At 42.4% G+C, this 72,089-nt stretch overlaps 1 protein-coding gene across 1 annotated transcript; it reads right to left on the bottom strand.

The window, feature by feature from the left end:
- Positions 1 to 25,229: 25,229 nt before the first annotated feature.
- fbln7 (fibulin 7) lies at positions 25,230 to 55,082 on the bottom strand. Its single transcript, XM_003227003.4, has 8 exons — positions 54,221 to 55,082; positions 49,001 to 49,160; positions 46,546 to 46,716; positions 42,776 to 42,901; positions 39,123 to 39,260; positions 37,524 to 37,661; positions 33,648 to 33,786; positions 25,230 to 28,027 (listed from the first exon to the last, which is right to left on the bottom strand). Exons 1-8 carry the CDS (start codon positions 54,293 to 54,295, stop codon positions 27,655 to 27,657), a joined length of 1,320 nt encoding a protein of 439 aa, XP_003227051.3. The 5' UTR covers positions 54,296 to 55,082; the 3' UTR covers positions 25,230 to 27,654.
- Positions 55,083 to 72,089: the final 17,007 nt, after the last annotated feature.

The raw sequence follows: 72,089 nt of genomic DNA, 5'->3' as shown, positions 1-72,089 counted from the left end.
ACAGGGAAAGACACTTAACTTTTCTGTCTTCTGTGCCAAAATCACTTGGTTGGGTTTGAGTGTGCATCTTAACTTGTTTCTCCAGCTGGTCGAATATCTATTATTAGATCAACTATGGTAGATTGGATACAGTTGGGAGATGCTACTGTTTGATATCATTCTTCATTTTTTTTAAATGTAATTAAATGCCATCAAGTTAACCTCAATTTATGGTGATCCTATGACTGAGAGATGTTCAAGTCACTCTATCTTCAAGAGTTCTGCTTACGTCTTGTAGATTTACATCCAATGACTTGCTTGTTTAAGTCTATTTGTCTAAATGTGAACTCCTTCATTTGCTGCCTTCTATCTTAACAAGCATTATTTTTTGTTTTTTTCTAGTGAGTCATCTCTTTTCATGATATGTCCAAAGCACAAGAATGTCAGTTTAGTCATCTTGGCTTCCAGGGAGCGTTCATTTGCTGTAAGAGCCACTGTTATTATCTGAGCAGCTTTGAAAACTGTGTCTGGCATTCTTTGTTACAGTTGTGGATTCATAACCTAGAATTACAGATCTGTAACTGCTCCATAGTTAGTAAGGCTACGTAATTGTACCCCCAAATGCACTTCAGTAGTCAAGAGTTGCAGTGGGCAAAAGAGATATGTTTTAGCTGTCCATTTGGAGAAGGGTGTTTCCAGCCCCATCTCGCTACTGAGCAAGGCTACAACAAGGAGAAGCAGGGCCCCAGTCAAAATGCCTTGTAATTTAATGGGCGAAAATGTTATTCATTTAATCTGTCATTATTGGATGGGAAAGGGGAAAGGTCTGGATACACCTTTCTTGCACCCTGACCAGCAACTGGACAGACCTCCTTCTCCCAATGTGGCTGCTGGCTATTAAGTGAGCTGGGCTTATCAAGATGGGATCAGGCCATGCGACATGACTAAGTAACTGGGATACAAATCGGGATGCATTTTTGTGAGTTGGTGGAGGGAAAAACAGGATCCATTTATGAGAACAGCATCTCTACCTCTCTGGGAAAGATTATATATATGAAACCTGTGCTTCTAAGTCTTGCGCAGCTGAAGGGGAAAAGGAAGGGGCCTGAGGTTGTTAGGAATGCTGGGAGTTGAAGTCCAAAACACCTGGAGGGGCCAAGTTTGCCCAGGCCTGGCATAGACTGAACCAGAGAGCGTATGAGCCCAGAAAACAGAGACCACTTTCATTCCAAACATCTCGCTCCTCTTAGTGTTCTTTGAACATTACAAGCTATACAAAATAAACTAAAATGTCTTTTTGTTCTGCATATGAATCTGTGAAAAAGTCCAAGGTATTATTTAAGTCAGTATTTTTGTATGAAAACCAATAAATTATTCACTGCAAGGAAATTAATCTTAGGTAACAAGATATTCTTGCGTATTCTCACCAAATCAGTGCAATGAAGTTAGACACTTAATGTGAATTTGATACAAATCAATATGTTCTTTTATTTTTCTCTTTCCTGGCTCAACATCAGTACATGTGAAAAAGATCTTGGAGTTCTCGTGGACAACAAGTTAAACATGAGCCAACGATGTCATATGGCAGCAAAAAAGCCAATGGCATTTTGGCCTGCATCAATAGGAGTATAGTGTCTAGATCCAGGGAAGTCATGCTACCCCTCTATTCCGCCTTGGTCAGACCACACCTGGAATCACACTGTGCCCAATTCTGGGCACTGCAATTGAAGGGAGATGTTGACAAGCTGGAAAGCGTTCAGAGGAGGGTGACTAAAATGATCAAGGGTCTGGAGAACAAGCCCTATGAGGAGCAGCTGAAGGAGCTGGGCATGTTTAATAGGCAGAAAAGAAGGCTGAAAGGAGACATGATGAGGGTCATGTATAAATATGTGAGGGGAAGTCATAGGGAGGAGGGAGCAAGCTTGTTTCATGCTGCCTTGGAGACTAGGATGAGGAACAGTGGCTTCAAACTACAGGAAAGGAGATTCCATCTGAACATTAGGAAGAACTTCCTCAATGTGAGAGCTGTTCAGCAGTGGAAATCTCTGCCCCGGAGTGCGGTGGAGGCATCCAGCCTCTTTTAAGCAGAGGCTGGATGGACATCCGTCGGGGCTGCTTTGAATGTGATTTTCCTGCTTCTTGGCAGAGGATTGGACTGGATGGCCCATGAGGTCTCTTCCAACTCTATGATTCTGATTCATGGATGCCATGTTCTGTGGAAACTTGTTTAGACCAAGTTGGTGGCCTTTTAAGTTTCCTCCACATGAATAAATACTTCACTTTTTTAATATGAAGAGTATATGTCAAGACTGGGGGAGGAGGGCATCAGGATTTTAAAAATGTTTAGATGGGGCATGGGCAAATATAGGTTAGGAAGCACTGTTCTAGAAGCTTTGGATTTTAAATCCCAGAAGTCCCAGACAGCATAGTTAATGATCAGGAATTTATTTATTTATTTATTTATTTATTACAATATTTCTGGGGATCTAAAGTCCCAAAAACATCTGGACCACAAATGTTTGAGAGCCACTCCTATCCTTGGATTCTGCTGTCATACAGATGCACAAATGTCTTTCGGTTCCTTGCATATGAACAGGATAATAGTAATGAATGTTAAAGGAAAGAAATACTGTGAAGTTTTTAAAATAAGTTGTAAGCAAGATTGTCTGACAATGAATTCCATATGCTCAGATAAAAACTGAAGATGAGCATGGAGCATGTCTCTTACTACAAGAGCATATTCTTTTGGGGTCAGCAATATTACTTCAACAAGCTAATGGGATTTCAGGTTTTTTTTGAAAACATGCAGACTCATGTCATAACCCTTAATCCTTTTTTTAGTGCTTTAAAGTCCAATTTTCAAAATATTGAGGGACTTGGAGTTTCAACTGGCTTGGCAGAGGAGGTCCTTTGCTTATAGTTATGTAACTCTACGTGTGCTTTGCATTGGCTCCTAAGTTCCCACTTTTTTATGTAACTCATCACGGATCAGCTGTTTTAGTTCAGTTCTGTAGAGCCTGCCAATATAAACTGGCAGAACATGGTTGAAATTAATATTGCCATGGAAAATAACCCAGATGCATCTTCTGAGTAAAAATGCTAGAAATAATTTTGGATATAAAACTGCAGAATTGCAGGGTTGGAACTGGGTCACCTAGTCCCACCTCCCAGCAAATGAGGGCCCTTCCACACAGCCATATAACCCAGAATATGGCTGTAATCCACAATTTCTGCTGTGAACTGGATTATCGGAGTCCACACTACCATGAAATCCAGTTCAATGTGGATTTTATATAGCTGTATGGAAGGGACCTGAATCCCAGCTCCCTGTGTTTCTCATTATGCTAAATGCTTGATATGTAGGCAAGGAAAGTTGTGCGCTATCTCATACTCCCATATTTTTAGTTCTTTTAAATGTGCTAAACATACCTATATAATTTGAGAGAAATGATCATATTTTTAAATTATAAATGAAATGAAACACCCTGATTGCTGGGTTGCTGTGGGCTTTCCAAGCTGTATGGCGATGTTCCAGAAACATTCTCTCCTGATGTTTCGCCCACATCTATGGCAGGCATCCTCAGAAGTTGTGAGTTCTGAGGATACCTGCCATAGATGTAGGCTTAACCGCCGGGAGAGAATACTTTTGAAACATGGCCATACAGCCCGGAAAACTCACAGCAACCCAGTGAATCTGGGTTTCCTAAGGTGTTAGCTCTTTTGGGGAACAACATTAAAGCTAAAACTGTTAGAAACCAGCTTTTGCTTAGCAGAATAGCAAACGAGCATGTGTCGATTTTATCTTGCTTCATTGTATTGAAACTTATTTAAAAAAACCAAACAAAGCAGTTATAAAATTTGCAGACAAGAAAATATTTCCTTGTGGTTTTTACATTTACACATTTATAGAGCGCCAGCATCCTAACTAGCTAATAATAAAACTAGGCAAAAAGTAGTAATTTCATTCATAACTTACCATCTTGTTGATAGAGAAGCAAATTATGGCTGAAAGAAGATATCTAACATTGAAGAGAAAGAATAGCATCAGCCACAACGAGACTAAAGAAGAATAGGAGAAACTTTATATGACCAAAGACCCTAGTAGCTTCCCGGGGTCACATGGTCTAGTTACTTGGATACTCAAAAAGGTATTTATGACCATGCCTTTAAAAGAATAGGAAGAGCAAATGGGAGACTTTAGATGAGGAAAAACAGAGGATGTTCTCATGCAGGAAATCCTGTATTGTCTAAACCTCAACTGCTCTAAAGGGAAGGAGACAAAAAATACTGGAATTTTCCAAAGAAAGGTATTGTCATTCCCAACACTAAATATCATTTCCATATTGTCTTGTATTTCTACATAATGTCATCAGCTGTGATCCTGCATGAAGATTTCATAACATAAATATCCACTTGCATTGACTGTGCAACGTGATTCCCAGTGTTGAATGGCAATAATGCACAACTGGATGTACAATAAATGTCTAACTGCTTTGTAAACAATTGCACAAGTAAATGCAGAACTGGATGCACAAACAAATATGCAGCTAAAGGCATAACTCTACATGCATCCACACAGACACATCTGCTTTCGCAACTTTAGACTGAATGCACACAATGTCTGTCAAAAGGGGAAAAAACCACAACCATTTCCATAGGGGAATTTATATACGTATAAAAAACCAACAAAATTCTGACAACTATTTCTAAATCATAGAATTTTAGAGTTGGAAGAGACCTTGTGGGCCATCCAGTCCAACTCCCTGCCAAGAAGCAGGAAAATTACATTCAAAGCAGCCATGACAGATGGCCACCCAGCCTCTGTTTAAAAGCATCCAAAGAAGGAGCCCCTACTACACTCTGGGGCAAAGAGTTCCACTGCTGAACAGCTCCCACAGTGAGGAAGTTCTTCCTAATGTTCAGGTGAAATCTCCTTTCCTGTAGTTTGAAGCCCTTGTTCCGCATCCTAGTCTTCAGGGCAGCAGAAAACAAGCTTGCTCCCTCCTCCCTATGACTTCCCCTTACATATTTATACATGGCTATCATGTCTTCTCTCAGCCTTCTTTTGTGCAGGCTAAACATGCCCACCTCTTTAAGCCACTCCTCATAGGGCTTGTTCTCCAGGCCCTTGATCATTTTAGTCGCCCTTCTCAGGATGCATTCCAGCTTATCAACATCTCCCCTAAACTGTGGTGCCCAGAACTGGACACAGTATTCCAGGTGTGTTCTGACCAAGGCAGATTAGAGGGGTAGCACGACTTCCTTGGGTCTAGACCCTATACTCTTATTTATGTAGACCAAAATTCCATTGTTTTTTTTTTAGTTACCACATCACATTGTTGTCTCATTTTTAACTTGAAATTTATACCCGGGTGTAGTGAGAGCTGCCAACATGGATGACTTTAAAAACAGAATTGACAAATATATGGCGAAAAAAGTAAATATATGACCCAAGGGCCATCCAGTCCAACTCTATTCTGCCATGAAGGAACACACAATCAAAGCACTCCCGACAGATGGCCACCCGGTCTCTGCTTAAAAACCTCCAGAAGATTCCACCACAACCAGAGGCAGCATATTCTACTGCCAAACAGCTCTTCCTGTCAGAAGGTTCTTTCTATTATTTAAGTGGAATCTCTTTTCCTGCAATTTTAAATCAATTGCTCTGCATTTTCAATATTGCATGCTTTCAAATATTTAAACATGGCTATTGTGTCACCAGACTCTTTACCTTCTAATGTTGTGCAGGAGGATGAGAAGGTTAACTCAGGCCCCTTCTACCCTGCCATATAATCCAGAGTATCAAAGCAGATAACAATCCACATTATCTGCTTTGAACTGGATTATATGAGTCTACATTGCCATATAATCCAATTCAAAGCAGATAATCTGGATTTTATATGGCAGCGTAGAAGGGGCCTACGGCCTTTTGAGGTCCCAAGATATCATCTGCATTCATTCATTGCTTGAGTCTATGAAATAATATGCAGCAGTGCTTAATAGTTGTTAAAGATATTTTTGAGGAATACAAATAAAAGGATAATGCGCTAAAGCACTGGGACTTGTAACCAAGCTAGTGTTGTGTCTTTGTGATCTCCTCTCTCTCATGCTGCCAATTCAATATTTTTATTGGAAGAATCCAGATGTATGTTCAACATTTGCAGAGGAAACCCTTGGGGGGAAGTAAGATTGCTTCACAGTTGACACTGCAAAAACCAGTTCTTTATTCTAACACAATTAACTTTTTACTCTAATTTCCCAGTGCTAGTTTTACAGCTGATCTTAGGCTGCAATCAAGCTATTTTAAAGACTGTAGTTTACATATTTGCAAGTGTAGTGATTTCAGCTAGGACCATGGATAGAGAGGTCAGTGCCCGGTAAGCCTTCACTAAACCAGATCAGCCAGAACAGAGCACAGGCACTCCAGGTTGAAGGCAAAGCTAAAAAGTGTTGTTGAAGGCTTTCATGGCCGGGATCACAGGGTTGTTGTATGTCTTTCGGGCTGTGTGGCCATGTTCCAGAAGTATTCTCTCCTGACGTTTCATCCACATCTATGGCAGGCATCCTCAGAGGTTGTGAGGTATGCCTCACAACCTCTGAGGATGCCTGCCATAGATGTGGGCGAAACATCAGGAGAGAATACTTCTGGAACATGGCCACACAGCCAGAAAGACATACAACAACCCCAAAGCTAAAAAGGTTTATTAGAATTTGGCCAAATAGGATACAAGCACAACCAAGGTGCTTCAACAGGTACAAATATATATTCACAGAAAACTTCATGACATCATATGCAGTTCTAACAGATATCCAGACTTCCCGCTCCCTCCCCTGATTGCCTGAAAAGAGTGGCAGGCTGGAATCTGTGTCAGGATTGGCCGGGGGTTCCCTTGACGTCACAGCCTGCAGGAGGAGAGTCCCATGGTGGGAAGAAAGATAGTTGGTGGTTGGATAATTTAAAGAGCCAGTCCATTGTAGAGATGCCCCTTGGAAGGGCACAATTCAAGAGGAAATTATGACGTGAATATGCTGATGAGTCCCCTATTAACTCAAATGTCTAGTTCCATGTGAAACAGAGGGTGCAAGACCCAAAAGACAAAGGAGATGATTCCAGACAACCAAGGGCTTGGCTGCTCCTATAGAGAATTAATGAATCCATGTTTGCTGAGCCAACTCTTCTGCGGGAGTAGCAAACTCTCAGCATCAAATCAAATGAACAAATACCCTGAGCTCATCTCAGTGACAAAGAAGGTCATCTATATGTATGCATACACAATGCTTTTTATATTTATCTGTACAGTAGAGTCTCACTTATCCAAGCTAAACGGGCCAGCAGAAACTTGGATAAGCGAATATCTTGGATAATAAGAAGGGATTAAGGAAAAGCCTATTAAACATCAAAATAGGTTATGATTTTACAAATTAAGCACCAAAGCATCATGTTATACAACAAATTTGACAGAAAAAGTAGTTCAATACGCAGTAATATTATGTTGTAATTACTGTATTTAAGAAATTAGCACCAAAATATCACGATATATTGATATTGATATATTAACATTGACTACAAAAATGGCTTGGATAATCCAGAAGCTTGGATAAGCGAGGCTTGGATAAGTGAGACTCTACTGTATTGGGAAATTGCTGGAGGTACCCTGGCTGTGATCTTCTTTCCCAAGGGATTGTTCAAACTGAGGGCACAGAGAGGTAGCTGCCTTCTAGATACATTTTCAAACATTTTATCTGATACAGTTTATAATTTGAGGAATTGACACAGTACATAATAAAGATAAGTTACACAAAAATTATCAAGATGCTACAGTTTATTAAAGAGTGTTTAATACTCTTAATGACTGTTTTTAGGGTACAGCTGCTGTTTGGCCCATTCCAGGACCTCTAGTGATCTTGACACTTGACACCTTGGAGCCATGGAAAATATTTTTGAAAATGAAGAAATAAAATCATATATCTTGCTTAGAGTCTCTTGATAATCTATAAATCTTTGGGGGGGGGGGCTTGGCTTGACAACATGAGGGATGAGTACCCCCCCCCCCAAGATACCTGAAATCATGGAGTAATCTCTATGTTTTGACTATACTAAGGGCTCTTTAAACCTTTTCCACCTCAACCTCTTTCAGCCTCATAAATTTTTACATGTCCACATGTATATAGGTATATAAAATAGGCATAAAAACCAAATGTTTACTAATAATAAATCAGCACTTGCTAAGCTTGCTAAACAGACTGATTTTCCTTCTTATGAAGTACAGCTGATGCATCTGCAGACTCCACTGTAAATAATGCATGTTCTTGCTAGCAGATTCATGTAAATATCTAAAACAGCCACTAGGTTTATTGTTGCTAATTTTTTTTGCTACCCCAGCATTGAGCTAAAGGAACCCCATTTGAGGTTGTTGTCGACCGCACTTTAGGGGATCGGGCCCTTTAGGAGAGACCCGACCCGGTCCTGAGGGAACGGACCTTGGCGAAGCCAAAAGGAGAATATAAGCCGCAATACAACCTGAAGCCTGAAATGAAGAAGGTCCGCCAAAGATAAAGGAAAATCCGCCAAGGAGTTTTTATTGAGCAATTCAGCTGAAAAGGACGCTAATAGCGATCATTCAATCTACTAGCGTAACATATGTTTCAAATAAAGCCATATTTATACAATGTTTCGGTCTGACAGCCCTTTGAATTTCCCGCCCCGCTTCCCCGCCCATCTGATCGTGGATAGGCTGGGAGGTTGAACGAGGCGGGCTTTCGTTTCCCGCCTTGCTCTGCTGGCCCAATGGGGAGCCGCTTTTTGTCCCCCCTCGGGCCAATCAGAGAGGAGGAGGCGGGAGCTATTGAAACAATGAGGTGACAGGACAGGAAATATCAGATTAATTCTGGCCCAGCCGATTTCTAAAGGAATTAATGGCACCCATCAAGGATGTCCGGGGTCCTGTCACGTTCACAAGTCTTTAGATATGTCTTGGGGGTGTCAGACGGGAAGTAAAGAAGGGTGGTGATGAGCCGTCATTGACGGGCTCCACAGGAGGTGCCCTGGCCTGGGATATGACAATGTTTGCCTTGGGGCCGAGTCACCTTTAGGAATCTGGTGGCTCAAGCCCTATATTGTCCATGCGATCGGAATGAGATTGGATTAAACGGTGGCAGATTATCCTTTTGTTTTTGGGAAGGGAGGTCTGGGTCATAGGGCTAGAGTTCACGTTGGGGTCATAATATTTCCCATTTGATTTCATGATTTGACAATTATATGGGATAGAATGAAAATTAAAATAAAGTTGGAACATAAACCCTGCTGGGAAAATACATATTTTCCGGGGATCCCAAAGAGTACAAATACATATAGGCAGATAGATAGATTTCAAGGAAATAAAGGAGAATCCATAAAGATGGGTGACATTGCATAAAGGGGAATCATGAATGATATAAACAATAGAAAACATTTGATACAACATCTGGGGAGAAGTGGAGTTCTGGCAGCATGATTTCACAATTCATGAAGTTAGCCCAATGGTTAGAAGTTCATACAACAGCGAGTCATGAGAGTGTCCAAGTACATAGAATATGAAAATTCATGGATACATGAGGAAAAAGAGTTCATCTGTGATGGGAGGAATTCGTAGAGATGGCATGGGGAAGAGGCACATGTGGGTTGCAGTCTTTGGAAGTATAGGATTTCATAAGTCCAGGGGTAGGTCTGGGGAAGAGTGTTCTTCTCCTTCATAAAATCATGAAAGTATGAGTGACATGTGGAGGGCACCCGTCCGGGCACCCCCTGGCAGCTGTAGAGAGGGTAAGGGTTCTTGGAGAACTATGTTTCCCCAGCGAGAGAGCGATCCCCCCCCATCCCCAGTTCACAGAAAGGGGCTAGGGATCTCTTAAAACCATTCCGCGGGCCGCGGGGAGAGGAAATCCGGGATAAGGCAGCAGTTTGGCTTGAAAGGAGCCGTCGGTCCCGTTTGACAGTCAGCTGTTGAGGTGCCGAAAACTGGACCGATTCTGGTTCCGCTGGTTGTCTTCGAGTCAGGAGCCTTAGAAAGGGTTAGGTCTAAAAGAGGAGCGTTCTAGGGGTAATTTTGATAGAGATATGAGCCAATTTATATCGTCCGCCATGTTAATCTATGGCGGAGAACCTCAGCCGGAGTTAAAGGGACGCGAGAGAGAGAGAAATTGCAGGCAAAGGAAGGAGTCAGAAAAAGATACAAAATAACCAGATAGAGAGTGTTATTGTTAAAATAAATGCTACTTTTATTGGGGGATTTTGTTACATAGTTCAGGGAAGGGGAAAGTGAAATAAAAAAAGATCTCTTAATAATAGTCTGCTGCGGTCCCGTTCCGTTCCTTTGGTGAACAATCCACGGAACTCTCCGCTGCGTTTTCAAATCAATTTGAAAGCTGGGGTGACGGTCATCAAGGTCGGGAGCCACAATTTAAGAAGCAATGCCATAGATAGTACTGGAGCACATAGAGGCCCAATGTAGGAAAACCAGCAAGAGCACACGCAGCAGGTAGCTTCTAACCACTTTTTGGGAAGCTGTCCAGAGAGAGAAACTTCACTACCTCTCTAGATACAGTCCAGCTTCTATATTTCCTGGGGTTAATGAAGCAAGATGCCTGTGAAAGTGGAAATATCATAAATTAAAGGACCACTATATGGGTACATCAGCACTGTAGAATGAATGCAGTTTGACACCACCTTAATTGCCATGTCTCAAGGCTATGTAATTCTGGAATTTGCAGTTTGGTAAGGCACCAGCATTCTTTGGCAGAGAAGGCTAAAGATCTGGTAAAACTATAACTCCCATGATTCCATAGCATGAGTGTCAAACTCCATTAATTCTACATCATAGATGCTCACTATGTTTTCCTCATATGTTTTGTTTTCCATGCAGAGTACCATCCTTGTTAACTTTCTCTGAACTGACTCCAACATGTCCCCATCCTTCCTAAAAGAGGCATCAGAACTGAACTCAGTACTCCAGATGAGGCATGAATACAAAGGAACTATTATTTCCCTTGACTTGGAAACTATGCTTCACTTAATGCAGACTAAAATAACGTTCTTCTTTTTTTTACTGCAGTATCAGTAAATGATATTTGATTTATAGTCAACAATAATCCCGAAGTGATTTTCATATGTAATAAACGTTTTGGGACCCTCTTGTCTGTAATTATCTGGAAAGGCTATGTTATTTCTACAGAACTATGGTGTTTACTAAGTGTACATTATCACTTAAAGATGGTTCCTAAGAGAGGCTTTTGTATTACGGGATGAACACTTACACCTGTCAGATAGTATGCCAGTATATTATATTTAGCTCCATTCCACATTAAAATTTAAGAGTGCATGAGGCTGATCAGAGCTAGATCACTGACGGTGTAGCTTTTAAATCAAAGTAGAACAAAAAATTGCACGTATGCGCCCTTCTTATTTGATGTATCTCTTGGATGGAAAAGGTGAATCAAAGCATCTTAATCTTGAGAGAACTTTCCTACTGTCTTCCCCTTCCTTCGAATTCTGATTAATTTCATAAACATGTAAACAAATCAGCTTGGCATCCGTTTAGAGTTATTTTAGGATAATTGATTATGTTTATAGAGGTGCAGTTATTTTTAAGTTAGGTTTTCGTACTCATAGCATTTCATACTCATGCCACATATTGTTTAATAAGCTGCACTAGAAGGTCCTAAATACCCCCAAAGCACCAGATACTGTCGTAGAAGCAAAATAGGGTAGGTTCTGGTTAGTTATTAGATGGGAGATTATGAACAAATATCAGCTGCTGCAGACTATTTTTTTCACAGGCAGGATCTGGCAAAAGTGATATTGAGGAATCAGACCCCAAATTATGAATTATTATCCGTGGTTCCAACGGAAAAAATAACCACCTACATGGCCATTGTTAATCACCCTAAAAAGCAACCTTTTATGAAATTCCTTGTAAATTCCTTACAATGTAAACTCTCTACACCCATGTCTCACTTAAACCTTTGTTATGAATTGCCTTTGGAATGTTGTCTGGTCGCACCCAAAAAACCTTCCTTTAAGTTCCATAATCGCCTCACAATGAATTGAGAGACGTGCAGGAAAGAACTAAATGAATACATTAGCTATCCCCAGGTCCATTTCGTGCTACCATTGATAAGATTGGGGCTATCTGTGGGAAAGATCCGGCACCCATGCCTCAGGACAGTTTCACTTGTTAAGATGGTCATCCCCGAGTATCCATTGTCTACATTGGACTAATCTTATTGTTTTACCCAGAGCTCATTCTTTAAAGCCTTCAAGGACACATTAAATATTGACATACCGCATTTCTTTGAGACTGCACCCCTTTCAGAGGCATTAAACACACTGACATTTCATTTATTTAATTTCCTACCATGCAAAGATCCAATCAGTGAAGATGTCCAGTAGAGTCTTGAGCCATTCAGGACATGGATCCTAGATGAACAGTTTTTCAGCCAATCAGGAGCTTCTTGAATATCTGTCAAATGAAATAAAAATGCTCTGTATTTGCAATTGCTGTATGTCAGTACTTTGGAGTGCTTTTTCCATCTGACATCCTCTCTGGCCATTGAGAAAAAACACCTGCTCTTACCTTCTACCCATTGCATCTGATTTGGCCTTCTAGAAAGCAAGACATGCTAGGTCTCCGAACATGTGGTTTTAATGGAATTGAGATCATTCAACAAAACCACCTCTCAATATTCATTGTCTAAGAAAACCTGATAAAATGCATGGGGTCTCTTTATGTCAACAAGTGATTTGGAGACAGACAGACACACACACATGCACACACACACACACACACACACAAGAGCCTGCTTTAATACTGATGTCAAGCTGCTTGGGTATTCTCTCCCCATTTTAGCGAAACCTTGACTTACGAATGACCCAACTTGTGAGAGTTTATTTAGATATGAGCTGTCACTTGGTTCATTTTCCACTTCAAGATATGAGTGGAGATCCAAGTTGTGAGCTAGTGTGAGAGGTAGCGCTAGTGTGAGAGCACACCACCTACCATCTTAACCGGGGCTTTAAGGGAAAGCCCTTTGCTCTTGTCCACTTTGGGAGATTGCTCTTGTCTGCTTTAAGGAATTTAAAAGTAAGAGGTGAATATTTTAATCATTATTAAGTGGAACCTTTTTTTGGCAAATTTGCTCTCGTAAAAACTTGGTGGGAGCAATTGGCCATGCCCATCCAAGACCAATCATAGTCATGAGCGTTTTCTGTGGGGTGGCCGGCAGTGTCCTGCAGGGGTTGGTGTCTAAGGGGCCCAACTGGGGAGTTATCAACACAATGCTGGTGAGATGTGCTGCCTGCTGCTATCTCTTTGGTCTCATTGTAATCCTGGCCAGTGGAACCCACTCATGGGGTCACAGTTAAAAAGTGATATAAGAGCACTGGTCATAATTATGCCTTCTTTTAGTGTGCCTTTTTATTTAAAAACACATCATAAAAATTGGTATGGTTTTCGGGGGGAGGAATGAATCAAGAGCATTTCGATGCATTTCATTGGATAAATTTGCTTTGAGATAAGAGCTGTTTGAGTTAAGAGCTCAGTCACAGAATGACTTAAACTCTTAAGTCAAGATATCACTGTATTTCTTTTGAGATCCTTTCACATTACAGAATTCCTACAGTTCCATCCTGTGAAACCCTGGGATTTTTAGTTTGGTGAGTGCTCTGGTTAGGGTTTCTAAATACCCCCTTTCTAAACTGCCATTCCCAGTATTCCTTAGAATGGAACAATAGCAATTAAAGTGGAATATGAATTCTTTTCTCCAAGAAGTCTAAAAGATTATTGACAGCTGCCAAAATCCTATTAGCTCTTATATCTGTGGGAATTAGAATCACACAGTTGTAAAATATCTGTATCCAGTAGGTGTTTACTACTTAGCTGAGCTAATAAAGTACTGAATGTACAACAGTGTGCATTGCACCTGGTGTGCATGATGCACCAATACACATTGGTCACATTGCAAACTTGGTGCTCATGCTAGAGTCCCAATACATACTTTCACAATTCAGTAAAAAGAGTGATCTACATTGTAGGATTAATGCAGTTTGACACCACTTTAACTGCCATGGATCAATTTTATGGAATCATGGGAATTATAATTCTACAAGGTCATTAGATTTCCCTGCCAAAGAATCCTGGTGCTTCACCAAACTACAATTCTTATAATCCCATAGCATTGAGCCACAGCAATTAAAGTGGTGTCAAACTGCATTAATTCTACAGTGTAGATGTGCCCAGGTATCTCTATTATGAAGCTAGGTACAGCCGGCCTTCCTTGTTTCTTAGGGTTAGGATTTTGAATTACACCTGCAATTTCATGCCTTTGGATGCAGAGAAAGAAAACCCTTTTCCTGAGTATAAAATGCAGCACTCTGCTTTTCAAAGAGGCTACCTACAGGGAATTTTCATTAAAAACATATATGCATTGGTTTGATTGCGCAAAAAGCCTGCTTATGAAGAATTGCCCTGAGTCACAGATAAGATTACAGGCATTGGGTTGCCTAAACAGTAAATATCTTCTGCCAATTTTTGATGTTATTGAAATGTCTGAGCTTAGAAAAAAGGCAGCTATAAGCCTTTCGTCTATTTATGTATTTTTGATTTGCTTCAGGGCAGCATGTTCTCTGCCTTTTCTTGGAATAATTACTGTGCAGGGTACATCGATAAAAGGAGGAGCTCTTTCTAGCAGCAGTGACTGAAGGATAGGCCAATGCCAAGGACGTTGACTTTGTTGCTCTTGGACATTCGTACTATGTAGGGGCTTACAAGGTCTCTTTCACTCTTCACAGTTATGGCACTTGGATGCTGTCTATGAAACCTGGAGTTTTGTCATTTGATAAGGAAGTATGGCAAGGATCTCAGTCTTTGAGTCTCTGGTGATTTGGATACTAACTCCCAGAAGTCTGCCCCAGCATGCCTCATATTCTCCAACTGTTCTGATTCGGCAAAGACAGTCCTGATCAATCTTCTATAATCTTTCTTTTTCAACTACTTTTGAAATGTCCCAGGTTCTCTCGCCACCTCGCCATCAGCAGTTGCAAATTGAGTTCAAGGTACAAAATAGTTTTCACTAAATTAATTCATCAGCGAAGAAGGGAAGGGTGGAAACCTGCATAACAACGAAATAGAGCAATTTAAAGGGGTCGCACATAGTGAATTCACTGATAGTGAAACCCAATGCGTGGATACCGAGACCCGTTAAGCGGATAACAGGTCCCGGCACCCAACTGCCTGTGGATTCATGCCTGGCGAGACTAAGAAGCTACAACCCAATGTTCCCCAATCAAGAAATCTCACCAGTTGAAGAAGAAGCCATCGAGGTAATTTATTCAACCCAGCTAGAAAGTATAACAGCTCGCGATAAGCCGCAAAAGGCAGCTGACATGTTTGACAAAAATAAAACAGACATTTTTATACAGTAAGGTTTTTTGTTTTTCCCACTCATGCACAACTGGGGCTGGCTTAATGCTGATTGGCGGAGCCAGTCTCTGATGTCACAACAGCTGGGAGGATTCCCTTTCCGAGGCAGGACTGCGACGCCTGTCAGCCAATCAAAGAGCGTTCCCTGCTTCCGATACATCTTTCTGCTCTCCTATGGCTGACAGGGAGCATGATAACAAGTGGGACAAAAGAGCAGATAGTTTCCTGAGTGGATTACCATGTCTCAACTTTGGAATGAACAAAGAGGGGCCACTTGGTCTCATGGGTTTTATTGTCAGCATAATTGTGCCATGAGTCCTCAGCGAATGAGTCTAACGCCTCTGGCACTAGCATCCATTGTGATTCATATCAGTGTGTTGTCCAAGGTGAGTGGATTATGGAATCAATTCCATAATCCACTGCTAAGAGGGGAAAGAAAAGGGCTCCACTGTAGAACCATATTCCATGCTTGCTGTAAGTGTTATAAAAATTGTAGGTTTTCATAACTCTAGTAACAAAGAAAGCGGACTAAGTTCTTTTTCTTTCCAATAAGTTCTTTTTCTTTCCAATATTTGTTCTGGCAGCTGCTCAGTCGACCCTGCAAAGACATAGAAAAGTCTACATATTCAGTTATTTAAGCAAACACAAACTTTTTTCCCCAAAGAAATAAACATTTTATTGCTTTTTTATGAAAGCAAAGAAGGTAAAACGTGAGATCCATTTAAGTGTTTTATTACTTCTTTTCAAAACCCAGAAAATATAATGTTTTGGGTCATAGCACCTAAACCTTTTCAGCTAGCCAAGCTACCGTAGGTACTGGCCAGCCTGACTGGTGGATTCTGGGAACTGTCTTCCAATAAAGTAACTTGTCGAAGCTCAGGTTGTTACTCACTGGACCTTTAGCAACTAAGGATTTAAACAAAGCTCAACAAATACAATCCTCACTTTCTTGGGGTGCATCTGCACTGTAGAATTACAGTAATGCAATTTCCTACCATTTTAACTAATGTGGCTCAGTTTAGTAATTTAGTGAGGTATCAGCACTCTTTTGCAGAGAATGCTAAAGACCTTGTAAAACTACAACTCCCATATTTCATAACATTGAACCATGGCAGTGAAAGTGGTGCCAAATTGCTTGTATTCTTCAGTGTAGATGCATTCATAGATATTCTTCAGTGTAGATGCATTCATTTAGTTGTCACTTTCTAGACCTTCTAGACCTCAATAAGATTTGGGAATATTTAGCAAAGAAAAAATACTTCCCAAGTATGTTAAAATTCTGTAAATGATAAAAAGAATCCTCTTAAGAATTTCACGGGAATGAATACTATCGCATTCTTCACTCTTTGCCCAGAGTTTTGCATTGATATGTATGCTGCTGAACCAGATGCTCAGATATTCAGCCCCTTCTGCCAGAAACACTGGTTATTTATTATAAAACTGGGCATAAATAAATCTTTCAGCAGAACATGAACACAAATCTGCTTCTGTCACTACCTTTAGATTGGCTGCTTTCAACCTCAAGTGTACTGCTTGGGGAATTCAAGCCCATGCAAAATTCCTTATGCAGATGATCTCAGCAAGACTGACTCAGTAAACAGTAGTGCCCCTTATTTAAGTCACATGCACCAAAAAGTGATATTTGCCATATATTACAAATAAAGTGTAGTATGTGTGAGTTCTCTACTGACCTTGGGTCCATCTGGACATCTCTCTGTGTCTTGGATCTTTAGATATAATAAATAAAGATTTGAACCATATTGGTAAGTCCCAGTTAAAGCAGACATATTGAATAAATGGTAAATGAACAATAGGTTAAGTCATTGGCAGTGTAGACTCATAATCCAGTCCAAAGCAGATAATCTGGATTCAAGAACTGTATTGTATGGCAGTGTAGATCTGTTTTAAGATGATAAGAGTTATTAATGGGATAGAACACACACGGCAGAAGAAGCTGCAGCAGTTTTCAATTGTCTGAGTATACTGGGAAGGGGATGGTTCTGCACTCTTCCCATACCGAGTTACCGTAATTGAATGCAAATTACTTTTGCACTTGAACTCAAGTTACAGTAACCGAAGTAAGCAGAAGACAAAGGGGGAAAGTGAGAGGGAGGGAGAGAAACGGGAACATTTCAAAAGCAGCTGGAAAAGTAGGACAACAGTGGAGCACATAGTACTGTCTCTTCCAAAACAGGATTATAGAAGGGTACTATGATGCTACTGGAAAAAAATACAAGTCAATACTGGTGGAAGGAATGAGTACATAAAGAAGTTTCTTGCACTACTATTGCATGGTGTATAAGGGGAAAAATGTGAATTGGGTTTTGCCCCTGCCCAAAGCTAGTTTATAGGCCTGTACCACACTACAGGTGAACCCTGTTCTCCAGGTCATTTCATGTTCATCTGGCCTTCCATCATTTCTTGTTGGTCCCCATTGAGCTGCCTGACCCTGATCAAAACCTTGCACCTCCACTGCTCTTATAGGAGTTGATGAGGATGAAGAATATGAGTAGAAAACCTAAAGAATCGGTCACTGCAGCATTGTATTCCTATAGATACCAAAGCCATCTCAAGTGCCTCATGGATTGGGTGGGGTATGGACCCGAGATAAGGTCATGTGAGGACACCAGAGACAAACATGTCCCCCAGTTAGTCCATCAGTTCCATCAGCATTACCCAGAGAAGTTGTGGTCTGTCAACCAAGGAGGAACACTTGTGAGAAGGAAAGTGATTCCTCATCCATACTTGGATGAGGAATGCTTCCATGGAGGAGGGAGGGAGCAGGGAAGTCCAAGCAGGTTTGCCTTGGCAGAGAAGACAGGCTGAGATAATAAATAACTGTGTTTATAGTCAAGAACAGGTTAATGGGGGTGGCTGTGTTGATTTGTAGATGGTTATACATCAAGAGTCTTTGTTTAACACTTCTGGGCTTCTTGATCACAGGTTCTTAACCTTGGTTTGATCTCTCCCTCTACTCCCGTTTGACCCTCGTGCTCAGTTGGCCAGCCTTCTTGATCTCAGACTACAGACTGGGTTGGAATTTTCCCCAGCTGCACAGAACCTGATGATGTTCACCTGACCAAAGACCTCAAGCTGGTCTTGGCAGACATTCTTGGCAGGCGCATGCATGGACACTTCTGCTAGCCCATGGATACAGGCATTTGAGAACTCAGGGTCTTAATTAGGGGGTTGTCTGGTATGGTATTTTTATTAAGTTTTTAAAATTTTAAATTAAACTGTTATAAATTGTGGTTGTTTTTACACCTTTTGTGTTTTTTATTACTTGTGTATTTTCAGAATTTCAGCCATGCTTTGTTTTGATGTAGGTGAAAGCTATCTTGGGTGATGTTAATGTAATTATCACACATAAATAAATATGGTGAAATTAATGTATTGGTTTCCTTCCTAGAACACCAAATGACATTTGGTCATACTAGACGAAAAGAGGAATAATAATAATAATAATAATAATAATAATAATAATAATAATGGCAATCTTGCCATCTCAAATCCCAAAGCTCCATCCAAATAAATCCTTTTGGCTTCTAAAATTCTTAAATGTCCTGGCAGTAGTAGAAAACCTCCTTTATGAATGTTCTTAAACACTCTCCACCTCAAAGAAGCTGCATCAAGTCACTCCTACCATTTGGTGGAGATTAGATATGAAATGTTCATTTGACTGCTCAGCCTGTACCTGTGGATTTCACAGGAACTAGAACATCCATGGTGGACAGAATGGTCCAATTTCCGTTATGGTGAAATTTAGCTCTAAGTTGCTTGAAGCTTTGCTGAAGTAGTCTTTGGCATCTCAGTTGGCAGTGAAGACTTGATCATTCACTTCAGTGGATGTCTAGTTAACAGGCAAACAGGTACCACAAGAGGTTCATGGGGAAGACAGGACTGGAATATATCGAAAGGGCCTAGGCAAAAATTTGCCAGAGTCCCAGTTGCATTGCCCAGTGTAGAAGGTTGTTGGACTGGGTGGCCCATGTGGTCTCTTCCAACTCTATGATGGGCTCCTATGATTTATGTTTCTGCTTGAATATGTATAGGTAAAAGTAACACACAAAGGAATTCCCAGGTCCCATGCTGGTCACTATACAACATTGCTTTGATTTACATGTGATAGAGGCTCTTGATATTACCACCAGTGCTATTACTACATTTCCTCAACCACATTCTCTCCACCGATGGCACTCTCAGGCTGGAGACCTCCTCATGCAATCTGCTCCTACTGGTATGTAGAAAAGTCCTTAGGACATGTCTCCTAAAGTTGAACTAAAATGTCCTTTTGTGCAGTTTCTACCCATCCTGGTTGTTTTCCATGATCAGTGGAGAACAAGTCTACTTCATCTTCTTGCCTAATTTTTCCCTTTATCTTCTCTTCCTCAGGCTGAACAGATCTAGTTATTTCCATGTTTCTCATAGGATTTTTAATTTGGTGTTCAAGTTTCATCAAAGGGTACTTTTGGCAAGGAATGGGAGGACATAAGAAAAAGAGGAAACAAGAACAGCAGGTATTGAGTACTGTGGACCACGCCTGTAGCCAAGGGGCTGGTTTAGGGGTTCAAACCACCCCCAAAGGTTTTCAAGTAAAAAAAAATACCTGGTTTACTCATGGATTCCAACTGGTTAACCAAATCCCCATGCCAAGTTGATGAGAAGCAAAAATCAGAATTTTTCCAGAACTGCAAGCACTATGTCAACTAAATTTTGATTATTCACACTATCATTACCTACCTTTCCACCAATTTACATTGCAATAGCAGCAATAGCTAACATAGTGGAAGTGACCACAGTGAAAGCTGCCAAAATGTGGTAACTGGCAGGCAAAGCTTAAGGGTCAGGACGGGAAGGGAAGGGACGGGGAATTTGACCTGGATGGAAACTGTGGAAAGTTTGGGAACGGGAGGGTCTACCGCTGGTTAATCTAATCCAAACCCAGCCACAGAAACAATAGAACAGGAGCAAAGAAAAGAAGCCATGTCATTGGACTGTATATGAGCAAGACTGCTTTTGATAAGCAAGTGAAAACTCAATTACTACAAAATCCACAGACTCCATTGTTAGGATATTTATTTCTTGTAGATAAGAAGATGCAACTAAGATTTCATGGTTCAGAGGATTCCCCTGGCTAGCCTACTCATTGCATGTACAAGGTGCGCTCTGCAAGGATTGTGTGGTGTTTGGAGGAGAAAGTGGGGGTAAAAGTGCTCATCAGAAGCTTGGTGCATTGGTTGAGAAACCATTTCTGCGGTGGGAAAATGCAATAGAAGTCTTCAATAGACACCAAAAAACAGAGCACCATCGGAACAACATGCTTGGCTGAAAACTTCTTGCTAATGCATGGTGGAATAATAAAGAAAAGAAGAAAGAAGAAGAAAACAGAAAGAAACTTCAGCCAATTGTGGAAACTATTATTCTTTGTGGCCGACAAGAACTAGCTTCAAGAGGGAGCAAAGATTCAGGATCATTTACCTGTGAAGAACCTTTGTACAGTGATGGTAATTTCAGGGCCTTGTTGAGATCTCGTGGCAGATCGGGAGACACTGGCCTGAAAAGTCATCTTGGGTGCGGGAGGGAGTTTCAGCCCCTGCCGGGGGTTTTTCTGACTACGGGCATGCTGTGGACACAGTGGAGTACTCAAAAGACAGGAAATTGTGGTACACTCTTTGTAGTTCCTATGGGTTACATAGGCTCACAGAATTCTATATTGGTTTCATACCCATAATTCATGGGATACGATTTCTGAGCCATGTTGGCTAGAAAGCTAGTTCCTTCCCTGTAACAACAAAATAATTACCAAGGTGTCAAAACACATGCCCTGAATGTATATGCACTTGGTTTTACCACCAAAAACAAGATGCAATTTCAAAGACATAAATGTTTATGCTTCTATATCTGGTGAACAAATGATATTTGCCTCCATATTGGCTGCATTCCATGTAACTTGATGGCACATGTAGAGAGAGGTATCTTTTGACAGATACCTGGTTTGAGCTACATATTTCCATGCGTACCTTCTTAAAGTATTTTTGAAAACCACATCAAAATGAATAATTACTTTCAAGGTGCAAACTGGCACAAGCTCATTGATAAAAACAACAACAAACCAACTTCATAAGCCTTGATATTTCAAGGACAGCCTGTTCTTTCACATCTTATTCCAAGGAACGCATGCATAGTGTGCACAGCTTTCCTTATATATCAGAATTTCTTGCCAGAAAGATGTTACATAATTCAGACTTTCTACTTTCAGGATGTACTTTTTGTTTCATTAGAATCCCGAGGTCCACCAGCTGGTATGGACACAAAGGCACACATTTAGCATGAACTGTATTCCATACTAAAGACCCCTTCTGATAATCCCATTTTTTTCTGACGTAGCATAATGTAGGGACAAGGAGCTAAACAGCCAGAAGTCAGAACATCTCTATGATCCACTCCAAAAAGCACAGAATTTGAGGAAAGAGGTGGGAGAAGGAAGTGAACATAGAAGGCACGCTCACTTCAAACTTGGCAACCTGCTTCCAGTCCTGGGACCCATTCACACTAGAGAATTATACTGCTATTATTCCACTTAAACTACCATAGTTCTTTCCTATGGAATTCTGGGATTTTTTCTTTAGTGAGCACGCTGGTTAAGAATCTGTGGAGAAAGGAAGACTGAGAGAGGACATGATAGCCATGTTGAAATACTCAAAAGGATGTCACATTGAGGAGAGGGCATTTTTGTTTTCTGCTGCTCTGAAGACTGGGACATGGAGCAATGGATTCAAATTGCGGGAAAAAGGATTCCACCTAAACATTAGAAAGAACTGCCTGATGGTTAGAGCTGTTCAGTAGTGGAATACGCTGCCTGGGAGTCTGGTGGAGTCTTCTTCTCTAGAGGTCTTCAAGCAGATGCAGGGTGGCCATCTTTCAGGGGTGCTTTGATTATGTGTTGCATAGCAGAATGGGGTTGGACTGGATGGTGCTTGTGGTCTCTTCCAGCTCTATGAATCTCTGAATAAACAATCTCAGAATGTATTTATTTATTATGTATTTATTTAGTATTTATATTCTGCCCTTCTCACCCTGAAGGGGACTCAAGGCGTATCACAATGTACATATACATAGGAAACATTCAATGCCATTAGATATACGACATACAGAGACACAGAGGCAATTTAACATTTTCAAGCTTCCGGCTTCATGAGGGTATGCTCGATTCTGGCCACAGGGAGAGCTGCTGCTTTATCATCCACTGTGACATTGAGTCCTTGATGGAGGACTGCTTCATTCTTCCATTTGCTGCTGGATGTTTTTATGGTGTTATAAATTAGTTAAATTAGCCTCCCCGCATAAAGCAATACCTAAATTTCCTACTCAACAGATACAACTATCTTTCGGGTTGCTTAGGTCAACAACGAGCTAGGCTATTTAATGGTCGGGTGCTCAATCCAACCCATAGGAAGAAATTGCAATAATAAATGTGAATTATGAGCACTATAATTTTGTAGTGTGAATGTTGGAAAATTTTGTGCACATGCTCAAATGTATCATAAGTGAATCATAAATTGGATTTCCTGAATCAGTCCATCAGTACGTATCACCTGTGTAATTCTTGGATTTAGTACATAAGCAATCCCCAAGTTACAACCAAGGTAACTTGCCCCCGGTGGCACAGTGTGTCAAACCTTTGTGCCGGCAGGACCGCTGACTTGAAGGTTGGGTTGCTGACCTGAATCCAGCCCAGGGAGAGTGTGGATGAGCTCCCTCTATCAGCTCCAGCTCCATGCAGGGACATGAGAGAAGCCTCCCACATGGATAGTAAAAACATCAAAACATCTGGGCGTCCACTGGGCAACATCCTTGCAGACGGCCAATTCTCTCACAGCAGAAGCGACTTGCAGTTTCTCAAGTCACTCCTAAGCACCCCTGTGGTGCTTATTTTGCTGTCTGTGTCCCTGTTAAGAAGACTTCACAGCACTTTCTGTCTCTGAGATAACTGGATTTAGAAAAAGTTAGCTTGGTGTGGAAACAAGGATCAGTGATAAAGCTTCAGAGGAGACACCTTTTCCACATAACTCTTTCAGGAATGAATTTCCTTTCCAAGGGGTAGATTTCTCTCACTTCCTGCGGTCTCACTCCATTCTTAACTGTGAATCATTTGTAAGTCAGATGTTTGTAACTTGAGGACTGCCTGTAATTGCTAGAGTTTATGCAAACACACAGGAAAAGGGGGCAGGGAATGATATTAAGGCGAATTCTTACTAAGCAGGATCCTCTAAACACCAGTTCCCATGGACTGGAATCCATAATTCCATACATCTTTCATCATTTATTGCAGGAAACATACACAGATGAATAAATCACACTTAACCCCCTCAAAGGAACACCAGAGTTTGGAAGTCTGTGGTGTGAAAATGAATTCCAACATTCATTTGATTAATTGACATGACTTTTTAGATAAATCAAGAAGTATTTAGCTATGAAATGATCTCTTGGAGACAAATGGTGGCTTGCCTTCCAGAGTGATGAGAATCTGGTAGGAGCCACTGATGTCTTGGAAAAGAACATCTCCAGCTCACAGCCATACAACCAGAGGGAACCTTTAACTTTGTATTTAGTAAGTTCAAGCTTCTTAGCCAATGGCTTAGTCATTACATTGAAACTTCTTAAAGATAGTTTGATGTAAAAAGGAATTGGGCAGAGATTAAAGTATTGGCATTGATATCTACTTCTTAAGAGATTTCCCATTTGTATTGTTAACCCAGATTTACTTTCCTTCCCAGCTTTCCCTAGTAGTAATATTATGAGTGTTGTTTTTTTTAAAGAGTCTATCAAATCAACTGTGATTTGAAACTAGATTACATATTCTCAAAGCATGCAAGAAAGGAAGCTTTTTTGGTGCTGTTTACAGCTACAGTTATTACTTTAATGGAAACTGACAACAAGGTTTGTTTAAATGACTTTGACTGACTTTTGAGGGCTGGTGGCTTCTAGCAGGAGAGAAGGGCCCTTGAAAGAGAGATGGGGAAAACAGTTTCAGCAGCTGAAGTATAAGCAACGAAAATAGATGGGAAATACAATCCAGTTGTGTCAGAAGCAAATTGAGAATACAGTTATAATGTATAGAAAAACCACAAACAAGGTTAAAAACTTGGCATGATACTAAATTTCCTTTGACCAGAACCTGGCCACTTGGAGTGCCTCTGGTGTCGCTGTGAGAAGGTTCTCTATTGTGCATGTGGCAGGGCTCAGGCTGCATTGTATTAAGTGGTCTATGGTATGCTCTTCTCTACATTCGCATGTCGTGGACTCCACTTTGTGGCCCCATTTCTTAAGGTTGGCTCTGCACCTTGTGGTGCCAGAGCACAGTATGTTCAAAGCCTTCCAATTCATTCAGTCTTCTATGTGCTCAGGGGGGAGTTTCTCATCCAATATCAGCCACTGATTGAGATTCTGGGTTTTAGCCTGTCACTTTTGGACTCTTGCTTGCTGGGTGTTCCTGCGAGTATCTCTGTAGATCTTAGGATGCTATTTTTTGATTTAAGGTGTTGGCTTGCTGGATGATATCCAAACAGAGCATGCAACTTGAGAGATGAGTGGTTGCCATAGTTTTTTTCTCCTTTTGTTTTCTATCCTGGAAGAAGATTGTACTAAAATGCCGCATGAATTTACGTGTGGCAAAGGAGGAATAGCATTTCTATGGAAAGATGGCAGCTGTTTCTGCTTTTCACGGCAATCAATTTTTTTGTTTACATATCCAGGTGTAATACCAACCAAAAAAATGAACAAACACGACAAAGCTGGAGGAATGGATGTTTGCCACTGTTCGGCTTTATATACGTTTTAATCCACATTGCTCTAAGTTTGTCTCAGTTTCTATCATTCTTGTTCCCACACACATATATACTGTGTAAGAAGATAAGTACAATCCAAAATACTCAATTAAAAATTACAAACAAAGCTATCTTTGATAGAAGCCCGCTCACCATGTTCTCTGATATTTCAGTGGGAAACAGCTTCTCATAAAAGTAAAACTCAAACAAATCACTTGAGGAAATGTTTCAAAAAAATCTTTACACTGCCATTGCTTGGAAAAATAATGTAAAAATATTATATTATGAAAAATATTATATTATTTAAAAATATATTAGGTAAAACATGATGTAATAGGGTATAAGCATAGGCCACTTTACATTAGTCAAAGCCAACTTGTTAGAAAATAACAACCACAGTAGAGTCTCGCTTATCCAACCTTCGCTTATCCAATGTCCAGTATTATCCAATGCAGCCTGCCTCCCACCCGGATCCACAGCTGTTTCTCTAGACAATAATGCACAGCAGGACAACACGGCCAACAACAACACAAGTGCAGCCACACTCCCAAACAAGCGGCAGACTTGTTGTAAAACATGATGTTTTGGTGCTTAATTTGTAAAATCATAATGTAATTTGATGTTTAATAGGCTTTTCCTTAATCCCTCATTATCCAACATTTTTGCTTATCCAATGTTCTGCCGGCCCGTTTATGTTGGATAAGTGAGACTCTACTGTACTTTTTAATTGTAGGTAGCTCCCAGAGGTCTGGTTGGCTGTAATAAAAATCTCACTCAGAAATCATCACGCTCACCATCTGTATCTCATGGCACCCCAAACATTTTTTCTTAAAAGTTCCCATCATGTTTTCTAGGTGACGGGAGCATTTTTGCCACATTTTTGTCTCCATGAGTTCCATTGCAAAAATGGAAATAGACACCCTTCACATTCACTGGGGTTGGGGGCACAGGGGGAGCCCCCGGTGGCACAGCGTATTAAAGTGCCAAGCTGCTGAACTTGGGGACCAAAAGGTCGCAGGTTCGAATCCGGGGAGCGGTGCAGGAGCCCACTGTTAGCCCCAGCTTCTGCCAACCTAGCAGTTTGAAAACATGCAAAGGTGAGTAGATAAATAGGTACCGCTTCAGTGGGAAGGTAACGGCACTCCATGTGATTATGCCAGCCACGACCTTGGAGGTTTTTACGGACAACGCCGGCTCTTCGGCTTAGAAATGGAGATGAGCACCAACCCCCAGAGTCGGACACGACTGGATTTAATTTCAGGGGAAAACCTTTACCTAGGGGCACAGGACCCCTGTGGAAGTGAAAAACTGTAAATAAAAAAACTGCTATCTTTGTAACCTGATAGAACACCTTTCTAGAAAAGTCTAGGTCTTCCAGCATGGCTCTCTCTGTTGACTTCCACTGGAAGCTGACCACAGCTAACTATTTCTACATATGTCAAACCAGCAGCAAAATAAGATCTCTTGCAGTAGCATGAATATATTCTTATTTATATGCATCATCTTAGAGATAATGATATATATATATATATATATACACACACACACACACACACACACACACACACACACACACACACCTATGTCTGACTTTTTCTGTGGGCAAAAAACAGACTTTAAGAGCAGATGTCATATTGAGAAAGGTGTAAATTTGTTTTCTGACTACTCTAGAGACTAGGATATAGACAAATAGATTCAAACTATGGAAGAGATTCCACCTAAACATTAGGAAGAACTTCATGATAATAGGGGCTGTTCGATAGTGGAATACGATCCCTTGGAGTGAGATGAAGTCTCCTTCTCTAGAAATTTTTAATCAGAGATTGGATGACCATCTGATGGGAGAGTTTTGCATGCCAGGGTGCATGAAGAATCCAACTCTTTGATTCTAAGAGCAGTCTGTCTTCATGTATGCTGGCATATGGGGTTGACCATTTTGGAGACAGGTATGTGGAATTGCAATGGTGTATGTGGAACTACAAGAGTGATTAGTACTAAATTATATTATGCTTTCCCTTTCTTCCTTTCTAAAGCTCAATGGGACATCTAATGCCCTTAGAGAAGTTACATTTTTGAAATAGAATCCCATAAACAAAAAAATAATTTCTCCATTGGCCATGTTGCCTGGGGATTCTGCCAAAAAGGTCACTTCTCCAAGATGTGAAGATCAGCCAGAGCAGATATACAAAGGCTATCAGGCCATGGTCCTAGCAGTGCCAGGAAGAAGTGATTTCTATTAATGCAGGCATACAGTGCCCAGGGAGCCATGCCTGATGCCAGTCCCAGAGATTGTGGCACAGCTCACTGGATCCCATGCTTAAACAAAACAAATAATTCCTGATGAACAGGAGCAGTCTCTGAGTCATGTGTTTCCTTGTATAAACCAGCTGCTTTTAAAACTCGTAAGCTGAGACAAAGAGGGTGATCTTTGAAACGTGCTTCGCTTGGAAGGAGCGGCCCAGGTATTCGGACATGTCCACTTCCACTTGCGTGGCCTGAGGTCCCTGCAGGCTTTGCGTCAGGATGAGTTCTCCCGTCTGTCTGTCCGAGCGCTGCATCACAAAATGCCCGCGGCTGTTTCCGCCCACAATCCCAAACCGCAGGCTGTCAGGGCCGGGCCGCCCGGGGGCTGAAGCAGTGGCCATGCGGAAGAGCGGGGTGGGAGTGACGAGGTTGGAGGGCAGAGGAAGGTAATGGAAGGAGATGGTCTTCGGCGCATAATGGCACGACCTGCTGTCCATCGGGCATGGGTTCCGCTCACATTGACTAGGAAGGAAAGGGGGAAACAAAAGATTTCAGAGAATTTACTGTATCTTTTCTATTCTTTTTTTTTAAAACAGCTGTTTGGTTATTTTGTCTGTTTGAGTGTGCAAGGATGGGCAATGTCTAGGCCTCCATATAGAACTGGACTATACTTTAGATAGTAAAAGCAATAATAGGTACAATTGCAGCTATACTTTTAACAACCTCTGGAGGGCACCTATTCTTTTCTATCAGTTCATTAATGCTTTGAGACTGGTTTGCTGAAGTGATAGTACCATAGTTATTACTGCAGTGGCTCTCAATCTTTGGACCTCTAGGTGTTTCGGACTTCAGCTCCCACAGTTCCTAACAGCTGGTAAGCTGGCTGGGATTTCTGGGGTTGAAGTCTAAAACACCTGGAGGCCCAAAGGTTGGGAACCACTGTACAGTGTTCCCTCACTACTTCGCGGTTCACTTTTCGTGGATTCGCTGTTTTGCGGTTTTTCAATAAACTCTAAAAGACTATTATAAATCATAAAAATTACAATTTACAGCCTAAGGAAGGGTGGAAGGAAAAGCCAAAGGGAGAGAAAAGGAGCCCAAGCAGCAACGGGGGGAGGCGGCGATTTATCAACACACAATTGGTTGATAAAGACTTAAAATAGTATATAACTACTAAAATAATGTATAAATATTAAAATAAATATAGTGCCCCTACTTCGAGGATTTTCACTTATTGCGGGTGGTCCTGGAACCTAACCCCAGCGATAAGTGAGGGAACACTATATTAGTGGTTTGAACATTGGACTACTCCGATGTAGACCAATATTCAAATCCATACTTGGAAAATGAACTCAGTATAAAGATAATTAAAATAATTAATAAATGTTCTTAATAACAAATAAGTCAGTTTCCTTTTCCAAGTGAAGATTTGAACTCCGGTCTACAGAGTCAAACCACCCTTAGGAAATCAACTGTTGTTGATTGTTGTTGTTGAAGGCTTTCATGGCCGGAATCACTGGGTTGCTGTGAGTTTTCCGGGCTGCATGGTCATATTCCAGAAGAATTCTCTCTTAGGAGAGAATATCTTTGGAACATGGCCATACAGCCCGAAAAACTCACAGCAACCCAATTGAATGAACTTGGGCTCGGGCTGTGGCGCAGGCTGGAGAGCAAGCCAGCTGTAACCAGCTGCAATGAATCACTCTGACCAGGAGGTCATGAGTTCGAGGCCTGCTCGGAGCCTATGTTTGTCTTGTCTTTGTTCTATGTTAAAAGGCATTGAATGTTTGCCTATATGTGTAATGTGATCCACCCTGAGTCCCCTTTGGGGTGAGAAGGGCGGAATATAAATGCTGTAAATAAATAAATAAATAATACCCTCAGAGGATGGCAATGACAGACTCCCAAATCTGAACAAAGTTTCCCAATAATAAGTTTCCCAATGATAGGTTCACCTTAGAGCTTCAGTAAGTCAAAAATGACACACATAGACATCTTTGTTTGTTGCTTAACTCCCATCAATGAAAAGAGACAATCCAATCATGATTCAAGCACTGTGCAGTAAGTCCATCAACAGGCACGTTTATCCTGCTGAAATTATATTTTAGCTGCATCATGTGATAAAGTCCTATGTATCTAGCAAAGCATCAGAATTAAAAAATGGCGAGGCAACCAAAAGAGTAAAGCATATTTCAGGCTGAACATACGAAGGAACCCAGCAATAAGAACAAGGTCATTGTATGGGTAACTACCTGCTCCCCTGCTCTCCTTTCACATTTTTTTTCATGTCAGGAGCAACCGGAGTTGCTTCTGGAGTCACATCACTTGTAATAACTTACTTCAACTTCCTGCCCCTTAGCTGTAGTTCAGTGGTTCTCAACCTATGGGTCCCCAGATGTTTTGGCCTTCAACTCCCAGAAACCCTAACAGCTGGTAAACTGGCTGGGATTTCTGGGAGTTGTAGGCCAAAGCATCTGGGGACTCATAGGTTGAGAACCACTGCTGTAGCCTAACACATCTGGAAGACACCAGGTTGCAGAAAGCTACTTTATGGTCTATGCCTTATAGCAAATTCTATTCTATCTTAGATCATTTTACGCACCTGGTTGGCACCTCCAATGAAATCAATTGGAAGTATTGAATTCAAAGCTGCTTAATTTTCTAGCTGGATTGTGTCCAGAATCTTAAATTCTCACAGTGATATTTCCAGCACTGTTATCCTGGGCAATTAAGAAACACCAACCTTGGCCTCACATCAAGGAAAGTACAGCAAGTCATCTTACTGATTAAAAAGAAAATATTCATATTGAATGCTTTTGATCTGTTCACGAGTTATTGAAATGTTTTTTAATATTCATTTAAACAATTTCCCATAGTGGGATTGTTACGCCATCAATGGACGCTGTCAATGGACTTCTGCTCAGTCATCATTTCTTCTTTCATTGACCCAAACATTCTTGTAAGCATTAGAGCAGACATAGGCAAACTTGGGCCCTCCAGGTGTTTTGGACTCCAACTCGCACAATTCCTAACAGCCGGTAGGCCTACCGGCTGTTAGGAATTGTGCGAGGTGGAGTCCAAAACACCTGGAGGGCCCAAGTTTGCCCGTGCCTGCATTAGTTTAGAAAAGTTACTTTTTTGGACTACAATTCCTAGAAACCCCCAAGAGAGCAGCAAGAAGTTTGTGAAATAAATTGTCATATATCAAACTTTGTGAAAAAATGCAGAGGATTTAGAGTTCTTAAAAGTGACAACAGAGAGATTGGAATGCATAACTAAATTTCAGCATAGTACATGTTAATGCCATAATTTCAAGAGGGAAAGTTGTGTTACTCTGTTATAGTAGAGCTAACAGAATCTTGTGGCCTCTTAAAACCTAAAATGTTTCATTTGGCATAAGCTTTCATGGACTGCGGCCCATGATGCATGTAATGAAGTGGGCAGGAATCCCAAAAGTGTATGCCAAATAAAACTCATCCATCTTCAAGGTGCCACGAGACATACCTAGTTATAGACTCAACTATGAAAGTGAAAAAAGGCAAGCACAGATTGGCAGCTCTCCATTGGAAAACCTCTAGCTGAGATTTGGGCACTTCTTTATGAGGCTTGTGACCAGGCTGCATTTCCCCATCTGCTCAACCAGCAACTTTACCCAGAAAATAAAAATCAGACCGGAAAGCTCTTGTGTGTTTTGCAGTAGATTCATGTATGTAGAAATCAATTGGGTTTTCATAGTATAGATAAAAAATCTGTGGTCAACTTCTGGCAGAAACCGACCACAGTGTTGCACTGAATGACATAAAGATTCCCGGCGAAAACATATAAATCAAATTTGCAAAAGCCAAATCTGAAAATGGGGAGGGCTGACTGTAGTTCAATCTTTGCTTTTAAAATCTAGCTGTTACTAAGTCTGAGAGGGGCTTTGTATGCTGGGGAATTCAAAGAAGCGGATGAGCTGAATTATACGTTGAACTGGTTCCAGTTATTAATACTTCCTCCTTTGTTTAAAGCTGCTAATGAATTGTTGAAGGCTTTCATGGCCGGAATCACTGGGTTACTGTAAGTTTTCCAGGATGTCTGCCCATGTTCCAGAAGCATTCTCTCCTGACGTTTTGCCCACGTCTATGGCAGGCATCCTCAGGGGTTGTGAGGTCTGTTGGAAACTAGGCAAGTGAGGTTTTTATATCTGTGGAAAGTCCAGGGTGGGAGAAAGAATTCTTGCCTGTTAGAAGCAAGATATGTATGTTAGGGTATACAAGCAGATGAGCTGAATTATATGTTGAACTGGTTCCACGTATGAATGGTGCAATTGGCCAGCTTGATTAGTATTTAATGGCCTTGCAGATTCAAAGCCTGGCTGCTTCTTGCCCGAGGGAATCCTTTGTTGGGAAGTGTTAGCTGACCCTGATTGTTTCTTGCCTGGAATTCCCCTGTCTTCTGAGTGTTGTTCTTTATTTGTCCTGATTTTAGAGTTTTTTAATATTGGTAGCCAGATTTTGTTCATTTTCATGGTTTCTGTTGAAATGGTCCACATGCTTGTGGATTTCAGTGCCTTCTCTGTGTAGTCTGACATGGTGGTTGGTAGAATGGTCCAGCATTTCAAATAATATGCTATGTCCAGGTTGATTCATCAGGTGCTCTGCTATGGCTGACTTCTCTGGTTGACTTAGTCTGCAGTGCCTTTCATGTTCCCTGATTTGTGTTTGGGCAATGCTGCATTTGGTGATCCCTATGTAGACTTGTCCACAGCTACATGGTATATAGCAGAGGTGAGATGATTCCTCTTGTCCTTTGCTGAACATAACATTTACTGGATTTTCTTAGTGGGTCTGTAAATAGTTTGTAGGTTGTATTTCTTCATTAGTTTTCCTATGTGGTCAGTGGTTCTCTTGATGTATGGCAAGAACACTTTTCCTCTGGGTAGCTCTTGCCTAGTTTCCAACAAACCCCACAACCTCTGAGGATGCCTGCCATAGATGCAGGCAAAATGCCAGAAGGGAATGCTTCTGGAACATGGCCATACAGCTCGGAAAATGCACAACAACCCAGTGACTCCGGTTATGGAAGCTTTCGACAACAAATTGCATGCTATTTGCCTGTTGTTGCTTCCATATTATTGAATTGCCCCTAAGTAGTCAGTCCCTATTCCCTACGATGAGCAATATTTGCATACACACAATATTAATATTAATATTCTATTTGTAGAATAAGTAATTGTTATTTTGTTTTATCCCAAGTGCAATTTTCAACTGAACGTATCGTAATTTCAAGTCACAACTCCCAACTAGTGATTAACACTCTCTTCCTAGGAACAGCCAATTATGGAGCACTTGAGAGATTGTCCTTAATTAGCAAGTTCCTTTTCTCTGTGGGGTAGGCATGTTTTAATTACTGGTTTCCAGTCTGCAACTAGAATATATATATATATATATATATATATATATATATATATTCATTTGTCTTCTTTTTCCTCTGTTTCTAACAAGTGTAAATTCACAGTTGCTAACAGAATAAGCAAAATTCTGCTTCTGCATGGGCCAAGGGCTGATAATTTAAGTGGTAGTTTAAATCTCTAGCTTTTGGTCAATGGCGGGAAATGAAGCTGATAGTATAGATCTATTCATTTTCGGAATGGTCATGCATTTTGTTAAATAAGGGTACTGAGTTTACCGAAAGGCTATGTTTTTGCAATCATAATGTTTATGTACAGGCTGTAATTTGAAAAAGAAGAGTTATTTTTAGATAATGAGTATTTGCACTGTAGAGCAAATGCAGTTTGAAACTACTTTAACTACCATGACTCCATGCTATGAAATTTTGGGATGTATAGCTTGGTGAGGAACCAATACTCTCTGGCAGAGAAGTCTAAAAACCTTATAAAACTACAAATCCTCCCATGATTTTATAGCATGGAGTCATGACAGTTAAAGTGGTGTCAAACTGCATTCATTCCACAGTGTAAACACTCTATATCTCTCAGAGTCCTCAAACCACCACAGCCATTGGACATACCAGTTGGAAGATTTTAGAAGTTGTGGTCTCAAAAAGCAACTTGTTCAAGCACTGGGTTGTCAGACTTTAAAGAAAATTGGACATTTGTGTGTTTGGAGCATTAAAATATCTGCTTTTTCCTTGTACTTACAATGGTGATGTTTTCACATAGCTGACATTTCCATTAGGCTTCGGACACTCTGGATTAACACACTGAAAACCTCCTCCTGTATTAATACACATTGTTCCTGTAGTGCAGTTGTGTAGTAAAAGCACACATTCGTCAATATCTGCAAAACAAATGGAGGTGTGAAAGATATAGGATCATATACAGTAATTTAGGTGGAATTAGGATTAGGGGTAATAATAATAATAATAATAATAATAATAATAATAATAATAATAATAATAATTTATTTGTATTCCACCCTATCTCCCCAAGGGGACTCACGGTGGATTCCAGAGAACACAGGCACAAGGCAAACATTCAATGCCTAGAAACAACAGGGTAGGGTTTGGATTACCAAATATCTTCCTCCAAAAGATACAAAACTTGAAGCTGCCAGATTGTATTAAAATATCTTAGTGAGTGTGCGTATGGGGAGTCCTACAACCCACTATTCCTGGGGGCTTTTTGGGAAAATGATTGCGTGTGGCTCCAGGGCTACACTTTAATCGCATTGGGTTTATGTTTCACAATTTAGGATTGCCAGGCTTTTGGAATAAGGGACAATCATAACTGAGCAGAGTGCATGAAGCAAACTTATGCAAAGCTCTGGATAGGTTTCACAATAGGAGGACCAAGCACTGGTGAGGTCTCAAATTCTGGAGGATATCCCCAAATCCTGGCAAATCTCACTTTGGTGGCCCAGCAACTATATTGAGGGGAGAGATTTTAACAGTTCCCAGAATGAGGACTTAATCCCAAGAGTCGAGGGGAAGCAGAGGGAACCGTCTTACTTTGTTCCCTGCCGTCGAGATCCATCTTCTGGGCTGGCCAGCCATCCCATGTCCTTTCTCCGTATTTCCTCCGCTTTCACCATTTGGGGTCAGGTAGCACCCGACTCTTGAAAACACATTCAGGGCTCCTCAAATTGCACACCAAATGTAGCCCTCAAATTACACACCAAATGGAAGAAAGGGTCTTTTGCAAATATGTATGTTATCCTCTTTTCTGCTCTCAGCTGACTAGTTATCTCAGAAACTAATCACACAGAATCAGGGCTTCGTTTTCATTTGCTTCAGAAACGGAGTCCCACTGGAAAGTGCTCTTATGTCACGTGATGGCCTCTGTGGGACTACATTTCCGAAGTGCATGGAAACAGAGTTCAGACTATGTGTGATGAAGTCCTGAAAGAACTATTCACACTTGCAAAAGACCCTTTCCTCCATTTGTAATTTGTGGGCTGCATTTTCAATCAATAGCCCTGATACATGTGTTGAGAGTCTACACCACAGTCTATATTTTGTAACTTTTCAAATACATAGCTACATAACAGCAATACAATGAAAGCGTGTTAGTGAATTGCAAAAATGTGTATTCAGGCATTGCAGAGTACAGTCATTCCCCCACATTTGCTAGGGTTAGGGGCACAGGATCCCCATAAAAGTGTCTATGTCTTCCAGCATGACTTTGTGGTCAACCTCCAAGGGACCCCTGTGTGTATCAAAATCTGTGGATGACCAAAATCCTTTGTGCTCAACAGTATAATAAAATTGTGACCTATATACAAAATGACATAAACAACATTTGCCTTTGGGATTTTTTTTAAAAAACCTTTCCAAGCCATGAATGATTGCATCCATGGATGTAGAATCCATGAATATGAAGGGTCAGCTATGCTGTTAGTTGCCATTTTTTCCCAGAAAGACAAAATATAACAAACAAGAATCAATGCACCTTTCCTAGGACATTTGATGGAAACCAACATACCAAACACTAGTGACTAATTCAGCTTTATCGTAATTTGAGGGCATTTTCTGCTGCAGCCCTAATGGAGAGACTTCATGCTTCATTAAGACAATATCACTATTCAATTCCTAACAGCTCTTGGCACGTCACCTTCATACCTTCCAACATACCTTAAGCTACACTACAATGTAGACCTTGTTTTAGGGTCCAGCTCTCTTGGTATTCACAGTCAGTATTTTAAGTCATGCTGGTGCCTGACAAACTATCACAAAAATCTGGCTTGCTGCATGACTGCTGGTAAGCCCAGTTTACACTCTTGTTAGTATTTCATATTCATCACAGGATCTACTGTGAAGCTATGGAGAGACAGTGGTATGTAGCTCCAGAGATGGTAGTGGGCTTTGAAGGGCAATCTCAGGGTCACCTCAAGGCATTTTACTGCTGAAGCCAATGGGCAAAACAGTACCCACTTCTCCCATCCCTCAACCAGGCAGTGCATATGAAAACAAACAGCAGGGATGTAGTTATGGGGCGGACAACATGAGAGCATTAGCCCCAAAATTTGGAAAGAGACCATTAATTTTGGAGGTTTCAGAATTCTTATTGGGGGGGCAGTGCCCTCATTTTGCCTCCCCATCCCATTGCAGCTGCATATCTGACAGCTAGACTAGTTTAGGGATATACATTGTCTTGAAGTATAAATCCTAGGAAATATGTAAATCCAGGTTACCTAAAGAACTGCCTTCTCCCGTATAATCTGTCCTCTGAGGGATGCTTACTCCAACCAGTCATAACCTGACTGACAACTATCACCCAGAGGATCTTTTAAGCAGCTTACAAAAAACTGTGAAACAACCTGCCGAAAGAGCTCCAACAGCTAAATCAGATCTTTTTTCGTGTCAGGAGCAACTTGAGAAACTGCAAGTCGCTTCTGGTGTGAGTGAACTGGCCATCTGCAAGGACGTTGCCCAGGGGATACCCAGATGTTTTGCAATCCTGTGGGAGACTCCTCTCATGTCCCCGCATGGGAAACTGGAGCTGACAAGACAGGAGCTCACCCCACTCCCCGGATTTGAACCTCCGACCTTTTGGTCAGCAATCCTGCTGGCACAAGGATTTAACTCACTGAGCCATCGGGGGCGCCAGCCAAATCAGATGTCAGAATTGAAGGTACAACTGAAGAACCATCTCTTCTGGCAGGTCTGCTCACTCAATTTGAATTATGAGTTTTGGATTTGCATTCTATTGCCACTGTATTTTAATCTTTGTACCATATTTTTAATACAGTATATATATTGGTGTGTTTTGACTGTGTTGTACCCCACCTAGAGCCATTAGAAGAGGCAGATAACAAATAAATTTTTAATATTATTATTATCATTATTATCATCATCATTATCATTATCATCTAATATGATGTATGCAAAACTTAATGAATGAGAACATCGATTTCACATGGTCTGGATTAAGACTTAACGTATGAGGATTTTGGATGAATGGATTTTAACTTGGATATGTTTTAAATTTTGTGTAATGTGTTTTTATTCTGCCAGTTATTTGTTTTATATGAACTGCTGTTTTAGTGGATTGTTTTCAGGCATTGAATTTTTGCCTATTTATTGTAAGCTGCCTTGAGTCCCCTCAAGTGAGAAAGGCGGAGTAGAAATACTATAAATAAATAAATGCCTTCTCATAGAATCATAGAATAATAGAGTTGGAAAAGACCACAAGGGCCATCTAGTCCAACCCCCTGCCATGCAGGAAGAGCACAAAGTACGTCTCATACCATCTACCTTTTCTGATTTAGCAGAGGGAAGGAGAGAGGAGGAGACTAAATATTTCCTTTCCCAATGGGTTTAGGCAAAAGCAAACTGCTGTGATCAATCCTGACTTATGTGTTCTTCCTCAAATTCCTTTTGTCATCTTGACTGCACTCCATTGCTACTTGCCCACATCCACCCTAGCTTGCTTCTATAAAATGCAGGAGGGTGTAAAATCCTACCTTCAGGCAGATATAAATATTTGTACACTGCCTAAAAAATACTAGAAAGGGTTCTGCAGCTTCTATGAAATGTCACTTGCTACACACTTAGCAATGGTAAAGTTATATGTCACCTTCACAGCTCTTCCCATCGCTGAAGAGCCGGTACCCAGTGGGGCAGGAGCAGTGGTAGGAGCCAGGAATGTTGATGCAGGTGTGCATACAGAGGCCGGGGGCTCCCTCCAGCTTGTAGACTTTGCATTCATTCACATCTGCAGCCAGAAGAAGAAGAAAAACTCTTGAGGCACAAATGGTTCATTTCATGGTACATTCAGCATGTGAGGAAAATGATCTTTATTCTGGGATACTGTTATTGATACTGTACTGAGTAATTGCATATGTATTGTTACAAATGCATTCATTGTATGGATTTATATTAAAACAGATTTATATTAAAAAGCAGATCTTATTTTACCATCTACACTTTGTAAATACAGTACATAAATTCATAGCTACATTGCAGAAATTCAAAGAAATCCTACTAGTGATTTGCAAAGATGCAAATGCTAGCAACAGCTGAAGTGCTCCAATTGGGCACTTCTGTTGCACAGCTGGGCACTCCTATTACTAATTTTGGAAGCTAAATAGCATCAGCCCTGGTTACTACTTGATGGGAAACTGCCAATGAATACCAAATGATATTCCAGAGGAAGGAATGAACAATACCATCTCCGCCTAAAAAAACATAAGGTTGCTATAAACCAACAGTCAATTTGAAGACACTTCTACATTGCCAAATAATCCAGATTATCAAAGCAGATAATCCACATAAGCTGCTTTGAACTGCCATATAATTCAGTTCAAAACAGATAACCTTGGCTTTTATATGGCAGTGCAGAAAGAGCCATAGACATGTACACATACCATCGATTTCTGGGCCTGAATATATTGCACAAGATTTCTCTAACTTAAAATGATACATTTTAATATATTGGGTTTATGGTTCCCGTCCCCTTGATCAGGTCATGTAAGTGTTATTTATTTCTATAATTGTATTTTTACTTTGCTTAATAATGTGTTATTATGTTTGTTATGTAATGTTTGTGTTGTTTTTATGATTGGAAACCGCCCTGAGTCCCATCTAGGAGATAGGGCGGTATATAAATAAAGTTTTATTTTATTTTATTTTTTATTACACATTGTGATCTGGTATTTCTTAGCTGGTATCTAGATTTGCATTGGAAGCATTTTGCAGTGTCTACAGCACATTGATTCACAATACGTAAATCATTCTACTATTGCGCAAGGGGAATCAATACATTGAAATGTCATAGCAGCCATAAGATGAATAAGAGACCCAAAGCGGCTAACAACCTTTCCCTAAAACAGTATTTTCTAGGAAGATAATAGCACCTTAAAGTAACTATGGGCTAACTGCATTCAGTTGTACTGTATTTAACCACACGTGGAAAATTTCAGTTTTTGTACTGCAGCACCATGGAGTTGTACAGTTGTCCCTCCACATTTGTGGTTTTGACTTTTGCAGATTTGGATATCCATGGGTTTGATTTAAAATGTTATTTCTAGAAATCTGTATCTCCTTTAGTGTGACTTCACAGTCAGCTTCCTCTAGTCATGATGCAGGACATAGAGATTTCTAGAGATAATGCCTTTAACATTAACAAGGAGAAGACATTGTTCCAAATGGTAGCACTCCAGAAAAGATCTCTTACCTTGACAGATGCTGTTTTCTGAGGTGCCACTCATATGGAAGCCGGCTTCACAGCTGCATTGCTGCATATGGTCAAATTTGGCACAGCGTGGTTTTCGACTGAATCCTGGGTCATTGGTCACGCTCCATGTGGGAGGAACTAAAAGAGAGCAGTGGGGTGGAGAGACATCCATTGATCAGGAAGATCCTCCTCCTCCTCCTCCTCCTCCTCCTCCTCCTCCTCCTCTAGCTTGTATTTATACATTTCTTTGACTCTGTTTGTCTTTCTTATAATTATTTCACTGTTTACACCATGAGGTTTGCAAATCCATGCTCAATCTCACTGACACTTTTCCTGAAGTTTCCTGAAGTGTGTGCTTCTGCTTTACAGCAAACCATAGTTTACCACTGGAAACTCATACAAGACAAACTATGATTTGCACAAACCACGGTTTTTGCAACATCTGGGCACAACGGCAAACAGTGGTTTCCTGCAAAAGAGAGCTTGTTGTTGTTTCAGCCCTAGTTACTATTGTTGGAGACTACCAAAAATATGAGATGCTCTAGGCTATCTATCAGAAAAAGGAATTGGCAAAACTACTCAGTAGTCTAAGAAAACCCCATGAAATTCATGGAGTCACCATAAATCATCAGGCAACTTGAAGAAACAGGCTGTGTGGCGCAGGCTGTTGAGCAGCCAGCTGCAACAAATCACTCTGACCAAGAGGTCATGAGTTCGAGGCCAGCTCAGAGCCCCGTGTTTGTCTTGTCTTTGTTCTATGTTAAGGCATTGAATGTTTGCCTTATATGTGTAACTAGCTGTGCCCGGCCACGCGTTGCTGTGGCTTAGTCTGGTGGTGTTGGTCAGTCTACATGAGGCTGTATTTATGCTGTGACCTCCACCTTCTTTATACTCACATTAGTAGTAGTACAGTAGAGTCTCACTTATCCAAGCTAAACGGGCCGGCAGAAGCTTGGATAAGCGAATATCTTGGATAATAAGGAGGGATTAAGGAAAAGCCTATTAAACATCAAATTACGTTGTGATTTTACAAATTAAGCACCAAAACTTCATGTTATACAATAAATTTGACAGAAAAAGTAGTTCAATACACAGTAATGTTATATTGTAATTACTGTATTTACGAATTTAGCACCAAAATATCACAATATATTGAAAATATTGACTACAAAAATGGCTTGGATTATCCAGAGGCTTGGATAAGCGAGGCTTGGATAAGTGAGACTCTACTGTATTTGAAGTCTGTTACCTTCTTCAATTTTTGTGTTGATTGATAATTGCTTGAGATCCCTGTTGTCTTTGGTTTGTTGTTAGTTGTAATGTCTGATTCTGCTGAGTGCGGTTTATATTTTTATTGTGGTACAATAGTCGTTTTTTTGTTTTGCCTGTGTAGGTGTTTATTATTATTGTTGTTGTTGTGGTCATGAAGGTTGGATAAGTTAGATGCTACTGTATTGTTTTTTGGAGGCCCAGTGTAGCACTGACTGGCCTCTCAGCCTCAGTGCCTGGCTGTTTCTTGCCTGTGATGGTGTTGATTCTTATTGTTGTTGTTATTGTCATTGTTATTATTGTAATTGTTTTTTTGGAGGCCAAGTGTGAATGTAGGGATTGGGGAGGTAGATGAGTTGTGTTGTCAAATTTTGTATTTGTTATAGTCACAATGCATTGTTGTGAGTTTTGTGGGTCCAGATTGTGGTTTTGTGGTGTGGTTGTGTTGTTACAACTGAGAGGCAAGGCTTTTGTGTTGTGTTGCCAAGTTTTGTATTTCTGGGGCGTTTAGTTGTGTGCCAAGTTTTGTATTTCTGGGCCATTTAGTTGTGTTGTTATAGTCATGATGCGCTGTTGTGAGTTTTGTGGGTCCAGTGTGGTTTTGTGGTGTGGTTGTGTTGTTACAACTGGGAGGCAAGGCTTTTGCATTGTTTTGCCAAGTTTTGTATTTCTGGGGGGGTTAGTTGTGTTGTTATAGTCATGATGCGTTGTTGTGAGTTTTGTGGGTCCGGATTGTGGTTTTGTGTTGTGGTTGTGTTCTTAAAACTGGGAGGCAAGGCTTTTGCGTTGTGTGGTCAAATTTTGTATTTCTGGGGCGTTTAGTTGTGTTGTTATCGCATGATGCGTTGTTGTGAGTTTTGTGGGTCCGGATTGTGGTTTTGTGGTGTAGTTGTGTTGTTATAACCGGGAGAAAAGGCTTTTGTGTTGTGTTGTCAAGTTTTGTATTTCTGGGGCATTTAGTTGTGTGCCAAGTTTCGTATTTCTGGGGCATGTAGTTGTGTTGTTATAGTCACAATGCATTGTTGTGAGTTTTGTGGGTCCGGATTGTGGTTTTGTGGTGTGGTTGTGTTGTTACAACCGGGAGGCAAGGCTTTTGCATTGTGTTGTCAAGTTTTGTATTTCTGGGGCGTTTAGTTGTGTGCCAAGTTTCGTATTTCTGGGGCATGTAGTTGTGTTGTTATAGTCACGATGCGTTGTTGTGAGTTTTATGGGTCCGGATTGTGGTTTTGTGGTGTGGTTGTGTTGTAACAACCTGGAGGGAAGGCTTTTGTGTTGTGTTGCCAAGTTTCGTATTTCTGGGGCGTTTAGTTGTGTTGTTATAGTCACGATGCGTTGTTGTGAGTTTTGTGGGTCATGTGTGGTTTTGTGGTGTGGTTGTGTTGTTACAGCTGGGAGGCAAGGCTTTTGCATTGTGTTGCCAAGTTTTGTATTTCTGGGGCGTTTAGTTGTGTTGTTATCGCATGATGCGTTGTTGTGAGTTTTGTGGGTCCGGATTGTGGTTTTGTGGTGTAGTTGTGTTGTTATAACTGGGAGAAAAGGCTTTTGTGTTGTGTTGTCAAGTTTTGTATTTCTGGGGCATTTAGTTGTGTGCCAAGTTTCGTATTTCTGGGGCATGTAGTTGTGTTGTTATAGTCACGATGCGTTGTTGTGAGTTTTATGGGTCCGGATTGTGGTTTTGTGGTGTGGTTGTGTTGTAACAATCTGGAGGGAAGGCTTTTGTGTTGTGTTGCCAAGTTTCGTATTTCTGGGGCGTTTAGTTGTGTTGTTATAGTCACGATGCGTTGTTGTGAGTTTTGTGGGTCATGTGTGGTTTTGTGGTGTGGTTGTGTTGTTACAGCTGGGAGGCAAGGCTTTTGCATTGTGTTGCCAAGTTTTGTATTTCTGGGGCGTTTAGTTGTGTTGTTATCGCATGATGCGTTGTTGTGAGTTTTGTGGGTCTGGATTGTGGTTTCGTGGTGTGGTTGTGTTGTTGTAACCTGGAGGCAAGCCTTTTGCATTGTGTTGCCAAATTTCATATTTCTGGGATGTTTAGTTTTGTTGTTATAGTCACTGCGCAAACAACTTCATCATTTTATATATATAGATGTGATCCGCCCTGAGTCCCCTTTGGGGTGAGAAGGGCGGAATATAAATACTGTAAATAAATAAACAAACAAACATATATATTCAGCACCTTGGATAGCTTTTTTAAAAAGTTCAGATTTCATATTAGAATGAATACCCTTCTCTACTGATAGGAAAGGAAGCTACCCCCACTATTCTGGGCTACAGGCATTACAAACCTCTAGTGACCTACAGATTCTGTGAGCTATAGTTTAATAAAGGTAATTTCTCCAAATGTATATATTCCCATCTCCGCTTTCCCTCGTCAGCAAAATACATACCTGTCTGTGTTTGGTATTGGCAGTTGGAGCCAGTCCAGTCCTTTGAGCAAATGCATTTGTACTGTTCACCTTCATTGACACATGTTCCCCCATTCTGGCAGAAATGAGGGGTGCATTCACTGACACCTTTTTAAAAAAACAAACAAATAAAAACTATAATATGAAAGCTGATGGTCAACACAAGATGCAATACCCCTGACAATACAGGAACCATGAACTTGGAATCATGATCAGGAATTATGAGGAGGAATTATGAACAGGAGACCGATCTCCTAATAGGAACGTTGTCTCCTCTGAAAGGTCTGAAACCTAAATCACTTAATTTAAACTTGCCAAGGTACCCATGACATCATGCCTAACACATCTGGATTTCAAGGTCTTATCATGAATCTTCTGGGAATATCTAGTTTGCCTGCTTTTCATGCCCTGTGTTCTCAGGTCTAATCTGCACTCCCTTGAAAACTTCTCAGCTTCCCAAGGCCTTTTCTCAAGGGAACCGGTACTTTCATTTTCTCCTGTTGTCTGGGAACGATCTGAAAAATTCAAAACATCAGCCCAGTCTTTCTGCAATTCCCCCGAACACTCACAGACCTTCATTTTGGAACCCAACATCCCCTTTATCCTCCAAACATTCAGAAAAATCCTCTGATGCATGCCAGACTACAACAGCAACTTTTAAAAATGTTCGATGAGGTTACATTAAACAGACTTTTACTGCATGGCTGTGAATGGACTCTGTGTGTCACGATAATGCTAAAGAGTCTATTTGCCCCGGGACAACTCATTTTGCCCATGTAGATCTACCCATAAATACCTCCTAAACTCACACCACCACCTGTGCCACCTTTTATGTGTTTAAATAATTAGTTTGGTAGAATTCCTTGAAGCAACAGGACTGTGAATACCTCTTGGGCTGGAATTGCTTTACATCTGTCAAATGCCAAGCTGTCTTGTGCATCAATAAAATACTCTAAATAATCAGGGGTCATCAGACCATGAAGTTATTGAATAAGCAATCAAGGAGTTGCAAAAACTTCATCCTTGTTCCCTTGGCCTCTCATGTCCTTGAACTTTCTATTAGGTTGAGACTCTCATCTGCTTTGGATATGGATCACTGGGTAGTGATACCTGAACCAGGCTACCAGCCACTGCCCAGATATTTCAAAGGCGGAAGATGCAGTTGTATTATTTTTTATGTATATAGACACTGTGGGGAGAAAGATTTATGCTGATAATATGAATCACGGTCCTTCTTCCTGCCTCAGCCAGCCACCTGATCGTAGATTATCTGGCTACTACAAGGCATCTTCTAATCCCTTCAGAAGCCTCTCAGCCACAATGGAGAAGGGACTGCCCTTTAGCCACATCAATGTTCAGGCACTATGGTTCAATGGCTCATATGCATTTCACACAATGTGGTGGGGATTTGTTTAAACAAACCATACTTTCAATGCCTCCATGCTCTAAACGCCCAAAGGAAGAGCAAGCTTGTGAAAGTGTAAATCATAGACAACAGGGCAAGAAAGGGGTGGCGGAGGGAGAGTTTGCATTGATTTAATGTTTACTAGAAAATAAAAATAAGTCAGCAGGGTAGGGAGATACCATTAATTACACATATAGGTTTTCTCCCCCATCAAGTGCCTGTGATAAGTGAGGAAGAACTGATATAAAAAAAACAGGTGACATCTGGTACAAAATTATACAGTGTAAGGGTATCAGAGTTCAGAGGGTGCATCTACACTGTAGGATTAATGCAGTTTGATGCCACTTTAACTGCCATGGCCCATTGCTATCGAATCCTGTGATTTGTAATTTGATGAGTCCCCAGCACTCTTTGGTAGAGAAGGCAAATTACATTGTAAAACTACGACTCCCATGATTCCATGTCACTGAGACATGACAATTAAAGTGGTGTCAAACTGCATTTAATTCTATAGTTGTTTCCCTCTTTACTAAACAAATAGCGAGAAATAAATAGCTACAGAAAAATGCAGAGGAAATTAATGAGAAATTACTCCTTGGCAAATTACTTTTAATGCATGTGGCTCCAAAATTAACAAACTGTTTTCCGGGTTGCTGTGAGTTTTCCGGGCTGTATGGCCATGTTCCAGAAGCATTCTCACCTGACATTTCACCCACATCTATGGCAGGCATCTTCAGACAATTATTGATTGGTTTGCAGATGACTTTGAGAACACAGAAATGCTGGACCACTCTAACAACCACCATGTCAGGCTACACAGAGAAGCCATTGAAATCCACAAGCATGTTGACAATTTCAACAGAAAGGAGGAAACCATGAAAATGAACAAAATCTGGCTAACAGTATTTAAAAAATTCTAAAATCAGGACAGAAAATGGGAATTCCAGACAGGAAACATCAGGGCCATCTAACACCTCCCAACAAAGGATTCCCCAGGTAGGAAGCAGCCAGGCTTTGAAGCTGAAAGACTATTCAATGCTAATCAAAGTGGCCAATTGCACTTGCCTCAAACAGACAAGAGTTCTTTCTCCCACCCTGGACCTTCCACAGACATATAAACCCCACTTGCCTAGTTTACAGCAGATCTCACAGCATCTCAGAATGCCTGCCATAGATGTGGGTGAAACATTAGGAGAGAATGCTTCTGGAGCATGACCATATAGCTCAGAAAACCCACAGCTACCCAGTGACAACAAACAGTTTTCTGCTACACACAACAGGCAAACATAATCCACTACCTCTTCCAGAATGTAAAATGTGTATGTTAATTTCCTGTTTATCATCACTGAACAGAGTTCTTCCAAATAAATATTTTTATAGGGGCAATTATATATAATTTTCTTGTCTGGCAGCCGACATAAATCATGTATTGGCAGAATGACATGTTTGCAAATCAGAACATTAAAATAATGACTATGTTTATGTGCCTTGCCAATAAATTTTTCAGATGTTGGCATTTTCTATTAGAAATAAAGGATCTGTTGAAGGATTGGATTGATGCTGGGATCTTCAGCATCCACCGCAGTGAACAACAGGGACAATGTTTCAGAATGGCTCATGATATTCTAAGGACAGTGAACTTTTACATACACAAGATAGCATTGAAAGTCAATTTGTTTATTTGCTGCTCTTTCTTTTAAATTATCCATCTGGATTGATATCATCACTATAAGCTATACCTTAAGGCTGGAGACAGGAGTTAAATCTGTGGGCATTGCATTTCTGTCTGGAAATGTTCAAAACCAGCAAAGGAACAGAATATATCTTTCCAGAGTTTTTATATAATTTTGGGAAGTGAAATGTCCAATGAAAATAGAGTGTGTCTACACCAGGCATAGGCAAACTTGGACCCTCCAGGTTTTTTGGACTTCAACTCCCAGAATTCCTAAAAGCCTCAGGCTCTTTCCTGGCAATGGCAAGCCCTCTCAGAAAACATTAGGGTAGTGGGTTGCTGTGAGTTTTCCGGGCTGTATGACCATGTTCCAGAAGCATTTTCTCCTGATGCTTCATCCACATCTATGGCAGGCATCCTCAGAGGTTGTGAGGTCTGTTGGAAACTAGGCAAGTTGGGGTTTATATATCTGTGGAATATCCAGGGTGAGAGAAAGAACTCTTGTCTGCTTGAGGCAAGTGTGAATGTGGCAGTTGGTCACCTTGACCAGTTAACACCTTCTAACAAAGGATTCCCCCAGGCAGGAAGCAGTCGGGTTTGTTTAGCAAGGCATCTATGTGGCTTGTTTAGCAAGGCATCTGTGCCAAGAGCAAGGAAATCAAAACACAGGTATACCTTTGCACTGAGTGGCTTCTCCAGTCCAAGTACCATTAGGCTGGCACATCCGAGAACTGGAACCAGTGAGCTGGAACCCAGGATTACAGATGAAATGGACTTCGTGGTCCACCATGTTCTTGGTGCCAAATTTCTTTCCATGCAGAGGAACTTCCAGAACCGGGCAGAACACTACAAAGATGATTGGACAGTGAGGGCTTGAAAGATATTTAATAATCACCAGACCACCCTAAACCAAAACAATCTTTTCTGAGTTTCCCATCCAGATGTTCCTATTTAGTAAACTTCTTGTGGAAGAAACAGGGCAAAATACAGTCGCCTCTCCACATTTGGGAGTTTAAGAATTCACACATTTAATTATTTGCAGATTACTGTATTTGCCATCACCTCTGTTGCTGCCCCATATAAGACCAAAAATAAACAATATATTATCTCTGGGCATTTTATGGTCATCCAGAACTTTTAGCTTTTGCTGGAAGTCAGCCACAGAATGACACTGGAGGGCTTAGAGATGCCTAGAGTATTTCAAAGTGCAGGTGATTACCTATAAAGCCCTATATGCTTTGGGTCCAACCTATGTTCGAGACCGAATCTCCTTCTATGAACCAAAACGGGCATTGAGATTTGCTGGAGAGGCCCTTCTCTCAGTCCCACTACCATCTCAAGTACTTCTCGGTGGTGGCTCCTCGGCTCTGGACTACCCTCCCTAAAGAAATTAGATTAACCCCCACTCTTTAAATCTTTTGGGTGAGTTTAAAAACAATGCTCTTCAGACAGGCCTTTGACCCTGTGTAATCTATGGCCAGCTAGATGGTCCACTGATTGTGCCACTCCGCACTTTGATCTGTTATGACAAATAGCCAGCTTATTTGCAGATTCTACTGCATTTTAGGAAATTTTATAATTGTATACTCTTAGAATTTTATTAGTGGGATTTGGAGCCCTTGGTGGCCTAGGGGATAAAAGCCTTGTGACTTGAAGGTTGGATTGCTGACCTGAAGGCTGCCAGGTTCAAATCCCATCCGGGGAGAGCGCGGATGAGCTCCCTCTATCAGCTCCAGCTCCATGCAGGGACATGAGAGAAGCCTCCCACAAGGATGGTAAAACATCAAAACATCTGGGCGTCCCCTGGGCAACGTCCTTGCAGACGGCCAATTCTCTCACTCCAGAAGCAACTCAGGTTGCTCCTGACACGAAGAAAAAAAAAAGTGGGATTTTATGTATTGTTGTTTTATACTTATGTCACTGTATTTATACTTACGTATTATTGTTTATATGCAGCACTTGGGAGTACTTCTGTGAGCTGCCCTGAGTCCCTTCGGGGAGATTGTGGCGGGGTGTAAATAAAGATTTATTTATTTATTTAATATTTTCTCAGCTAAAAATAATAGCGTTCACAACTCTTATTTATATTCAGTTTTTCCATTTTCACAGGGATGCTGTGCCCAACCTCCATGAAAGTTGGGGCCCAAACTGTATATGGAACTATTCCATATTATTCGGACTTACCTGACTTCATGCATGCTGACTTGTTCACGAGTGACAGACAGGATATGAAAGTAACAAATTACAAACAATAGATTACAAGCCATTATTTCCCTTCCCAGATATGAACTAAATGGTATAGGTGATATATTTAATGTACCGGCTTGTGTAGGATCTCAAGTTGCTGCCTTGAACTTTGTTGTGGATGTTAGATTACAGTGAGGTGGATGGAAGCACAGTGTGTGATTTGCACCACATTTAGTTGTTATTTTCTTTAATTATAGTAATTAGAAGTGCTCATTTTGAGTACTTTTGCGAAATGGAAAAGAAACTTACTTTTGAAAACTGCAACTATTTGTTTGGTAACTATCTACTTGTAAGTGTGCTTTAGTTGCTACTGGAACTACTTTCAGCTAGGATTTTGGAAATGGAACTGCAGCTAATTACTTTTTAGTGTAACTGTATGAGATCTGATAGAATCATAGAGTCATAGAGTTCTGTTTTGGATTTTATGAATTAGTCTCCTGTTTTAATATTGTATGTTTTTGTATGCTTCTTGCTGATTTTAACGATTGTTTTATTGCTATTGATGTTGTACTGGTATAATTGTTTTATAGTCGTGTTATTGATATTGATTGTTTTATCGGGCTAGGCCCCATGTAAGCCGCCCCGAGTCCCTTCGGGGAGATGGGGCGGGGTATAAAAATAAAGTTATTATTATTATTATTATTATTATTATTATTATTATTATTATTATTATTATTATTGAGTTGGAAGAGATCACAGGGGCCATCTAGACTGTCTGATCATCCTTTGCTTTATCATGAAGCGATTTAGAGTTGCCCAAGGTCACCCAATGCTATTGCAGTTATTGGGTCCATTGGCATCTATGGAAACAAGAAACCAATAGAGTTCTATCTGGTCCCCCTTCCCCACATCATGTTGAAATCCTATTCCCCCCCTTCTTTACCCGCTTGCGGTTCTGGCGCAGCTTTAGTCAATGTGTTTTGCAGGGTTGTTAGTCGGTGTTTCATGTGTCGTATTCCCTCTACAAATCGTGTTTCATGGCCTTTCAGGAATTGCTGCATTTGACGGACGGTGGCCAGAAGCTGCTGCTTGTTCAAGCAGCTCTGCAGGAAAGAGAATGAGAAAAAAAGGGGGGGGGGGTACAATTATTATTGTAGAGTGTTAAACAATTGCAGGTACTGGCACTGTATCTGTATGTTTGATAAACAAAATAATGTAGTGTACATTGAAAGCAATTTTCCCAGTCGATTCTCTTAAGTCCTTCAGTGTGACTTTTTGGTCATTCTCCAGAGGAAGTTGACCACAGAGACATGCTGGAGGGCCTACAGGTTCCTAGAGGAACACAATGCACAAATCCATGAATTATCCAATCCATAGATGTGGAGAGCCAACTGCTGTATTAGTCCTTTCCTTCCAGTTTTGTATAAGAATTTTGCTCCAATCAACCATCAGTACATTAGTTTGTATTGCTGAGAGGAGACATGATAGCCATGTACAAATACGTGAAGGGAAGTCATAGGGAGGAGGGAGCAAGCTTGTTTTCTGCTGCCCTGTAGACTAGGACACGGAACAATGGCTTCAAACTACAGGAAAGGAGATTCCACCTGAACATCAGGAAGAACTTCCTCACTGTGAGGGCTGTTCGACAGTGGAACTCTCTCCCCCGGACTGTGGTGGAGGCTCCTTCTTTGGAGGCTTTTAAGCAGAGGCTGGATGACCATCTGTCGGGGGTGCTTTGAATGCGATTTCCTGCTTCTTGGCAGGGGGTTGGACTGGATGGCCCATGAGGTCTCTTCCAACTCTACTATTCTATGATTCTATGATTCTATGATTCTATGCTGGAAGTGCCTAGAGCAGGGATGGGCAAACTTTTTTGCCTTGGGGCCACATTGAAGGCCTGACTGAGAGAGGTGGGCAGGGAGGGAGGGCGATGTCGCACCTCAGGTTAGCTTCACCTTGCTATATACACCAGACTGTACACAGGTTGAAGTCTTTTGTAGTTCATTAGAAAATAGAAGATAAAAAGTTCTTTAAAAGCAAAAGTAATGTTCCAAAAGCCTTAGCGAATAATCCAAGAAATTATAAGGAATAAACAAAGTCCCATTCGAGCATGACAAAGTCCCAATAACATGAACACAAAGACTGCAAGATAATCCAGGAAAACAAGAGCTTGCTTCTTGGTTGAACGAAAGTTGCTTTGACAAAGGTTTGTCTCCAAACACACTGTTTTAATACCCTTTGCAAAGCATGAAAGCATTTCTTTGGCCTCTGACCTTCTTCTTGTTTGGTATTCTCACACTCCTTCGAACCCTGAATTCCAAACGGTCAGCTCGATCTAAAGATTCAGTTTCATCAAGGTCAGCCTGCTTGCTATCAGACTGAGAACTGTCCTCCTTTTCTGAGTCAATTTGCACCTGGCTAGTTTCAGTATCATCAGCCTCATTCCCTGCTGTGGGAAAAACTCTCTGTTCCTCATCTTCTACAACAGGGACACTCTGAACCTGATTTTGAACCTGAATCTCATAATCCCCATCAGAGTCACTCTGAGGTTCCAGCTGAGTCACAACAGGCAGCTGGGCACATGGTGGGTGGGACAAGCCTGGGATGGAGAAGGCCTGAGAGAGAGTGGGACCAAGAGGGGGCGGGACAGGGCCCAGGTCATCCTCAGGTTGTCCTCCTGGCATAAGAAGGTTGCTCGCCTCATCCTTATGACGGGAGGAAAAAGAGACATGCAGTGACTGCCCTGATCCTCGGGCTGTCTTCTCAACATTATGCCAGGAGGAGGGTGAAACAGGCAATTGCCGAGAGCAATCTGGAGGGCTCTCAGCTGCTCCATGCCTTCCTCGGACTATCCTCTCGGCATAAGGATGGGGCCACTCGAACTATCCTTATGCTGTGAGGAGGGTGAGACATGAGGTGGCTGAGAGTGCTCCATAGGGCTCTCCACTGCTGCGTGCCTTCCCTGTCCCCACCATTGCCCCCGTCCTTTCTGCATAAGGATGCTGCAAGCCACTGTCTCTTTATGCTGAGAGGACAAGGAAAATAAGGACGGCCTGAGGTAAATACTCAGGGGACCCCGGGCCTTAGTTTGCCCATAGAGCCTTAGAGCCTGTAGTGTAGACATGTCATAAATGTAAGTTATATGCATACACATATGGCCAAGAAGCATGGCATTTTATGTGGCTTATTACTTTCATGGGGCCCCTGGTGGCACAGTGTGTTAAAGCGCTGAGCTGCTGATCTTGCGGACCAAAAGGTCCCAGGTTCAAATCCCGGGAATGGAACAAGCACCCGCTGTTAGCCCCAGCTCCTGCTAACCTAGCAGTTTGAAAACATGCAAATGTGAGTAGATCAATAGGTACCGCTCCGGCGGGAAGGTAACGGCACTCCATGCAGTCATGCTGGCCACATGACCTTGGAAGTGTCTACGGACAATGCTGGCTCTTCGGCTTAGAAATGGAGATGAGCATTAAGTGGCTGAGGGGGGAAAGGAAGGGGCCTGAGGCTGTTAGGAATGGTGGGAGTTGAAGTCCAAAACACCTGGAGGGCCCAACTTTGCCCATGCCTGCTATAGAGACAGCATACCTGACATTTCAGACATTTGAGATACTTAAACAATCTGATTCATTCGCTGGTCTTCGAAAGCATGCTGTTCTTGCTTCTCCCTAACTCTTATCATGTGTGGCATGCAACAAACTGCGAAGAAGAAGAAGAAGTAGGGAGGCACGCTTCATACTTTTATAATAAGCTCTTTGTAAAGGGGTTATTTTTAACACGAGCCGCTGCGGTACCGTTAAGCATAATAAACTTCCCCACTGAATAGCTCTCTCTCTCCAGCAAAATGATTTGATTTGATATTGCTCGGCTGAACTAGTTTATTTAGATATTTCTGGAGCAGCAGGTTTGAGTTTATTTCCTTAGCCCAGTAATAGGGTTGCGGTTTCATATTTCGCCAATACAATGCAAGAAATGCAGCCAGGTATTAAATTGAGGAGAAAATCAATTGAAAGGATAATTTATAGACGGAGGGTACCTGGAGCTGTACTCAGTTTGTAACCTGGACCAATCGAGCAGGAACAGAAGTGACTGACAGGCAGGCTATATGGATTTGGATACAAATCCTCCTGATGAAAAACTATTACAAGTTATCTATCTCTGATCTGAAACATTTGTGAGCAGAACTTTTTTGGATTTCAGATTTTATAATACCTGTATTTGCATATATCATTGGTTCCCAGCCTTTTTTTTTTTTTTTGGCCAGGGACCACTTTCCAATATGAGTACCAAAAGGGTTATGAATCAGTTTTTGGTCAACTTTAGATTCGGTTTGGTTGTTTGGAGTGCTGATTCAGAAAACTGCATTGGATAGACAACATCAGCTCTAGTTTCTGATACAGAACATATGTCATCCAGTAGTCACCATCCACTCGCCCACAGAAAACCATATTTAATAATCTAGAGCTGATTTCCCCACATGTCCCGTGGACCTTATTTTAGGTCTCGGCCCATAGATTGGGAACTACTGGCATATATACTCTTAGCAATTGGATCAAAGTCAGAGTGCAAAATTCAATTATGTTTCATTATACACGTAGCTTGGAAGTAATTGTATACAATATTTTTAATTATTTTGTGCAAGAAACACAGTTTACGAGCAGGTGCATCTACTCACAATTAATGTGAGTAGATGCACAATTAATGTTGAATTAAGGCAGTCAGACAACTCTTTAGCTGTCATGGCTCAATGCTATGGCATCACAGGAGTTATAGTTCTCCAAGGTCTCCAGCATTTTCTGACCAAAGCTTCTGGTGCCTTGTGGAACTACAAATCCCATGATTCCACATCCTTGAGGGCCCTGGGTTTTACTCATGCTAGGGTGCATCTACACTGTTGGAATTAATGCAGTTTGACACCATTTTAACTGCAATTAATCATTGCTTTGGCATGCTGGGGGCTGCAGTTTTACAAGGTCTTTAGCCATCTCTGCCACAGAGCGCTGGTGCCTCTGTAAAAGGTAAAGGTTTCCCCCTGACATTAAGTCCAGTCGTGTACAACTCTGGGGGTTGGTGCTCATCTCCATTTCTAAGCCGAAGAGCTGGCGTTGTCCGTAGACACCTCCAAGATCATGTGGCCGGCATGACTGCATGGAATACCATTATCTTCCTGCAGGAGCGGTACCTATTGATCTACTTGCATTTGCATGTTTTCGAACTGCTAGGTTGGCAGAAGCTGGGGCTAACAGCGGGCGCTCACACCACTCTCCAGATTCGAACCTGTGACCTTTCGGTCCGCAAGTTCAGCAGCTCAGTGCTTTAACACACTGTGCCACCGGGGCTCCACCAAACTACAAATCCCTGGATTCCACAGCATGGAGCCATGGCAATTAAAGTAATGTCAAACTGCATAGCTGCCAAGGCTCAACGCTATGGAATCATGGGAGCTGTGGTTTTGCAAAGAGTGGCGGTACCTCCCCAAACTCCATAGCAATGAGCTGTGGCAATTAAAGCAGGGCCAAACTGCATTAATTCCACCATATAGATGGCCCTTTACTTTCCTATTGCCTTTGGCTAAAGAGAGAGCAGAAAAAATACAGGGTGTTTGAAAAAGAACTCCCTAGTTTTAATGTAATTATACAGTAGAGTCTCACTTATCCAACACTCGCTTATCCAACATTCTGGATTATCCAACGCATTTCTGTAGTCAATGTTTTCAATACATGGTGATATTTTGGTGCTAAATTCCTAAATACAGTAATTACTACATAGCATTGAACTACTTTTTCTGTCAAATTTGTTGTATAACGTGATGTTTTGGTGCTTAATTTGTAAAATCATACCCTAATTTGATGTTTAATAGGCTTTTCCTTAATGCCTCCTTATTATCCAACATATTCACTTATCCAACATTCTGCCGGCCCGTTTATGTTGGATAAGTGAGACTCTACTGTACTTAAAACTAGGGAGTTCTTTTTCAAACACCCTGTAGTTAAGAGGGAGAGAAAGGGTCCAGCAAGAGAAGTGTCAGTCACTTGACTGACAAGGAGAGTTTAGCATTTGTATGGATTTTCTTCCCTTCCCTTCCCCAACACTCTTAAAGAGACAGATGTCCAAATGACTACTAGCAGTAACCCAGGCTGTGTGCATTTGCTAGGCTTGCCTTTACCTGGGAAGCCGGAGATTCCTGGCAGGACGTTAAGCAGAAGAAGAGGAAGAGGCTGTACTGCAGTCCAGGCATCATGGGGCTGGGATTTCCAAGACAACGAGCCTCCTGCAATTGGGAGAAGGGTCGCCGGAGAAGCAAAGGCAGAGAGACCTCTTTGCTCCTGATCCGGAGTTAATGAAATTCCGTATCCCGCAACAGGTTTCCCGAGGAAGAGCTCTCTCCGTTCCCACTGCTCCTTGGCAGGAAAGGAGCCTTGGCTGCAAGCGAGGAGCTCCTTCTCTCTCCCCCCCCCCCCCTGGGCTGCCTTCCTCGCCATCCAGGTCCTGCCCCATCTCCCAAAACCAGCACCACCTCCACGCACTTCTTGGCTCCTGCTCTGGAAGCCGACTTGCTTTGTTTTTGTTGCCCAAAGGGAATTCCTGCTCAAAAGTCTTGCTCTCCCGGCTTTAAGAAAGAACACATCCAAATGGAGAAGGGAAAGAATAACATGGCATTTTCGGCTCACATTCAAGAATAAAAATAGATAACACTACAGCAGGGGTCCCCAAACTAAGGCCCGGGGGCCGGATGCGGCCCATCGAAGCAATTTATCCGGCCCTCACGGCACAAGGGCAGAAGGGGGTTGGGCTAAATGACCCAAGGGGTCTCTTCTTCTCTTACAACCCTTATTATTATTATTATTATTATTATTATTATTATTATTATTATTATTATTATTATTATTATTATTTTATTGTATGACACAGCAAACAAGATAGACATGCTGGATTTCATATCACAAAATCACAAGTCAAACACTTCCCAAGTATCTAGGACTGTGTGATGTATTTTCGGATGATGCGTGCAGATCCCAGTAGGGTGGCCTTTTGCAGTTGGCAGATCGTAATTTATTATTATTATTATTATTATTATTATCATCATCATTGAGGCTTTCATCATTATTATCATCATCATTGAGGCATTGTGCTTTCGGTGCACAAAGGCAGAAGGGGATTGGACTCAATGGCCCAAGGGGTCTCTTCCAACCCTCTTTTATTATTATTATTATTATTATTATTATTATTATTGTTATTATTATTATTTATTGCTCGGTGGCCATCTATAGTCCGGCCCTCCAATGGTCCAAAGGATTGTGAACTGGCCCCCTGTTTAAAAAGTTTGGGGACCCCTGCACTACAGTATGTAAGAAAATTTGAAAACAAAACTTCTGTTCCTGGTTTGAAAGTGGCATTTCCTGTTTAATTGTGCAGTGCTTACTTTGAAAGTAGTTGTTAGACTCCAGAAAATTTGTTTTTGTGGCTGCCCCAAACTAGGTTGTATTGGTTGAGATGCCTAGAAGATATTCAGTGAAAAACTATAGCAAAATGTGCTGCAAGGTGACCCGCAAAAACAAAGTCTTGGCAGTTTAATAAACCCTTTTCTTGTTTTTATGATAGAACTAACTAGAAAATGACATTTATAACCCAGGAACAAAAACTGTGCTACATCATGTTATTTGTGGTTTTGCATAGCCATGTGAAGTCGGGAACATATATTTTGTGGATACATTGGTCATACTGTAATTTCTTAGAGTTCTTGAAATGAAGTCCTATCCAGCAATGTTTACATGTGTAACTTTTCTCTGGATTGCTGTGAGTTTTCCGGGCTGTATGGCCATTTTCCAGAAGCATTCTCTCCTGATGTTTCACCCACATCAATGGCAGGCATCCTCAGAGGTTGTGCAGTCTGACATGGCATTTATAACCCAGGAACAAAAATGGTTACATAGTGCTATCTTTCTCTCTTTTCCCAGATATCAGCATTGACCACCTGCAAAGGGTTCTGAAATGGGGCTGAGGGTCCTTCCACACAGCCATATAACACAGAATATCAAGGCAAATAACCCACAGCACTTGATGAACCAACCTGGACCCAGCATATTATTTGAGAACATAGAAATGCTGGACTAATTCTAACAACCACCATTTCAGATTACACAGAGAAGCCACTGATATCCACAAGAAGCATGTGGACAATTTCAACAGAAAGGAGGAAACCATGAAAATGAACAAAATCTAGCTACCAGTATTAAAAAAAAAAAACTAAAATCAGGACAGTAATTAAAGAACAACATTCAGAAAATGGGAATTCCAGACAAAAAACAATCAGGGCCAGCTAACACCTCCCAACAAAGGATTCCCTCAGGCAAGAAGCAGCCAGGCTTTGAACTGCAAGGCCATTCAATGCTAATCAAGCTGGCCAAGTACAACATTCACACTTGCTTCAAACAGACAAGAGTTCTTTCTCCCAAAATAATTTAGAAATCAGGCTTCATTGATGAACTTCAGTGGACACTCATGGGGATTTGGTTAATCAGTTAACCAATATTTTTTTTTATCTGAAATTTTTCAGGGAGGTGTGAACCCCTAACAACCCCCCACCCCTTGCCTACAGCCCTGTTTATAACTCAGAAACAACAATTGTGTTACATAGTGCTATCTTTCTGTCTCTTTCCCCAGATATGAGTATTGACCACCTGCAGAAGGGTTCTGAAATGAGTCTGAGTGTCAGCTCACCACAGCCGCTCCTGAATGAACACACGAGACTCTCTGTGGTATCACCAGGAACTTTTACTGTAGGAAACATGAACATCAGAAAAGCCAAGAATGGGAGGCTCCGGCCAACCCTCCTTTATATACCCTCCCCCTCATTTGAACAGTCTCTTCCCGCTCAGTAAAACCCCGCGCAAATTCCCCGCCAAGTCCATCAGCCGTTTCTCCTCCGAGTCCTGGGACGCAGGTGTCTTATCAATGTCAGTGACCCTGAAACTCAGAGCCACATCCAGGCTCTAGTAGCAGGGTTCTGACATGGCGTCCTCCTCCCCTTCGTCCTGGAAGGAAAAGATTAAACACAACTATTGTTCTCCGCTGTCCAGAGTTCCTTTATACTTTTTTAACAGGCTGCAATGGAATACCGGGTGTACCTTTCCTAGGTCCTTTGGTAGCCTCAGCTCATAGGTCACTTCGTTTATTCTTTTTGCTACCCTGAATGGCCCTATATAGCGTGGAGCCAATTTCTTGGATGGGAACCCCAATTTCAGGTTTTTTGTGCTCAGCCAAACCAGATCTCCTTCGCCCAATTTGTCCCCCTCTCGGCGCCTACGATCCGCAAAGAGCTTGTACTTCTTTTGTGTTTCCCGCAATGCCTCTACCACGGTTTGCCACCCTTGCTTGATTTTGGCCGGCCATTCCTCGTCGGTCTGGCCCTCCCCTTCCTTCCACTCGGGTAGCCTGGGGAAAGGTGCCACCTCCTGTCCGTATACTATTTCGAATGGGGCACGACCTGTGGCCGAATGTACGGCCCCGTTAAAAGCCATCTCAGCAAACGGAAGAAGGTCCGCCCAATCATCCTGTCTATAATTGGTGTACATCCTTAAGAATTGGCACAGTGTCTGTTGGGTACGTTCGACCCCCCCGTTGGTCGCGGGATGAAAGGCCGAGCTCAGGTTCCTTTCTGCTCCTAACAGCTGTAAGAATTTTCCCCAAAATTTTGCAGTAAATTGGACTCCCCGGTCACTAATTATCTTGTCGGGACACCCATGTAGGCGATATACATGCTTCACATACAAATCAGCAAGTTTTTCAGCTGAAGGGAGTTTTGGCAGAGCCACAAAGTGTGCCTGTTTTGAGAATAGGTCCAATATTGTCCAAATGTATCTGTGGCCTCTGCTGGGGGGTAGTTCGCCTACAAAATCCATGGCTACGCATTCCCATGGCCTCATGGGCTCCACCACCTTCTGCAATAGCCCCTGGGGCTTCCCCGGTGGTGTTTTTCCCTCTGCACATAATTCACACTGCGTGACGTACCCCCTGGCGTCTTTCCTCATTCCGGGCCACCAGCATTGTTTGGCCAACAGTTTAATAGTCCTGGTGGGGCCTAGATGACCCGCACCCTTGTTATCATGGTACTTCCTTAACATTTCTCGTCTTAAACATTCAGGAATATACAATTTCTTATTTACAAACACCAAATCCCCACACAATTCTCCCTTTTCTTTGTTTGTTTGTAACCATTTGTCCATTCCATACGCTCGCTTCAACTCTTCCTCCCATATTTCTCCTCCCCCCGTGGAAATGGCAGTACGTTTGTTTTCTTTGGCCGCTTGTGCTCGAGTTAGTACTGCCAGGCCCCATTGCTTATCAAGAAAAATACTCCCTTCAGATTCCTGAATTCCTCCCCCGTGCTGAGGCATCCGAGAGAGAGCGTCAGCGAGTATATTATGTTTCCCCTGGAAGAATCTGAGTCTGAAATCAAAACGGCTGAAATATTGGGCCCATCTAATTTGCTTCGCTGATAGTTTACGAGGGGATCTTAGATACTGTAAATTTCTATGGTCAGTCCACACCTCAAACGGTGTTCCACTTCCTTCCAGAAAGTGTCTCCAGCACTCTAGTGCGTTTAGAATCGCTAAGGCTTCTCTCTCCCAAATCGGCCAGTTTTTTTCTGTATCGCTAAACTTTTTTGACAGATAGCCACATGGCTTCAGGTTCCCCCCCTCGTCTTTCTGTAGCAGAACTGCCCCATATGCCCGGTCTGACGCATCGCAATGTAGTACAAAGGCCTTAGACATATCAGGGTGCTGTAGGACAGGCTCCTCAGTAAAACGCTTTTTAAGGGCTTCGAAAGCTTCCTGGCATTCTATTGTCCAGGTCAGTTTGGCCCCTGGGGCCTTCACTTTGGCTGTTTCTCCCCTGCCTTTAGTCTTTAACAAATCCGTTAATGGCAAAGTGAGGCGCGCAAAGTCCTTGATAAATGTTCTATAGAAGTTTGCGAACCCTAGGAAGGATTGCAGCTGCTTCCGTGTTTTGGGGGCTTCCCACCCCCTCACGTCTTCTACCTTCGCAGGGTCCATCGCCACTCCCTGGGAGGAAATCCTATACCCCAGAAAGTCTATCTGGTCTTTATTGAACTCGCACTTGGCAAGCTTCGCATACAGTTTTGCTTCTCTCAACTTTTGCAGGACTTCCCTGACTAGTTCTATGTGTTGCTCCTTAGTCCGAGATACTAACAATATGTCATCTAAAAAAACAAAGACTCCCTTGTACAACAATGGATGCAACACTTCGTTGATTAATTGCATGAACGCGGCGCCTCCGCCGCACAAACCGAAAGGGAGCACACGATAATTGAATAATCCGAATGCACAGGAGAAGGCCGTCTTCCACCTGTCCTCTGGTTTAATCTGCAATTTATGGTACGCTTCAATTAAGTCCAATTTAGTGAATATCTGTCCCTCCGATAACTGGGCGATCAAGTCCTTCACTAAAGGTAGGGGGTATTTATTTCCAGAACTGATTGCATTCAGGCCCCTGTAGTCAATGCAGAGCCTCAGCGTTTGGTCCTTTTTGCGCCTGAACAACACAGGCGCCCCTAGAGGGGAATTTGAAGGCTCTATGAAACCCCTCGCTAGGTTTTTATCAATGTATTTTCTCAGTTCCTCCTTTTCCCTAGCCGACATTGGGTATATTTTTGCCTTAGGAAGCTCTGCTCCTGGGACTAGCTCTATCTTCACTTCAACTCTCCGCTTCGGTGGGAAACTGTCTGCTTCCTTCTCATCAAATACGTCCACAAAATCCCGATACTCTGGGGGTAATTTATCTGCCAGTTCTGCTATCCTGATAGAGTCTTCCTCCCCCCTTTTCCCCGGCTCCCTCTCCACTTCCTGGCTCCCTCCTTCCAACTTCATCCTGAAGATCATGCTCTTATCCTCCCAGTTGATTTGCGGGTTGGCCTGCCCCAGCCATGGCATGCCTAGTATAACATTATAGCTGGCTATTTGTGATATCACAAATGACACCTTTCCTTCCCAACTCCCTATCTTACACTTTACATCTTCGGCACTGTACTTAGCTAATGATCCCGATGCTGTGGATCCGTCCAACTGCGAAAAAGCTATTGGGGATTCTAGGTTCGTTCTTTCGCATCCCAATCCCTCGGCTAATTCAGGGGAGATGATGTTCCTGGAACATCCACAATCCACAAATGCTTTGCAGGTTGCTTGTTTGCTGCCACTTTCCAGCTGAATGGGGACCACTATCATGGCTTTGTCCTGACTTACCAACCCCCCCGAGTGGTGCCTCATCGGTGGTTCTTCCTCGGCGCGTTTCCCTGCCACGGCTCTTGGTTTGGGCGGGCCTCCGCCTTCCCCTTTTCTCTGCCAGCACTCGGCAGCCCTGTGGCCCAAACGGCCGCACACGAAGCAGCCCCTCCTGCTGGTGCTCACGTTCCCTGTCGGCTCCGTTCTCCTCCCGGCTGGGGTTGATCCCTCCTTCCGGCTCCCCTCTTTCATCTGCGGCCGCTGCTGTAGCCCTCCTCGGTGCCTCCTCGCCTGGGCCAGCGATGTCTCGATGCGCCCCGCCAGCTGAATCCATCCGCGCAGTGTGTCAGGCTCATCACGATGCACCGCCCAGGAGAGGATCTCCCGCCTGAGCCCCTCTTTGAAGAGTTCTATCCTTGTCACTGCAGACCATTCCGGCACCTTTTCAGCGAGGCATTGGAACTCCTCCGCATACTCAGATACCGACCTCTGCCCCTGGGAGACGGTCTTCAACTCCTCCCTCGCCCGGATCTGCTCCAGTGGATCTCGGAAACGGGTCTCCAGGGCCCCCATAAAGCGTCGGAGTGACCCCAGACATGGGTCGCGCCGCGCGTGTAGTTGAACGTACCAGCTGGCCGCTCCCCTCTTCAACACTGCACCAATGGCCCGTACCCGGCTGGATTCCGTTCTAAAAGTGTGGGCATTGTCCTCCATATAGCCCCTCACCGTGGTCAGGAAAAAATCCAGTTCAGAGGACTCTCCCCCAAACTCGATCCTTAGTTCCTCTCGTCTCGGTAGGGGTCCCTGTGGTGGCAATCCCCAATTCTCCGCCCGTCGCAAGCCCCCTTGCGGGCCAGTGGGCCCCGCTGCTGCTTCCCTTCGTCCTGTGCCACGCCCGGCATTCGCCAGGGGCACCAGGGTCTCAGTTGGGAGCGTAGCCGGGATTCTCGGAGGCTTTTCCCCTTCGTCGTCACTCTCCTCCACCCGCGTCAGGCTCGTTTGGATCTTGGGCCGGGCACCGGGCTCCTTTCGCATTTCCCTTCCCTTCGGTGCTGGGAGGTCTGCAAAGCCCTGGCTGCTTCCCATGCTCACGTCCCACATTGAGCTAGCCCGGAGTTCCCTTCCTCGCTCCGGCTCCGCCAAAACCGCCAGGCGCTCCATCGCCCTCGACATCACTGCCAGGGTGGTCTCCATCGCCGACATCCTCTCCTCCAGAAACACCATCTTTTGCGGGCCTGGGGAAGGTGAACCTTCCTCTCCTCCGGTGCTATCTCCCCGCACCACTCCGCGCCTCTGGGTTACCCCATTTGGCTGGGCATAAGCGGTGGATGACGCCAGGGCCGCCAGCTGGTGGAACTCAGCGTCCGTCTCGGGAGTTGCCCTTTCCGACCTTCCTCCTCCGGCGCCCAAGAGCTCTTCATCCTCCACTTGCATGTTACACCTCACCGCTACAGCGGGATGGTGTCCGTATTCTTGGCTTAGTGTCAGCTCACCACAGCCGCTCCTGAATGAACACACGAGACTCTCTGTGGTATCACCAGGAACTTTTACTGTAGGAAACATGAACATCAGAAAAGCCAAGAATGGGAGGCTCCGGCCAACCCTCCTTTATATACCCTCCCCCTCATTTGAACAGTCTCTTCCCGCTCAGTAAAACCCCGCGCAAATTCCCCGCCAAGTCCATCAGCCGTTTCTCCTCCGAGTCCTGGGACGCAGGTGTCTTATCAATGTCAGTGACCCTGAAACTCAGAGCCACATCCAGGCTCTAGTAGCAGGGTTCTGACACTGAGACTGTATCAAACTAGGCTGAGGACCAAATGTTGCCCATCCATGCTGTATAGCAGGCATGGGCAAACTCTGGCCCTCCGGGTGTTTTGGACTCCAACTCCCACAATTCTTAACAGATGGTAGGAATTGTGGGAGTTGAAGTCCAAAACACCCGGAGGGCCAAAGTTTGCGCAGGCCTGCTGCTTAGTATACTATGGATTCCTTTTCATCACCTTGATAAAAATTGTGTCCCTCAAAGGCACCTGATGTATTTTCACCATCTCTTCTAGAATGACAGATTGGTATAATTCTCTCATCACTCCTTTCTCAAGAACAGACTAGACAAAACACCTAGCCCCATATTTAGTAGTAGTGCTCCCCAAAGTGATAAAGGAAGATCCTATCATAACCTTTCCACACTTCTGCATCCTGCAAGATATCCTTCCTTCCCTAGTGACTGGAGACACAGGCTTTATTTGCAAGTCTGATAGTTTGGTCACAAAACTTGGAAGGGAGTACTGCAATGAAAGGTTTGGAGTTGAAGTCCAAAACACCTGGAGGGCCAGGTAGATTCATATCAGGACAGGACTTTGGGATAGGCATCTGGAAACCTCTTTGTCAGAAAGATTAATATGGTTACTAAATGCGGCAGAGTTGACTCATAACATTGTTGAAATGAAGCTATACAGTTTGCCATCTAAATGAAGCTATACACTTTGCCTGGTCATCAGAGCCGGCTTTAGGTATTTTTCAAGTGTAGGCGAACAGAATTTTGGCGCCCTCCCCCCAAACCAATCACTGAAAAATAAAAGCATTGGATAAGCAAAAATGTTGGACAATAAGGAGGGATTAAGGAAAAGCCTACTAAACATCAAATTACATTAAGATTTTACAAATTATGCACCAAAACATCATGTTTTACAACAAATCAACAGAAAAAGCAGTTCAATACATGGTAATATTATGTAGGAATTACTATACAGTACAGTCTCACTTATCCAACGTTCTGGATTATCCAACACATTTTTGTAGTCAATGTTTTCAATGCATTGTGATATTTTGGTGCTAAATTCATAAATACAGTAATTACTACATAGCATTAATGTGTAATGAACTACTTTTTCTGTCAAATTTGTTATATAACATGAAGTTTTGGTGCTTAATTTGTAAAATCATAGCCTATTTTGATGTTTAATAGGCTTTTTCTTAATCTCTCCTTATTATCCAACATATTTGCTTATCCAACGTTCTGCCGGCCCGTTTATGTTGGATAAGTGAGACTCTACTGTATTTGCGAATTTAGCACCAAACATTGAGCAGGGATATAGGGCAGTGTAGACTTAGATAACCCAGATAGCCCCTGGTATTAAAAAAAAACCTCTAAAATCAGGACAATAAATAAAGAACACTCTGAAAACAGGAGAAATCCAGACATTCTTTCTCACCAGGAAGGTGTTTGGGGCTTTGTGTAGCAGAATAGAATAATCTAATTGCACCATTATCAAGAGAGATTATGCAATGAACTATAAGACATTTCTCACCTCTTAGGTCAAGTATGTACCAAACAGTGGGAGAGAAGGCTGTATCAAAGGGACAATACTGTAACAATCTCTCCTGCCTGACTCAGTTTAGTGTGTTCCCAAATAAGCACTTCACGCAATAAAGGGCATCGGGAATCAACACAATCAACACGATTTAATAGGATTACTTTTTCATAGTGTAACAACAACAAGAAGAATATTTATTATTTTTTATTTATTTATTTATAGTATTTATACCCCACCCTTCTCACCCCAAAGGAGACTCAGAGTGACTTTACAAAACATATATGGCAAACATTCAATGCCGATTACACAATTAACAAGGACAAACAAGACAGAAGAGCTAAAGGCAGTTTTTATTCACCATCTTATTTCCAGTATCTTTGGATGCTGTGCTCAACTTTGACCGGGGGGGGGGGGGGGGGCGCTTACTGTCACTCTATCTTCCATGCTGAGGAGTTTCCTTGATTGATGTCCTTAAAGGTGCCTTTATAAACTCCCAGCTTAAAAGTGGTACCTATTTTATCTACTCGCATTTCTGCTTTCGACCCTACTAGGTGGGCAGGTGAGCTGGGGATAATGACAGGTGCTGATGATCGTGCCATCACTGCCCAAGCTGGGAGCTTTGAAATGGTTGAACAAAAGCTCTCTGAAACTTCAGGTGCTCTTACTGCCTATTACAGGGAAAACCAGCTGATCCCTATTTATTTATTATTTATTTACAGCATTTATATTCCGCCCTTCTCACCCCGAAGGGGACTCAGGGCAGATCACATTACACATATAGGCAAACATTCAATGCCTTTTAACATAGAACAAAGACAAACAAACATAGGCTCTGAGCGGGGCTCGAACTCATGACCTCCTGGTCAGAGTGATTCATTGCAGTTAATTGCACTGGCTTGCTCTCCCGCCTGCGTCACAGCCCGGGCCCTAATCCATCTAAAATGCAGATATGTGCTTTTCACCTTAAGAACAGACAAAATACTTGGTGCTCTGTGTTCTGACTTACTTGACTATCAAGCAAAAAGTGGAGAAATTGTGGGAGCCGGAGTCCTAAATGCCTGGAGGGCAACAAGTCGTATAGACCTGGGCTAGATATTAATATTCCACATCTGGAGGACAGAGAAAAAAAGGACACATGGGGACTAACCCAGTGAAACTATTAAATAAAGTATTTATTGACATTGTGCTCTACCACCCCCTGCTGTAGATTTATTTTAAAATAGAGTCCCAAACAGAATCCGACACAAAGCAGCAATTCTCAAATTGTTCCATAGATTATTTGAAAATTGCTGAGGGTTTTGGCAGATCACTTAAGGACATTGGTTTTCTATTCTATAGATACAAACATAGAACACATCACAGCATTTTCCCCTCCTTGCACCATCATGATTACAGTAATTTGCACAATGCTGGTATATGACGTTTCTGACAATTCCTTTGCAATACAGTTCTTTGCTCTTTAACTTGATCTTGCCTTTTACCCCACAGTTTTACAGAAAATCCAGACTTTTAGGTATGAGGCTGGCATTTCTGGTGGCATCACTTTGCTATGGAATTGGGGAGAGGGGTTAGCGGTGAGCAGAACTCACTGATCATTAACTGCTCCAAAATAGGTCTTTCCCAGATTGAATTTTTCTAAAAAGGTACCTGCCCCTATACTTGCATATCAGTACATCAGTATTTGCACACCTCTATTTAACAGAAAATACATATATTCGCATGCATGGTGGAAAAAGAAGAAACAACGGAATTTGCTAGATCCTTCAGGCAATTCTATGGTCTATTTCCCCCAGAAATGACTGTGGGGTTGTGTTGGAGGACCTAGGAAATTCCTACAGAAAATAACTCTTTAGAATCTCTAGGTCCTTCAACGCAACTCTAAAAAGTGAGGTAATTTAATGGCACCCAGTTGTATCCACAGTTTCATGTAACTGTAGTCTGGCTGAAAATGTATTTATCGTACATACAAGGGTTTTACAGGAAGGATGAGGAGCCACAGAGTTTTCATCAGACACAGCAGGTGCCTGAAGACAATCTATACACATAAGAGTGAAAAATGTGTATGTGTTTATGTGGAGGAGGTGTTCACTTACATAGACAGCCTCCCATCTCCACAAACAGCTATAGTTCCCACTGAAGAGGAGACACCCATGGCCCTCCTTCCACTGACATACAGGTTATAGTGAGCGCCATGAACATGTAGCCCAAACCCTGCCTGTGTCCTCCACAAACACCATTCTGTCCCCCAATCAAGTGAAGGCTTTCATGTGAGGACAATTTCATCCTAGATGTTCTGTTTTTCCTCCAGAATGGACATCCCAGGGTTCCTTAATTTGCATGAACCTGCCCACTGCCTCTCCCTTAACCCTTTCCTACCCTTTTCTATGGCACACAGTTAACAGAGGAATTGATCAGCAACTGAACATGAGGTTTGGGGAGAATTCACCATGATTTACAAGAATTGTACTTGACCTGCATCCAGAGAGCACTGTGAACCCAACCAACGATGGATCTGGACCAAATTTACCACGGATAATGGGACTTGCAGTATCTTCACTGATACTGTGTCCCCCACCAACAATGGACTAGGGCCAAACTTGGCACAGAGAAGCCCCATGGCTAACTGAATATACTGCAGGGGTTAGTGGGAATGGACCTTGATTTTGAGAGTTATAGTTCACCTACATACAGAGAAACTGTGACCCCCACTGACAATGGACCAAGACCAAACTTGGCACAGAGAAGCCCCATGACCAACTGAATATACTGCAGGGATTTAGGGGAATGGACCTTGATTTTGGGAGTTGTAGTTTACCTGCATCCAGAAAGCACTGAACCCAGCTGACGTCAGATCTGGACCAAACTTGCAACACAGATCCAACATGGCTAACTGTGCATACAGGCCTGGTTGGGGTGTGATTGACCTCGGATCTGGGAGTCGTAATTCACCCATATCTAGAGAGCCCTGAACTTAGCCGACGACTGTTATGGACTAAACTTGGCATACATACCCAAAATGGCCAACTGTGAATACTGGCAGGGTTTGGGGGTGATTGTCTTGGGAATCTGGGAGTTGTTGTTCACCCCCTTATCCAGACAGCACTGAACCCAGCCAACAATGGATCTAGACCAAACTTCAGTGATACTACATAACATCCCAAAAGAAACAATGCCTTCTAATAACCCGGGCACTACTGGGTCCCCAAGCTACTAATGCAATAAAGTTGAAGTGGAAAGAATGGATTCTGCTCTAGTCAATCCAATTGCAGCTGTATGTGCTTGCCTATAATAGCTAAAGTAAACAGCAGCTGCTTTCAGAATCTCTGACTGTGGCCCCATCTACACTGCCATATAATCTATTTTCTGAATCCAGATTATCTGCTTTGAATTGTATTATATACCACTGTAGACACATATAATCCAATTCAAAGCAGATAATCTGGATTCAGAAACTGGATTATATGTCGGTGTAGATCCAGCCTGTGTAGCAAGTCAAGTTACTTGCTACCTCCCAGCATATTAAAAAAGCAGAGATCTGTCAGTTCAGCCACTGAAATGGCAGGCAGGGAGTCATCCCTGGATATATTTTGGCAGAACATTTCAAGTGGACTAAAAAGTTCAAAATATTTTCTTTACTTATGCAAGGCTTACTTGACCCGGTTGCTTCATTTCTTAGTCTTAGTATTGCTAAAATATGTTGAGGTCTTCTTTTTTGTGGGATGGGAACTTCCCTCTATTCTATTAATTTTATTCCTGCCTCTGATATCCAATTCTCAATTAAAGGAGGAATACCAAGAAAAACATCTATTTTACTCACTGTAATACTTTTTTCACATGCTTTTAAAAGTGTTTTAAGGTAATAGATTCAGGCTATTGCTGCAGTTTTTGTCAGAGGACACTGGTTTTGGTCCAATAATGCATCTGTTTGTCCAAGGAGCATTATTACTTTATTATTCAGCCAATGGAGATGGTTATTGTAAGCATTTTGATGGACTTAGGGAAGGACTTCTTCCTCTGCCTTGTGCCAAGCCTTGTGATAAGCTTTCCTGCTGAGTGTATGACTTTTCTTTTTAAAAAATCATTTTCTTTTTCGCTAACTGAAACTAATGTTACTAAAATTTCAAAAACAACAACACTGGGGGTTTCCATGCCTTGTTTATTGCTGGAAACAAGGAGAACCGATTCTCCCATGTTTCTCCATTTGTACGCTTTGCCTTTTCATTTTCTGTTTCCTACACTTCTGTTAAGAGAAACATTAACCAACCACAGTTATTGTATTCCCCTAGTTTAGCAACAATTTCTTGTGTTATGTGTGAATCATCTGAGCACTCGCATGTTGTTTGTGCGAAATAATAATTACAAAGTCAACCAATCTATTGTAATTGGCCTAATACACTCCATTTTGGCAATAGCTGGCATCTCACCCATGGCAATGACCTGTATTGTTTTTCTGAGCGCTCCTATTTGTGCTATGCTAGAGATGTATTGTAACTGCAATATTATGTCACCAGGGCCACCCAATACAATGTTATGGCATGACTCTGAGAACATCTCGTAAACAACAAACAATCTATGGGTAATGTGTTGTTGAAGGCTTTCATAGCCAGAATCATTGGCTTGCTGTGAGTTTTCCAGGCTGTATGGCCATATTCCAGAAGCATTTTCTCCAGGGTGGTGTTAGCTGGCCCTGATTGTTTCCTGTCTGGAACTCACCTGTTTTCTAAGTATTGGGTTTTTTTTATTATTCACTGTCCTGATTTTAGAGTTTTTAAAATACTGGAAGCCAGATTTTGTTCATTTTCATGGTTTCCTCCTTTCTGTTGACATTGTCCACATACTTGTGGATTTCAATGGCTTCTTTGTGTAGTCTGACATGGTAGTTGCTGGAGTGGTCCAGCATTTCTGTGTTCTCAAATAATATGTTGTGTCCATGTTGTTTCTTCAAGTGCTCTGCTATGGCTGACCTCTCTGGTTGGGTTAGTCTGCAGGGCCTTTCATGTTCCTTGATTCGTATCTGGGCAATGCTGCGTTTGGTGGTCCCTATGTAACTTGTCCACAGTTGCATGGTATAGGGTAGACTCCTGTAGAGGTGAGAGGATCCCTCTTGTACTTTGTTGAATGTAGCATTTGTTAGATCTTCTTAGACATTCCACAGATATATAAACTCCATTTGCCTAGTCTCCAACACAACCTGAGGATGCCTGCCATAGATGTGAACAAAACATCAAGAGAAAATGCTTCTGGAACATGGCCATACAGCCCAGAAAACTCACAACAACCCAGATAAAAGTTACACATGTAAAAATTGCTGGATAGGACTTCATTTCTGTGATGACCCATGGGTAATGTAGTCCCATTCCTGGCACTGTGGTGCCAGATGAAGAGGAAAACTTGGGTTTTTCGCCGTTTCAGTCAGAATTGGAACTTTCCCAGCCAGATTTGGAAACCTTGCACCTGCAAGAGATTTGTCTTCCAGAAGTCTGTCAAACAAGCCCTGAGCCTAAATCTCCTACGTTTTCTCGCCATGATTTTTGTAAACAACAGAGAGGAGTCGATCAGGCGTCTCGCAGGAGTGCTAGGATAGCTGCTAAGCATTCAGCTGATTAAGCCTGCTTCCCATGGGAAACTTTAGGGAGTCATGCATCTGGACTCAGAAAATAGCTTTCGTTTCTGGTTCTCCAGAGAACTGCTCTTGGGCGGGAAAACGGGACCCTATTTAGGTGTTTTACCCACAAAGGGATCTTGCGGAGTCAATTCGTCAGCAACCGGAGTAGCGTGTGTGGACAGCTACTCCGCTTCCAAGCCTCCGTTCCTGTCGCCAAGCCTTCGTTCCCAGCTTTGTTTACTCCACGAATCCTGCCTTGCTTTCTAAGACTCAGCCTCGTCTTGTTTCCCGGATTTTGCCAAGAAATTACCACGGATCTTGTTCTTGTTCCTTGTTTCCTTGTTGCCTTGAATCAAGCCTCGTTTTCCCAAGAATCAAGTTACTTCCTAGCCTCGCTCAAGTTTCACGGACTAAAAGACCTTGTCATCTCCCCTCACTTTGCCTGGCAAAGTGAGTGTTTCGGTTATTGGATTACAACTTTGGACCTTAATATTTCATATTGGACATTGTTTCTTTGGACTAATTTTGACCTTTCCTGAAAGGTCTATTTCTGGACTATTTCATACACTTGCTTTTATTAACTTTATATATTCCTTCAATAAAGATATTAGTTAGATTCTGGCCTCTGTGTATGGTTATTGGTGCTCTGCAGCCTGGGTCGTGACAGTTTGACTCCGCCACCCTAAGCACCAATTAACCTAGGCCAGTATGTCTACCGGAACCGTGCCGGGTGGCCAGCCACTTAGCTACACCATCGACAAGGACGAAGTGGACCGCATCCGTGACAAGCTCAATGCGCAGGATGGGGAAATAAGGGGTTTGAAGGAGCGCGGAATCCGTCTCCCGGCCATGGCGTTGCCAACCAAGTTTTCTGGAGAAGCTTCTAAGGTTCATGTTTTCCGTCGCCAATGCCAGGCTTATCTAGAGGCCCGTGCTGCCGAGTTTCCCCAAGAAGACATCAAGGTGGCGTGGATTTACAGTCTCTTGGACGGGCCAGCGGCCAACTGGGCGACGGCACTGTTCGACCAAGTCTCCCCACATCTAAGGTCAGCGCAACATTTCTTGGACCACCTTAAGGCGACCTGGGGAATCGAGGACAATTTGGAGGCAGCCGGCCACAAACTCCGGCGCCTCTCCCAAGGGGACAGACCCTTGTCCCAGTACATAGCCGAGTTCCGAGTGCTGGCCCACAACACCGGCTGGAACGATGTAGCCCTCAGAGGACAATTTCGGGAGGGTCTCAACATTGAGATGCTGGAAGAAATCTCCAAGGTGGATCCTCCCCACTCTCTTGAAGCACTCATTGATCAATGTTTACGAGCTGAAGTCATGCTTGCCAACAGAAAACAATGGGTCCGAGGCCAGAGCGGTAGAGCTGGGGTGAAACCTCCCGCTCCCACCGGCGTCCAGCCGCGTCCAGTATGGAGACCCCCGCCACCAGCCCCATACCCCAGAGGGAGCGAGGAGGTGCCGATGCAGTTGGGCAATGTGCGTCCCAGATTAGATGCCGCCGAGAAGGCCCGCCGCCAACGCCTAAATCTCTGTTGGTACTGCGGAAACGGGGGCCACTTCGCCAGAGAGTGCCCAGCCAAGGGGAAGCCCGCCGCCCGTCTGGCAGCGGCGTCCTCCACGGAGACGAAGGCGTCTGAGGCGGCTGGCGCGAAGCCGGCGGGGGAAGCCAGCGACCGGGCGTAGAGAGGCTCGCCAACCCGGTCAAAAAACCCACTCAAGAGCCGCCAACCGGGGTCCTATTTCTTCTAGTGGTCACCTTGTGGTCAGCAAAAAAAGGGCCCGTCATGGTCCATGCCATGATAGACTCAGGAGCCACAAACAATTTCATTGATAGAGAGTATGCCGACTCTCTGGGATTACAATATCATGACTTCAAGAACGCCCGTGTGGTGCAAGCCATCGATGGCCGCCCCCTCAAGACGGGTCCCGTAAGCCAGTGGTCGGAACCCACCAGAATGTGGATAAGGGAACATATGGAAGAGATTTCCTTCTTTGTTACCGAGGTTCCCCATTTCCCTGTGATTTTGGGAATTCCATGGCTGACACTTCACGACCCAAGCATCTCCTGGTCCAACAGAGAACTGCAGTTTGCTTCAAAATATTGTCAAAACCATTGCCTTGTAGCCAAGATCTGCCATGCCACAAACACTGAACCCATTATCACCTTGCCCAAGAAGTACTCAGAATATTGGGATGTATTCAATGAAAAAGAAGCCGAGAGATTACCCCCACATAGACCTTATGACTGTGCCATTGACTTGGTGGAGGGGGCCCCGATCCCGCGAGGACATCTCTACTCCCTGACTGAACCGGAGCAAGAAGCTCTCAGGGAGTTCATAGAGTCAAACCTTCGCAAGGGATTCATCAGACCCTCTCAATCCCCAGCCGCTTCCCCAGTGATGTTTGTGAAAAAGAAGTCAGGGGACTTACGCTTGGTGGTGGACTATAGAGCATTGAACAATATCACTAAGCAGAACAGCTATCCCCTGCCCTTGATCTCGGACCTACTAGACCGACTTCGAGGAGCCAAGGTCTACACCAAGCTGGATCTTCGGGGGGCTTATAATCTAGTTCGCATCAGAGAAGGGGACGAGTGGAAGACCGCCTTCCAGACTAAATTCGGATTATTCGAGTCCCGAGTTATGAATTATGGTTTATGTGGAGCTCCCGCAACGTTCCAGCATTTTGTCAATGACATCTTTCAGGATTATCTAGATCGGTTCTTGATCATCTACCTGGACGATTTTTTGGTGTTTTCTAGATCACAATCAGAACATGAGAACCACGTCAGAATGGTGTTACAACGATTGCGGGATCATGGACTTTATGCCAAGCTGGAAAAATGCGCTTTTGATCTACAAG

Source organism: Anolis carolinensis, chromosome 1 (genome assembly GCF_035594765.1).
Source record: "Anolis carolinensis isolate JA03-04 chromosome 1, rAnoCar3.1.pri, whole genome shotgun sequence".
NCBI classification, from domain to species: Eukaryota; Metazoa; Chordata; class Lepidosauria; order Squamata; family Dactyloidae; genus Anolis; species Anolis carolinensis.
Note: the sequence above shows the minus strand (reverse complement) of the source record. Positions and strands in the feature narration are given on the sequence as shown.

Bases quoted from the DNA above. Each gene is read 5' to 3' on its own strand.
- fbln7 (XM_003227003.4), bottom strand. From the start codon at position 54,295: ATGATGCCTGGACTGCAGTACAGCCTCTTCCTCTTCTTCTGCTTAACG. The intron at 37,662-39,122 runs GTAAGAGATCTT...TTCTGGCTGCAG, and splicing joins AGAAAACAGCATCTGTCAAG to ATGTGAATGAATGCAAAGTC. The intron at 28,028-33,647 runs GTAAGTACAAGG...TTTCCTTCCTAG, and splicing joins TATGTGAAAACATCACCATT to TCAATGTGAGCGGAACCCAT.